The sequence below is a fragment of the Anolis carolinensis genome, chromosome 4 (genome assembly GCF_035594765.1).
Source record: "Anolis carolinensis isolate JA03-04 chromosome 4, rAnoCar3.1.pri, whole genome shotgun sequence".
Lineage (NCBI taxonomy): Eukaryota > Metazoa > Chordata > Lepidosauria > Squamata > Dactyloidae > Anolis > Anolis carolinensis.
Window position 1 is genome coordinate 226692534 of NC_085844.1, and position 72089 is coordinate 226764622.

General features: G+C 41.4%; 3 protein-coding genes and 1 long non-coding RNA gene across 4 annotated transcripts; 2 read left to right on the top strand and 2 right to left on the bottom strand.

The window, feature by feature from the left end:
* Positions 1-463: 463 nt before the first annotated feature.
* On the bottom strand, positions 464-13930 carry LOC103278775 (immunoglobulin gamma-1 heavy chain-like). Its single transcript, XM_062978905.1, has 8 exons — positions 12999-13930; positions 10180-10229; positions 8255-8602; positions 7467-7796; positions 5920-6039; positions 3658-4020; positions 2335-2643; positions 464-1070 (listed from the first exon to the last, which is right to left on the bottom strand). The coding sequence occupies exons 1-8, from the start codon at positions 13061-13063 to the stop codon at positions 742-744; spliced, it is 1914 nt and encodes a 637-aa protein (XP_062834975.1). The 5' UTR covers positions 13064-13930; the 3' UTR covers positions 464-741.
* Positions 8564-11435, top strand: LOC134298490 (uncharacterized). Its single transcript, XR_010005594.1, has 2 exons — positions 8564-9260; positions 10033-11435. It is a non-coding gene; the product is annotated as an uncharacterized LOC134298490 (long non-coding RNA).
* Positions 13931-16291: 2361 nt separating the features above from the next.
* On the bottom strand, positions 16292-19804 carry tp53rk (TP53 regulating kinase). Its single transcript, XM_003220639.4, has 2 exons — positions 19510-19804; positions 16292-16891 (listed from the first exon to the last, which is right to left on the bottom strand). Exons 1-2 carry the CDS (start codon positions 19760-19762, stop codon positions 16413-16415), a joined length of 732 nt encoding a protein of 243 aa, XP_003220687.2. The 5' UTR covers positions 19763-19804; the 3' UTR covers positions 16292-16412.
* Positions 19805-34389: 14585 nt separating this feature from the next.
* On the top strand, positions 34390-55968 carry slc2a10 (solute carrier family 2 member 10). The gene is made up of 5 exons (XM_008110095.3): positions 34390-34962; positions 48608-49993; positions 53531-53653; positions 55233-55368; positions 55535-55968. The coding sequence occupies exons 1-5, from the start codon at positions 34959-34961 to the stop codon at positions 55632-55634; spliced, it is 1749 nt and encodes a 582-aa protein (XP_008108302.2). The 5' UTR covers positions 34390-34958; the 3' UTR covers positions 55635-55968.
* The last annotated feature ends 16121 nt before the right edge of the window (positions 55969-72089 follow it).

A 72089-nucleotide genomic window follows, 5' to 3' on the forward strand; every position in this document is an offset into this window, starting at 1 on the left:
AATAGTATTAGCGACACATTAAGCATGCTTCCTTAGAACAAGTTTGGATCACTTATAATTCTCCAGATATTACTTGATTGCAACTCCCATCAACCACAGCCAGCAGGGGCAGTGGTGAGAAAATATGAAAGCTGTAGTCAACAACATTTCCTTATTCCTGACATGGAAGCACATCCCATTAAGTTCAATGAATATATTTCTCAAGTAAGCACTCATGAAATTGAGGCATAAGTTGATCACCATCAGTTACCAGAAGCAGGATTTATCTTCAGAGTCCCCATCCCATCCCAACGACTGACGAAATGCTCTGATCCCTGCATAAAAGACTGCATCTGTCATAACATCTTCAACAGCTGTACAAATCTGCAACTGAATAGTCTTGTCCTAGGATTCTGAGTAGCCAAAGCTATGTTGCAATAGCTCCACCTTAATATTAGCAATTAGAAATAAGCATCTTCAAAGCATGCTGTAAGCAGAATTTAATCTCCTTGCAACTCTGTGGGGTATTTTTACAGATGAAGATCTCAGGCCAAAAGCCAAAGTATCCGCCTTTCATCCTACGAGGAAAGAGAGTCCAAATGCTGGTCAGAACACATTTAAGTCCCTACCTCACCACAACATTTTATCAAAGCACCCTTTGGGCATACCTTTTTTACATGTTGTGTTTGTAGAAATTCTCAAGAAGGTAACCATGTCAGTTCATCACAGCATAACAAGGATTTGTTCAAGGATGTTATCAATTTAGCAGAATGCAGTAGGCAACTGCAAAGTGTATAATCTTTCTATGCATTCTTTCAGGGCTCCATGTTCCACCCTGCATTTATACACAGTCTTTTTGGCCCCGTGCTCTGGGGTAACCCTCAGCAGGCTCCACATAGAGAACAAGCCATTGGTGCCAATTACAGCAACTGAGTGACAGATCCGTTCATGGAGCAGCTCCCCATCTCTAAACCAGTTCACACTGATCAGGTTAGGGGAAAAGTTATTGATTCTGCAATTCAGCCTTAGCTCTTCTCCTGGCACAGGACTCAGTGGATCTGGAGTGATCCAAAGGACTTCTGGAGGTGTTCCTATTGGATGACAAGGATAAAAGGATCACTGGTTAGATGACATGTCCCCCAAAATGACAGGTGTAGCAGTAGATCATATTATGCCTGTTTCCACCCTAGTAGTCAAATGTGAATTTGGGAAAGATCTCAGGAATTGTATTCCAACCAGCTGGCAAGGTCAAGGAAAGGGAGGGTGAGGGTAATACAAAGCTGATCAGATGTTTGGGGCTGATGTGTGCCTTCAAGTCATTTCCTGATCTATCAGAGTTTTCTTGGCAAGATTTGTTCAGAGATTGTTCACTATTGCTTTTCTCTGCTGATGAAAAAATATGACTGACCTATGTTCGCCTAATAGGTTTCCATGGCCAAATGGGGATTTGAATCCCAGTTTTCCAGAGTCCTAATGCACCACTTCAACCACTATACCACACTTGATTCCAAGATCGATATAATTCTTTTTACACCAAACATACAAACCAATTATTTATTTATTTATTTATTTACAGTATTTATATTCCGCCCTTCTCACCCCGAAGGGGACTCAGGGCGGATCACATTATAACACACATAGGGCAAACATTCAATGCCCATAAACACATCAAACAGAGACTGAGAGACACACGCAGAGGCAAGTTAACCTTCTTCTGAGGGGATGTTCGATTCTGGCCACAGGGGGGAGCAGCTGCTTCATCATCCACACTGACGGCACTTCCTCATTCCAGGTCGTAAATTAGTTAACCTTGCCTCCCCACTTTAGTGGTACCTTATCTCCTACTTGATAGATGCAACTATCTTTCGGGTTGCTAGGTCAGCAACGAGCAGGGGCTATTTTTTATTTTTAATTGATGGGTGCTCACCCCGCCACGGGCTGGCCTCGAACTCATGACCTCATGGTCAGAGTGATTTAAGGCAGCTGCTCAACAGCTGCGCCACAGCCCGGCCCCATAAGCTGAAGTTGACTTGGTGGAAAAAAAACAACAAATTCAAAGCAATGCCCAGTTCTATCGATGTCTAATCAGCAATACACTCCACTGCAGCAGCTCCATTAAATTTGTTGCTCTGTGCGTTAGAGTTGTTTCTGAGTTAAAGGAATTTCCTGGCAACAACCTTCTACAATATGGTGCCTTCAAATGTGATGATTCTGGGAGTTGTAGATGAGGGCACTAAGTCACAGGAATCTGTCTTACAATATATAAAGAAGTGTGTGTAAGTGATAATTCAGATTTGCTAAGTTTGTGGTGTGTTGAATGGTTCAATAAACACCGATTTCATGAGACAATCCTACCTTGCAAATTTATTTCATAGGAGAGTTCCTCTACATTTCCAAAGCTGCTGTGGTGAATCTGACAAGTATAAATAGCTCCTTCATTGTCTTTGGTCAGGGTAAATTCAGTTTGACTCCACACACTGTAAAAATTGCTTTCACAAGGAAACGGTCCAAACTGTGTCACCTCTTCAACTGGATGTCCATTTCGAAACCAAACCAAATCAATGTTTTTTGGATAAAATTTCTCCACAACACAGGTCAGAATGAGCTTCTCTCCCTGGACAGGGAGCTGAGGTGAACTGAAGATGTAATGAGTTGCTGGACGAGCTGCCAAAGAAGTATCAAATTGGATAGGATTTCACCATTCAATCTTTTCAGATGTTACATTGGTTCTATAGCACTCTGACTGGATGCCAGAATTTTCCAAGTTGGTTCACTCTGGATGTTTTGGCCTACAATTCCCATCAGACACAACTAATCTTAATGTTAGGTGGGAACTTAAAGCAAGCTCCGAAGCCATGGAATATTATGTGTTGATGACAGAATGAATGAAACAATTAAGAAAGATTTAATATAGTATTCTGGAACACAGAAGCATTCCATGCTGCAATTTCTTAATTCAGATTCCACTTGCAAATATTATAAAAGGATATTTTATAAAATTATTGAAATATTATAAAAATTAAATCTCAGTCCACCAGAAATGAATAAGACTGATTTCCCTCAGGGTTTGCACACCAAAACATCACAAGAGGCCAGGTTTCACTAACACACACCTGCTCACTTGTCCAACTGTTCTGATTTGACAGGTATAGCCCAATTAACCAATTAATCATTTTCCATTTTATTTTTTCAGGTGTTTTTAAAATGTCCCAGCTACCTGCTTGTTTCCTTTGTCTGCCATCTATCCCAAAGCAATATGGGCAGAATGGATCATCTGGTTCAGGAAGGGGAACTCAAATTACTATCCTTGATTGCACTCCTCTTCCGTTTCTGCCAATGGCACTCTCTGTCTCCTTTCATGGAAGAGAACATGCTGGAGAACGTCTGTCTACTATCTTTATTTTTCAGAAAGGACCAGGCTGCTCTATCTAAAGAATGGATTTCTTTAGTAAATATTCCTCCCTTTAAGGATCCTAAAAACAATTTTCTTCTTCTGTTGGGTTTATGCAAACCCATCCTCCTAATGTGAATTCTGCTGTTGCTGAAAAAAGGGCTCTTTCTTTTCAATATGATCCTCCCATATCCAACACACCAAACATGTGTCTCCCTGAACGTATTAGGGGGAAAGGATGTACTGTAATTGTAGCTAATACATGAATGTTAAATCAATAGCCTTACCAGTAACATAAACAACTGTGGTCTTCCTTATTGGGCTCTTGAGAGTACTGTGCTGGATGCTGCATTCAAATTCTGCCCCATTGTCCTTTATAGTAGGCGTGTATGTTAGGCAGGAGGAGATGCTATAAACCCGGCCATTGGCTTCCAAGGGCTGCTGAGCCATGCTTGTTATGTCTTCTCTTACATCAGAAAGGGCTATATCCTCTCTTGCAGGATCTTCTGTTGATGCCATGTGTGTGTGTTTTCGGTACCACATCACATGGATTGTTTTGGGTCTGAATCCATTGATGTTGCATATCAGTCTAATTTTTTCATTAACTGGGATCAAGTCTGGCTTAATGATTGAGGAGACTTGAGGTTCCACTAAAAGTTAGAAAGGAAGGAAGGAAGTTTAGTACTCTGCAAAGTACTAAATGTTTTCTCCTATAGTTCAGGGAATTTGACTAAAGTTTTCTACCAGAGAAATCTGAGTACTTTAGCAACCTAAAAATTCCAGCATTTGACATTGGGCTAAAGTTCTGGAGACCAGGATTTGATTTCCCAGTTGGCAGTGAAAACCCACTCTGTGACCTTGGGTAAGTCACATTCTCTCAGTCTCAGAACACCACATAATCAGGTCATAAATTACTTGAAGACAAACAACAACAACAACAACAACAACAACAACACTCTCTTACACACAGGAGGATTCTTAACAAATACTGTATGAATTTAATTTCATTGCTACCTGATATTGCAAATCAGTCTGAATTTTTCATTAATCAAGATTAGGTTCCAACCAGTCACTGCTAAAAGAAAACAACACTAACAAGTCAGATGTTGAACACAGGAGATTCTGCATGCCAAGTTCTATATTCTATTATTGAACAATGGTGTCCTCCCAATTAATGACCTGCAAGAGGGTGTTTTTAAGGATCAGATAACAAATTATGGGAAAGATCTTGACCTGAGACCCTGCATAGCTGATGTTAAGTCATAGTAGACAAAACTTGCTTAAATGAAGCAACAGCCTGACCTGACATAGGACAACTCCCTCTGGTTCACAGAACAGCAAAGTGCAGAATGAATCATAGACCAGAAAAGTCATGGGTGCTAGTCAAAAGTGGTTATAACAGAGTATGATGGGACTGGAAACACAGGAGCAGGAACAGACAAGGTTATATCTTTCCAGCTACTGTTAGTAAGACATGTAAAATACTGTATCTGATTAAGTAAGCTAAAGCTCGAATCAAAACAGATGTGCAATTTGATGGTGTCTAAAGATAGTTCGTTCAATCCCTAGCCCCAGTTTTCTGCAACACCCTGCCATCCTGAGTGGAAACCAGAACAGTTAATATGGTTTGAGTCACTGCATTTCAAAACGTTTTTGGTTTCATGGAGAAAGTGCAAAACAGGTCAAATAAAATAATTAGTGGATTGGAGCAAGTGCCATGGGGGCATAGTATAACATTTTTAGGATTTTTAGCTGAAAAAAGGGTATGGTTGATGTTGTTGTTATTATTATTCTCATGCCAAGAAAGACTGCACCATTGAAGCTGCTGCCTGACCTCCTTGGTAACCGTTTTTCAGAGCCTGAAAACAGCTCTGAGATCTGTCAATTTTAACCACAAAGGAAGTAGAGCCATATTATGATCTGATGGAGAATAACATTGCTAATGTCCTTTGTCTCAAGGAGATTTAATTGGTTGTGTTGGTCTGAATTTAATTAAACATTTAATATTTGAGCAAAAAAAAAAGAAAGAAAAGGGTATGGTTGAGATGAGGTAGGTATCTAAAATTGCACATGGTGTGGCGAAGGCAAGAAGGGAGAGGGTTTTCTATTACTCCATAAAACTGTTGGAAAACATTAACCTGGTGGAATTATTTATTATGCAGTTCATCACTTTTTATTTCCCTTCCTTTTTAGGGAAAATATAGAATTAATAAAAGTGGCATAAACCTTGAAAACTTCCTATCAAAATGTCTCCTTAAATGCCTTTAAAAGTAACATGTAACTAGAAACTGTTACATGACACACCAAGAAAGCAACTTTGTTGTTATTTCCTACATTATTTTGTGATGTTGTATTCTTGTCAAAAAATAAGCAGTTACAAGTAACAATGTAATTTGCCAGTTCCAAATTCAGATAACAAATACATATTATACCCCTTTGAAGTTCACTCCCTGACACCAGTCTGCAAATAGTGAATAAATCAATTTCAATAAAATGAGCAAACTTTCTATCAAATTTACCATTTTATATTGTTCTTTTTAGTGATTTACCTTTAGCAAGCCGCTGCTGATAAAATATGGTTACAAATATACTGCATAAACCTGTCATCATGATGCAAGCAATGGCCACCCCGATGATAAATCCTGTGTCCTGATGATAAGGTCTGAGTGCTAGAAACAAATGCATTTGTTATCATCAGTAGGATATTCTTTCTGACATGCACTCAATCACCTTTTTGTCTCCAGGTTGGACTGCTTGCTGGGATCACCTGCCTTGGAAGCTATGCATTTCATTTCAGTTATCCTAGCCTGCTATTTTCTTCAGCATCAGAAAAGCACACCTTTGTTTAAACAAAAGAAATGGAAATGGAAACCACTGTTTGCAGCATAAATCACACGACATTCCATTGGCTGCCAGCCCCAAAAACCATGCACAGAGATGCTCATGATTAAAATGCACATCATTTTATATATTTTGTACATCAGTTTGTGAGCCTTCCTTTTGAGCAGATGTAATTATGCCTCTTTTTATCCTGCTGCCATCCCTAAATTTGCTGCCATGGCAGAAACTGTTGCTGGAACAGTAGAAATAAAGAAAACTGCATTTTCATTTTTTTTTTAAAAAAAACCAAAAAAAAAAAACCAAAACAAGATGTACAGGCAGTGGGATCTTTGTTTTAAACAGAATAAAATTTCTGAACTCTTCTGGAAGTATGATTCTACTTTGAAACAAAGTACAGTAAGAAACTACATATACCTTGCTATTGAAGGAACACATGGGTGTTGTTACTGTCAAACCCCTATATTTTAATTGTATGCTGGTGACAAACTGGGCAACATGATGGCACATGTGCGCTCAAGGAGTAGGAGGTAAGCATTCAACAAATAAGTATTATGATCTGACATGGCCCGGACTAAGGTTTATATACGAGGTATTTGGATGAATGGACTGAATTATTTATGTGTTTTAAACTTTGTATAATGTTTTTATTAAGTATTTAATTGATGTAATTGTGCTGTTTGATTTTATTGAATTCTGTTTTTGGGCATTGAATTTTGCCAACCCTGTAAGCTGCCTTGAATCCCTACGGGTGAGAAAGGCGGGGTAAAAATGTTGTAAATAAATAAATAAATAAAATGGGCCCAATTCCACAGATTACTCACCTTTGATTTACAACATTAAATTTACCTGTTTAAAAAGTTCAGTTATGTACTTTCTGAAGAGGTGGATCTTATGAGACAAGAGGCTATGCTGATGGCAGCAGTGCTGCTGGCAAGGCCTCCCATGTCAGATTGATTAACTGTGCCAAACAGCGACTGGGCAACAGCAGTTGGGGGAGGGATGTGTGTAACTCTAGCAGAGAATCTCTCAAAAGCAGACAAAAGCAGTAGTACTATAGCTAACACTTGTTAATCCTGTTCATAATGATGTGTGGTTAATGTCTTTTCAATGTCTTTTAGCATGAAAACTCTATGATAAAACAACCCAAAATGTTTGGACGGTGAATTTCTTCTGAGGGTAGGGACCAAGCATACATGGATATTCAAACTAAGCTATCAACCCTCAACAAAATTCATCAAAAGACACAGGTGCCTACCTGTGACCAACAATGTTGTATTCCTCCTCAGTGGTTTCTTCAGGGACTCGTGTTGCACCTCGCAGATGTACAGGGAGCCGTTGTTTGTCTCATTCACCATTTGGGTTACACGACTCAGCACAGTGAACAAACCATCAAAGCCATGTGAAGATGGGACTCCAGTGCATATATCTGAAGATAACGGTGCCTCATGTGTGCTGCCATGCTTTCGGACCAGCCAAGAGACATTAATTCTTTGAGGGTAGAAGTTGCGGACATGACAAGAAAATGTCTTCTCTCCTTCTGCTGCAGTCATTACACTTTGGGGAGATAGCTGGACTGTAGGCTGGGCTGAGACAGGAAGACAGATCTTTATTAGAGAGAAACTATTTCAAAAAGGTTACCTTTGAGGATCTAGCTCCCCTTGGGACACAATGGTTGAATAACACCTAGTTACATGAGCAACTGCACATTCCCTTCACATATGCAAAGAGACATCCCATACCTCCTTGTTCAAGAGGTTTCAAGCTGCTGTGAAGAGTCTGGGGCTGCAGCCCAAGTTCTTACTCAAAGTTTATCAACTGTAACTCGCATAACCCCCAATGCTACTTTGAGTCACACTATTGGGAGAAAGATAAAATAAAAATAATAATCAGTATCAATAAAAATGGCCAAGAAATGTTAACACCCTTGGATATAAATAGAGTATCTTGGAAAGGGGCATGGCTAGAAGCCTGAATTTCTCAGCATTATTGACCTTGATAATTTCCACATTTGTTTTGCTGAAATGACTTTAAAAATGACTATACCTCTGACTTTAAGCTGGATGTTTCCATTTCCATACTGTGGCATCACTAAAATGGTACATGTATAAATCCCTTCATCCATTAATGTTACATTGGACAGCATGAGTGATGCCATGCCATAGGGCAGGAACGCAGGATTCACTAAGGAACCTTGCCGGTAACTTGATGTGTAATTTCCATCAAACTGAAACACTGGCTTGTCTTCTCCAGATACCACTTTTTTCATGGTCCACTTCACAGCCACATCTTCCTTTTTGAAACTTCGCTGGACAGTGAAGTTACAATGAAGCACAACATCCTTGTATACCAGACCTATTACTGGGGAAGGGCTAATCTTCACCTCCAAGGCATCTGGAAATAAAATATCATAAGCATAACAATAGCGATTGCAAACCCTTTGTGATCTAGGGCTTTTAGAACAAAAATTAGACAATGTTATGTTCCCTTCTTTTTTGTATGAGAGCAAAATTGTTGAGAGGAGCCATTGGAGCTCATTAATAACTGTTTTGCTGCACAAACAAAAGTGAAGGGACACCAGCTGAATCAATTGGCTTCATTACTGATACATTGTTAGCTGGGAGCATATCCCATTGAGCTCAATAAACTGGATTTGCAGTTCCACTCATAAAAATTTCCATGGAAGAAATAAGTATAGCCTGAAATATTTCCCACCTAAAGTAGACCGCACAGTATTTCATAATGGCCAGAATATGTCCAACATGTGCATGAACAAGCCACTCTGCTGGCTTCAGAATACCTATTCATGCATGCATCATCAGTAGAGTATAAAATTATTTTCTTCACTAAGAGAGTTTTTCTGGGTCTGGGTTCACAAACTAGAAAGAAATGATTAAATAGATATTTAAATACACATGTGCCTTTTCTCCTGATAGAACTACAAAGATCAAAACCACTTTGAACTCAGGACACACCTTATTGCAGTTCAACCAGGAAATTCTGCAGGGGAGTGGAAATCTGGGATTATGTACTTCATGCAGAGGCTGCAAAAGTAAGTACAATTCTTCCTCCACATTTGTGGTTTTGACTTTTGCAGGTTTAATTATTCATGGATTTGACTAAAATGTTATGTCTGGAAATGTCTTGATCCTTCAGTGTGCCTAGTTGGTTAACTTGCTGCATTCATGCTGGAAGAACTAGGGATTTCTAGCCAGAATACCTCTCTAGGAATTACTAGGTCCTCCAATGCAATTCCGTGGGCAGCTTCCAGCAGAGGTTGAACACAGAGCCATATTGGAATATTTAGAAACCCAGAATTATTCTCTCAGGTAAAAAAAATAGAACTTTCTTTTCTTTTCTTTTTTTTTTTTTCTTTTTTTTTTTTTGCAGTGTTTCACTTTCACAAGGGCTGGTGCCTCAGCCTAACCCTAGAAACATTGAGGGCTGACTGTATAGAATGTTGCTTCTTCTCCTCCCATAAGATTCCTGGGTCAAGAAGAATAGCAGTGGTTGCTGCTGCCCCCTAAGAATGGCCACCAGACTCTCTCTAATGCCAGGGCCAGCAGTAACATTAAAAATCTGATTCTAAGCAGATATGACACTTGCAGATATGACACTTTGCACTACATTGTTATAGTGCTATTATTCCATTTAAACTCCATTGGACACATGTTGTAGAATTCTGTGCTTTGTAAACTGCAATTCCCAGAATTCCATATGATGTTTCTATGGCAATTAAAGTGGAAAAAATATTGCAATAACAGTGTAATGTGAGAACCAAGTAACAGAGGACAACCAAGCTTCTATTTCATCTTTTCTTTTAGGCCTGTTTCCTGACTAGAAGAGAAGTCCAGAACAACAACCTATTATGCAGAGATGCAAAGCACAACCACTTTTTCAGGGCAGGAAATTCTCAGCTTTGAGTGGTAGCCATTCCACAAAGCAAAAGGGAAAGTGGAAAGTAGTCTTACCTGCAGCCATGAGACACAACAGGAGCAGCAACACTTCCATCGTACGGTCCCTTTATAAAAAGAAAGGAAGAAATGGGAGGTGCTGGACTTTGGCTATACATTAACAGATCAAAAGTACACAAGTATTGCCAGTAAGGAAAGTGGGACAGTGGATTGGCTTCACCCTCAAAAGGCGCTGCTTTGAAATTGAAAGATTTAAGAATGAGATCGAGTACGCAGTGCAGAAACAGGAAGCAATGCCACCAATATTCTCATTTAGGAATACATCCTATTGAATTTGGTGACACTAGTAAACATGCTTATTAGATCATGGCAGCTGCATGTGTTGCAAATATCAGTTGAGGTAAGGAATGTTGCCCTTCAGATCCTGATCATTTACAGCCTGGAAGTACAAAATGAAATTATTACCCCCTGATTAAAATTCTGTCCCCCGCAAGAAATTTTATTTCAGTTCACACATTTCTAGCACTGAAGCTAGAACATCAGCCCTGGCCTTGTCTTTCTCAACTGCAGAGTATGCCTGTCCTCTTTGGCACAAGTCTGCCCATGCAAAGCAGGTGGACATAGCACTGAATGAAACATGCAGAATCATCACGGGATGCCTTAAACCTACACCTGTTGATAAACTCTACAAGTTAGCTGGCATTGCCCCTCGTGACGTGCGACGGGAAGTTGCTGCTAACGGTGAGAGAAAAAACGTTGAACATTGTCAAAGCCACCCACTGCATGGCTATCACCCTCCTCCCACCAGACTCAAATCAAGGAAGGGCTTCATGAGAACCACCACTCCTCTTGATGTTCCTCCAGCAACAGCAAGGGTGTCCCTCTGGGCAGCTAAACCTGGCAATTCTAACTGGATGGCCCCCCATGAGGGTCTTCCTCCAGGGGCAAACCAGGAATGGGCAACATGGAAGTCCCTAAACAGACTCAGAAGTGGAGTGGGCAGATCAAAAGACAACTTAGCAAGGTGGCACTACCTGGAGAAATCCTCCACCTTGTGTGACTGTGGAGCTGAACAAACAACTCAGCATATGTATGCTTGCCCACAATGCCCTGCCTCATGTACGGAGGAGGAGTTGTTTAAAGCTACAGACAATGCGGTTGCTGTTGCCCGCTTTTGGTCCAAAACTATTTAGTTGCTTGTGATTTCTTTTCTTTTTTATTTTATTTCCATTATTTGAAATGTATTTGCTGTACCAATGCTTTTGACACGAAATAAATAAATAAGCACTGAAGCTGAAGATTTTAAAAATGCACTTTAAGCCTCCAAAGAACACAGAGGCAGAAATAATTACTAATGGAATGAAAATAGAGCAAATGTAAGAGATCTAGGAGTTCAGGAGTAGTGAGTAGTGGTTTGAGCATTTGTTTATGGCCAGGATTTGAATCCCGACTATGCCATGCAACCCACCTATCTACCTTGGGCAAGTCACACTCTCTCAGGCTTGGAAGAAGGCAAAGGTCAAACCCTTCTGAATAAATCTTTCCAAGAAAACCCTACATCAGCAATAACTTGAAGGCACACCACAACAAAACAGTGATATATTTGAATGAGTTTTAGAGTCTCACTCTCTGGAATACAGGAAACTGAAGGAAAATGTCATGGGATAATTAATGTGTGGGGAGGAAGGTTGCACCTGCAATGCCTTCATTTGGCCTCTCCCCATAGCCAAGGGTGCATTTACATAGCAAAATTAATGCAGTTTGTCACCACTTTAACTGCCATGGTTCAATCTATGGAATCTTCGATGTTGTCATTCGGTGAGGCACCAGCACCCTTTCGCAGAGAAGGCCAATAGCCTTGTAACTTCTGTGAATGCCATAGCATTTGCTAACATCTGGCACATTTTATTTCAATTGAAAAAAAGAGTATGTAATCAGGGAAAGCATATGAAAGGAGATACAAAAAATGCTGGAAATAATTTTGCAGTGCTATGGTGTGGATTCCCTATAAAAGTGGGTAGCAAAGCAAAGCATGGTTGGAGTGGAATTTTTGCTTAGGGCAGGCATTGGTAAAAGTTGGGCCTGCTAACAGAATTATGGAAGTTGAAGTCCTAAACACCTGGAGGGCTGAAGTTTGCTCATGCCTTATCTACACTGTAGACTGAAAGCACTTGGACACCTCTTTAGCTGCCATGGCTCCATACTACCCTGTTTTCCCCAAAATAAGACAAGGCCTTATATTAATTGTCGCTCCAAAAGATGTGTTGGGGCTTGTTTTCAGGGGCAGTCTTATTTTTCCAAATTGACTTTTTACATGAACAGGGCTTATTTTGGACATAGAGCTTATATTTCAGGCATCCCCAGAAATGCTGAAAAAATCATGATAGGTCTTATTTTCAGGGTAGCTCGTATTTTGGGTATGGAGTCATGGGAGTTGGAGTTTGCCAGGGCTTTTCGCCTTCTCTGCGTGGTGCCTCCCCAAAGGACAACTCCTAGTTTCCGCTGCAGTGAGCCAGGGCACTTAAAACGGTGCCAATGTGCGTTAATTCTACAGTGTGGCCAAAATTATCCCCTGGCCGGTGGAACCCGGGATCCACATGGGGAAGCGGGCACTTGGCCTGGAGCCGCTTTTCTAGCAAGGAAGTGAATACGCCTCGGACACAAGCAGCCCGGTGCGCTAGGACGCTTGCAATGGAGGGAGAGGAAAGGAGAAGAAGAGCAGATCTTCTCCACCTGAGCCTCGAACTCGCGCCCCACGGCTCTCTCTTGTCTCCGCAGCCTCCCGCTCTGCCGCTTCGCCATTTCAGAAGTCATTCCCCGCCCTCTTCGGGAGAGAACCCATAAAGCAGTTCTCTGCCTTAATGCAAAGAGATTACCATTCACACGGACTCCGGCTGTCCAAAGTGGTCGGGGTTTCTTTCCTCCCTTCCTTGTTCATCATTGGATTCTTAAACTCTCTCTTTGCCTTCCCTCCTTTACAGCGCTTGTACCTGCCCCGTTTCAAGGCAGACTTGAATGCTCTTCCTGGTGAAGGCAGCGCGGTTGTGTGTTTGTTTGTCTACCCTCCGTTAGCCTGGGACTGAGTCTCCAAAGGCACCAGGTGTGTTCCGGAAGATTGACTTTGTAGGCGAGTAGTAACTTGGGCCAAATCTCGGGACGCAACCCCTCGTTATGTGTAAGAACAGGAAGGCAACTCCACCTCATTATAAACATTGCAAAAAAATTGGGAGAGAAAATGCCCTGCATGGGGCCACAACATTTTACTGGTCAGCCTTCACTCTTTCCCTTTCGTGTGGCAGCCCTTTTTTGCCCACAAGGCATCAGATCCGGTCTGATCTTGGATTCTAAGCAGGATCAGCCCTGGATAGTCCTTGGGTAGGAAATCCTCGATGAATACCTTGTGATGTAGGCAGCGTTTTAGAGAAAAGAACTTGACAAAACCCTTCTCAGTATCCCTTGTCTCGGGCTCCTTTTACACTGCCATATAATCCAGTTCAAGACAGATACTCTGGATTTTATATGGCAGTGTAGAAAGGACCTAAGAAAACCTTGGGAAATTCATGAGGTTCTTGTAAAGTCAGCAAGTAACTTGAAGGCACTTGCAGGCTCTCCTGTGAAATCTCACTTTCTGACATCTCGCTTTTTCAAGGCTTGCAAATTAAAGGTTCCATTAATTTGATGAGGGATCTGTGCTTTGCTTAATTCTCGCCTATGAAGTTCAGTTGAGACTGCTTGTGTGTCAAGGCTTGCCTATGGAAAGAGCAGGCCCTTCTTTGAATCACTTTTGATTGAAAATCCTCAGGTCCCTAATTTCCTGTACTATGTATCTCTGTGTGTGTATACTACACACACACACACACAAACACAAGCACACACTTCACTATTGTATGTTTGACAAGCACATACACGCCTGTAGTTGTCTGCTATTTGTAAAATATTTGATAATGGGAACTTACAGTGGGAATTAATTCCTAGTAAATAGAAGGGTGTGATCTTGAAGAAAATTAAAATGTCTAAGATTGGATTAAATTGCAGAGGGATCCTATGCTTTTATAGTTGTGCAGAAGCAGGAGTTTCATGCTGGCAAACTTTGTTGTGTGCCCTAAGGTTTTCTGGGGCTGAGAGTGTGTGGCAGCCACAATGCACTATACAGTTTCCCATTAATTGTAAACTTGAGTCCTTAAAAGTGGGGTGGCTCTAAAAAATGTAAATGTTCTCAAGTCCACTCAGATCAATGGGAATGGTACCTATCCTGCAGCAAGCCTATGTAGCATTGAACTGGTAGATTTTTCACCATCATTGGCAAAATACAGACAGCCCCCTGGGTTACAAATATCCAACTTCAAATGACTCATACTTAAAAATGGGGGTGAGACAACAGGAGGTGAGAGAAATCTACCCCCCAGAAGGGAAATTCACCCCTAAAAGAGTTATAATGGGGATAAAGTGTCTCAATTGAAGCTTTTCCAGCAATCCTTGTTTCCACAAGCCAAATTTTACAAAATCTCATTATCACAGGGACAGAAGGTGAGGTGAAATCTTCTGAACAGGGGCCCAGATAGCAAAATGGACACTACGGGGGTGTTAATCCTTTGCTTTGCTATCCAAAGCTTGTGTGTGAGTGTGTGGCTGGAGTTACACTTAAAAATGTACCTGTTCCAACTTGCAAACAAATTCAGCTTAAGAAGGAACCTACAGAACCTATCTTGTTCGTAACTTGGGCACTGCCTGTATAGTGTGTGTTGAATTTCTTCTTGTCAAGCAGCTCTTAAAAACAAGAAACCCGCAGAAGAAAACCTGGCATGCTACGGCAGTTTTATTGTGGGGAATATGACAGTACAGTAAATATTGTCAACTATTAGTTGTTGGCAACAGAAGCCACCTTTTATAATCACTGCTCAGGGACTTGGCCTAGTTATTTTTCTGCTTGGGGGAAAAGACAAGAGGACACCACTCCTATTCCTTGTACAAAAGCAAACAGGAATTGTTGTTACACCTTAAACTGGCAATAGAAATCATACCTACACAACTCTGCATTCTAAGTCAAGCAAAGTCTGAGAAGGGGGAGCCAGAGGATTCCAGTAAAATAGTTAGCACTACTTTGCCTTTCATTGTCTCAGACCAATGATACCATCAGCCTTGGAGCCGTTGCATCGAGAAAAGGGAAACCCTGCAACTCCCAACTACAGGTGTGAACAAAAAAGTTCATTGGTGTTCCTGGAACCTAGACGCAAATAAATGTTTGTTATAACTGTAGTTTCAACAGGTGTAATGTGTCTTCCAAGATGGCTCTCACATCCAGAGAGCCGTGATTCCCACTGATGATGGATCTGGACCAAACGTGGCACACAGAACTGCCCTTAACCAACAGAAAATATTAGAAGGGTTCGGGAGTGATTGACTTAGCATGGTGGGAGTTGCAGTCACCCCACATCCAGAAAGCCCTGTGACCCCCACCGACAATGGATCGGGACCAAACTTGGCACACAGACCTTCCCATGACCAACTTTAAATACTGGTAGGGTTTGGGGGCAATGCCAGAGGATGATGGGAGTTGCACTCCACCACATCCAGACAGCACTGTGAAAGTTTCCAACAAAGGCTCATTGTAGACCAAACATGGCATACGTACCATATATGACCAATCTGAATACTGGAGGGGATTGAATACTGAGTCCCTTCGGGGAGATAGGGCAGTTTAAAATATTATTATTATTATTATTATTATTATTATTATTATTATTATTATTATTATTATTATGACAATGACAGAGGATGGTGGGAGTTGTAGTTTACCTACATCCTTATACATGTTCTAATGATATCATTCATAAAATCCAAAAGCAAACAAGGAATATTTTGAATGTTTACCCTTGCAAAATTTCTAACCTGGGCATCACCATGTACTTCATAGAACCATAGAATAATAGAGTTGGAAGAGACCACATGGGCCATCTAGTCCAACCCTCTGCCAGGCAGAAAAAACACAATCAAAGTAGTTAAGCTAGTGCTATATAAAACTTGCTAATTCTTTAAGGCACCACAAGACTCTGTGGTTTGACTGAGGAATGAAGATGAACTAGAAGCAAAATTGTACATTTCTCTGGCAGGTATGTTTCTGTCTCCAAATTCGTCAGCTATTATGACAACACTATTAAATAATCAGGCATAAAACTACAAACAGCTTTATTGAAAACAGCTGTTACCTTATAACTTGACATAATTGAACACATTCAAATGGCATGGATAGTGAAACCTCTCTGCCCTGGCTCTGCATTCTCGTTGTGTTTTCACCCAACCATAGAACGTTTTCGTCCTCTCAGCCGAACTTCGTCCAGTTTTTTAATCACTGCAGCTGATTTCTTTGAGGCTGCGGTGTACTTCTTCAGGAGGACTTCAAACAGGGCCTCTGTATTCGGATGGGTGCTCAAAAAGGCTTTCTCCAAGACGTACAAATCAACGCCCTTGTCTTCAGGAAGGGCAGAAATAAAGCTCAGCCCCAAATCTATTAAGACAAGATCTAGCTTATCTGCTGGTGGTCGCAAGAGCATGTTTGAGGTCGTGAGATCTCCGTGGACAAGGTCTTCATCATGCATCCGTGCCAAAATGTCACCTATTTTCTCTGCTAACACAGTAAGGCTACTGGAACTTTTCCCAGATTGCTGTTCGGAGATGATATAGTCCCGGACTGTGGTTGATCCCACAATATCTTCAAGGTAGATGCAGTTGGAAACATAATCAACAAAGTACACAACGGGTGCAGAAATCCCTTAAAAAAAAAGAGAAAGATTAATAAATGATTAATCCCCAGCACAGTGCAAATTGGGTTGCTGTGAGCATTCTCTCCTGAACAATTCACCCACAATTATGACAGGCATCCTCAGAGATTGTGAGGTCTGTTGGAAACTAGGCAAGTGGGCTTTACATATCTGTGGAATGATGTCCAGGGTGGGAGAAAGAACTCTTGTCTGTTGGAGGGAAGTGTGAATGTTGCAATTGGCCATCTTGATTAGTATTGAAAAGCCTTGGAGCCTCAAAGCCTGGGTGCTTCCTTTGTTGGGAGGTGTTAGCTGGCCCTGATCGTTTCCTGTCTGGAATTCCCGTTTGAGTGTTGTTTTATATTTACTGTCCAGATTTTAGAGTTTTTTTTAATACTGGTAGCCAGATTTTGTTCATTTTCATGGTTTCCTCCTTTCTGTTGAAATTGTCCACATGCTTGTGGATTTTAATGGTTTCTCTGTGTAGTCTGACATGGTAGTTGTTAGGGTGGTCCAGCATTTCTGTGTTCTCAAACATAGGACTCTATCGTATACCATGCAGCTATGGATAAGTCTACATAGGGACCACCTATATAGGGATACATAGGGAACACAGCATTGCCCAAACACAAGTCAAGGAACATGAAAGGCACTGCAGACTCACTCAGCCAGAGAAGTCAGCCATAGCAGAGCACTTGATGAACCAACCTGGACACAGCATATTATTTGAGAACACAGAAATGCTGGACCGCTCCAACAACTATCATGTCAGACTACACAGAGAAGCAACTGAAATCCACAAGTATGTGGACAAGGAGGAAACAATGAAAATGAACAAAATCTGGCTACCAGTATTTTTAAAACTCTAAAATCAGGACAGTAAATAAAGAACAACACTAAAAAACCAAAGGAATTCTAGACTTGAAACGATCAGGGCCAGGTAACACTGATTAAGAGCTGATAATCAGGCCTGCCCAGCCCTAAGTTATTGTTTTGGTTTCTTTCAGCACTTTAGTCTGCATCTTGCACAAGCCCTTGCCCTGCCTTCTCAAATTTGAACATACCCACTTTTTCTGGCTACTAGTTGTTGATGTTGGTTTATTATATATTTTTATGATTTTTTACTTTTTTCGTTTTAATTGTTTTAATTATAACGTTTATTTGTTATAAGTTTTTAATTGTGTTTTACCTTGTAGCCTTTGTTTATGCTGGGCTTGGTCCCCATGTAAGCCGCTTCGAGTCCCTTCAGGGAGATGGTGGTGGGATATAAGAATAAGGTTATGATGATGATGATTATTATTAACACCTCCCAACAAAGGATTCCTCCCAGGCAAGAAGCAGCTAGGCCTTTAAGCTTCAAGGCTATTCAATGCTAATCAAGGTGGCCAATTGGAACATTCACACTTGCCTCAAACAGACAAGAGTTCTTTTCTTTCTCCCATCCTGGACATTCCACAGAGATATAAACCCCACTGGCCTAGTTTCTTTTTTATATATAGTTTTATTTATGGTTTTAAATGTATACATAAAAACGGTGGAACAATTGAGTGAAATAAAGAAGAAGAAAAGAAAAGAAAAAACCACGCACAGAACTACCCCCCAAAAGTTTTCCACTTCCAAGATCATCTGCATCGCGAAAAACTTATCTTCTTCTTCTCTCAACCAGTTATAACTGGTAAAACATCCATATATCTCAAGAAGCCTGAGGTTTCCAATAAACATAATTATAGAAGTTTGATTTTATCTTTTTGCAAATATTCTCAGTTTCTCCCAATCTGTCCACTGTCTTGGTGAAATGTTTTATGATACTTTTTGAGTTAATAAGTCCATATTTTTAATGTCTATTAATCTCAACATCCATTTCTCTACTGAGGGAACTTATTGCGTTTTCCATAGTTTCGCTATACATATCCTAGCCGCTGTTACCATATATGTGAAGAGCGTTTCTGTATTGAGGTCAATTTGAAAATTCGTAATACAGTAGAGTCTCACTTATCCAACACTTGCTTATCCAACGTTCTGGATTATCCAACGCATTTTTGTAGTCAATGTTTTCAATATATAATGATATTTTGGTGCTAAATTTGTAAAATAATAACCTAATTTGATGTTTAATAAGCTTTTCCTTAATCTCTCCTTATTATCCAACCTATTCGCTTATCCAACGTTCTGCCGGCCCGTTTACGTTGGATAAGCGAGACTCTACCTAAAAAAAATAACTCTGGTTTTAAATCGAAATTGTTTTTGGAGTATTTTCTCCATTTCTTTGTGGATTTCCTGCCATAACTTTTTTACTCTCTTACATCCTCAACACATATGTATAAAACTCCACTGGCCTAGTTTGCAACAGACCTCACAACCTCTGAGGATGCCTGCCATAGATGTGGGCAAATCGTCAGGAGAGAATGCTTCTGGGACATGGCCACACAGACCGGAAAAATCACAGCAAGCCAGTGATTCCGACTATGAAAGCGTTCGACAACACAGAGAGAGAGATTCATAAATGACTAGTCCCCGGCGTTGTGTACATTTGCTCAAGCCCCGCCCCCGAGCAGAAGCCCCTCTCCCGAACTCAGGCCCCGCCCCCGAGCAGAAGCCCCGCCCCCGAACTCAGGCCCCGCCCCCCGACCTGCTCGTCGGCACCGCAGCAGCGAGCGGGCCTCTTGCGCCGTCCGCTTTCGGCTCAGCCGTTCCTCCAGGAGAGGGTGGCGATAGCGCTTCGGGAAGCGATGCTTCACCACCGCCGGGCGGCCCAAGAAGAGGCCCCGATAGAGCCGGGCTTCCGCCCCCTGCTGAACCAGCTCTAGGCCTGCCATGGGCGGGGGCGCCGCCGCCTCAGGTGTGGGCCTGACCGAGCTCCCGTCCCCCGCCGGACCCGCCATGCTGCCTGAAGGAGCCTAGACAACTTGCTTACTTTCCACGCATGCGTAGTAGTCCGAGCTGCGCTAATGGCGCACGTTACGTCAATTGCGTCTGGAGCAGCTTTTACGTGTGTGTGGATACATCTATAGCAGGCATAGGCAGGCCCGTAGCCAGAAACAAAAATTCTGTGAGGAGTTGAAACTTTTTTCCCCGAGAGGACTTTTCAGGTCAGTGTCTCCTAATCTGGCACGAAATCTCTCTTGTGACTGCTACCAAACGTCAGGAGACTTCCGGTTTTGACTGCAACCCCCATAATCCTTCAGTATGGCTCCCGCTTTAGGCAGAAGTAAATCCCACAGAATGCCCTGGCTCATATTCCTTATAGAGTCTCGCTTATCCAACGTAAACAGGCCGGCTGAACGTTGGATAAGCGAATAGGTTGGATAATAAGGAGAGATTAAGGAAAAGCCTATTAAACATCAAATTAGGTTATTATTTTACAAATTAAGCACCAAAACATCACGTTATAAAACAAATTTGACAGAAAAAGTAGTTCAATACGCAGTAATGTTATGTTGTAATTACTGTATTTACAAATTTAGCACCAAAATATCACGATATATTGAAAACATTGACTACAAAAATGTGTTGGATAATCCAGAACGTTGGAAAAGCAAGTGTTGGATAAGTGAGACTCTACTGTACTGGTAAACCAGTGATTTTTTATACAATCTTGCCCTCCCAAGTCCTATTGGCATCAGGCAACATAGCTTTTGGGAATGGATGATGGGGATTGTGGTTCACCAGTATCAAGGGTTTACAGATTTCTCCAGTTTTGGCTGAGTAAGTGTGTGGGGGTTTTTTGCAGCCCTACACAACAGTTCTGTGCAAGTTCAAAGGCGTATATTTTGAAAGAATTGTTCATGGGATCACAGATTTAATAATGAGACACACCTGCCTCAATGAGCTTTTCAAGCAAAATTAACTCCAAGTAGATTTGCCATTAAAAAGGAGCCCCGGTGGCAATGTGTTAAAGCACTGAGCTGCTGAACTTGCAGACCGAAAGGTCCCAGGTTCAAATCCTGGGAGCGGAGTAAGCGCCCGCTGTTAGCTCCAGCTTCTGCCAACCTAGCAGTTCGAAAACATGCCAATGTTAGTAGATCAATAGGTACCACTCCAGCAGGAAGGTAACGGCGCTCCATGCAGTCATGCTGGCCACATGACCTTGGAAGTGTCTACGGACAACGCCGGCTGTTCGGCTTAGAAATGGAGATGAGCACCAACCCCCAGAGGCAGACATGAGTGGACTTAACGTCAGGGGAAAGCTTTACCTTTTACTAGATTTGCCATTGCTTTGATGCTGAGAGAGTAAGGCTTGCCCAAGATCACACTGTGTTTTCATGGCTAAGCAGGGACTCAAAACCTGGTCGCCAAAATCTAATGATGCATCTACACTGTAGAATGAATGCAGTTTGAGACCACTTTAACTGCCATGGCTCAACCTTGTGGAATCATGGAAACTGTAGTTTGGTGAGGCGGTAGCACTCACTAAAATTCGCATGATTCCATAGCATTGAGCCATGGCAATTAAAAGTGGTGTTAGTTCATCAATTCTGCAGTTTAGATGCATCCTTAGTTTATCACTTAAGCCATTGCACCATGCTGGCTCCCAAGAGTGTGACTGTTTTATGGGTTTTGAAAAGGCGGTGATTTTGTAGCTGTCCCTACAGTGGCAATTTCATCAACATGAGTCTTATCAAGGGCCTTGAAACATCTGTATTATTTCCTACCCTGTATACATGTCTTTTCAATAGTTCCTTTTGTTACTTTCTTCTAAGCCAATGGGACCGGATTTGGTCTGTATCAGGGGTCCCCAAACTTTTTATGCAGAGGGCCAGTCCACAATCCTTCAAACTGTTGAGGGGCCAAATTTGAAAAAAAAATACAAACAAATTCCGATGCACACTACACATGTCTTATTTGTAGTGCAAAAACAACAACAAGAACAAGAACAATGAAATAACAATAAAAGAGCAATACAATATTTAAAAATAAAAACAATTTTAACCAACATACATTTATCAGGATTTCAATGGGAAGTGTGGGCCTGCTTATGGCCAATGAGATAGTCAAGTTAATTAGGATTGTTTTTGTTGTTGTTGTTGTTGTGTGCCTTCAAGTCATTTCAGACTTTGGGCGAGCCTAAGTCTAAAATTTATTTATTTATTTACTATATTTATTTACTACATTTGTATCACACCCTTCTCGCCCCAAAGGGGACTCAGAGTGGCTTACAAATTATATGTACATACAATATGTTATATTATTAGCATAGCACACTAATAGCATTATATATTACTATATTGAACTATACCACTATACTGTAATATTATTAGTAATATTATTAGTAATATATAATTAATACTATTGTATGGTATTATTATTAGTGTTATATTGTATTACATTATAATATTATTATCAATATTATATGTATATACAATATATTATATTATAAAACTGAGGGCGGGGGCCAGGTAAATGACCTTGGAGGGCCGCATCCGGCCCCCGGGCCTTAGTTTGGGGACCCCTGGTCTGTATTAATCAAGTTGAATTAATAAACGTGGCTGATATTTTATCCATTTGAATTATTCTGTATCCTTGCTATTAAACAAGTTACTGTGGACTCAGAGCATGTTGCAAATACATCTTCATTTATTTGCATATTTATTACACTCCACCTTTCTCTCAGTGCAGGGACATCACATTGGTTTTTCTTGTTCCACACTTCTTATAGAAAACCAGCCTGTTTCAGTTGCTGTTCTTAAATTTTGCAATGAGTATGTGGAGACCTCTGCTGACCAGCTTCAGAAATAATCCAAAAATTTGAGGCAAAACCTCTCTAAATAAATCTTACCAGAATAAGTTCATCATCAGAAACAACTTGAAGGCATATCTTTTTTATAATCCTGAAGAGCTGCAAATCTACACAAAATAAGTGTTCGGTTTGGTTGTCATGAACCTCTTAAAACCAGAAAATAGTGGCTTGGCTAATGCTTAAGACAATCAGCCTGTTCTTTCCTTTATATACTAAGGCACCTTCTACACAGCTGAATAAAATCCCACATTTTCTGCTTTGAACTGGAATATATGGCAGTGTGGATTCAGATAACCCAAAGCAGATAATGTGGGATTTTCTGCCTTGATATTCTGGGTTATATGGCTGTGTGGAAGGGCCCTAAGAAACTTAAATCACAATTCGGATTGCTAGTCAGTCCCAGGCAAAAGGAAGTTCTAAGTAGAAGGCAAATAAATATACGTGAAAGTGGCTGACTAAAGTTAAAACAGGTAACTACATTCATTGGATAAAAGATTTAATATAGCTATAAAATTTTTTGAAGTTTGATTGTTTTTCCAATATATAACTAATACAAGCAATATGGCACATCAAATGCCCTTTCTCTATGCACAGTCAGTGCTCAAAGGCTCGCTAAAACAAAAAAGTCTTCACTTTCCTATGTGAAAGGATAGCAAGGAAGGGCCCCAGTGTAGCCTTTTGTGGGACATTCCACAAAGCCATATAACCCAGAATATTAAGGCAAAAAAATCCCACATTATTTGCTTTGAGCTGGAATATATGGCAGTGTGGACTCAGATAACCCAGTTCAAAGCAGATATTGTGGGGTTTTCTGCCTTGATAATCTGAGATATAGGGCTGTGTGGAAGGGTCCTGAATTCACACTGCCATATATTCCAGTTCAAAGCAGAAAATGTGGGATTTTATTCAGTTTTGTGGACAAAGTTTGCAACAAAGTTTTGGAGCAGTCACCTAAATGACTTTGTCTCCCATGTTTCTTTCGGATATAGCAGGTAGGAGGATGGGACACACAAAACAATCTCCCCAGGAGATCTCAAAACATTGACACAGTTGTAAATAGTCCTTTAAATAAACTGGACATGTGTATAGGGCTTTATTGGCCCTAACCAGCACTTTGAAGTAGTGGAATCTTAGTAGTAGGGTTCCTGTATGGTTAGTATGGAAGGGAGGCAGGGATTGGTCTTGGCTGGTCTACTTTTCACATTTTAACATAAACAATAAATCAAAAAGGATATTCCATTGTGTGAAGCTAAGCAGTTCATTGCTGCAAATCAGACTTTTGTGTAGTTTGTGAACTAGACATTGCTGTTTAACATTTATTGGCCCTGTTTGGCAACAACAACAAAAACACAACACTTGGAACAACAATATCACTATATTTTATCTGAAGTTATAAAAAGTTAGCAAATATTGTATTCTTCAAAACTAAAATACAACTGAATTAAGTGGTACAGATCCTCTTATCCAAAGTGTAATGCTTTTAGAAATTGTATGGAGAACTGATTGATTTCTTTGGGTGATGATGAGAGGTCTGCAATGAGAAGACCATTTGTGGGGCAACGACTTACAAGCAACTTGTGTTGATGTCCCCACCCCGTAGAACTTCAGTACCCGAAATTTTTGGCTGTACTCTTAGTATTATGTTTAGTTTTTCATCAAACATGTTTGAAACTACAGCCGTTCAGATGTTACACTGCAGCTCCCAGCAGACCCAGCCAGCATAATGAATAGCAAAAGAATGGCTGAGTTACAGGAATCACAAGACACTATTTTTCAGTGACACAATGGTATATACTAATACTTATAGTGCCTATGCAGCATTTTGCTTTCAAAGGCAGAGCTACCAAGTGGTTGAAAATTCTGACGGTTTTTGTAAGGTGGACTTTTGAGAACCATTTATAGATAAAATAACACATGCAAAAATAGAGGAGTCTCAACCTCCAAAAGCTGCAGTAAAAAAACGTTTTGTGAAATACCACTTGTCATTAAGGAATAAAGAAAACATAGTAACTCTTTTTGTCAAAATGCCTTCTTGTACATATCTATTACAGTAATCTTTAATGTAGTGTCTTCTAGATATGCTGTACTATAAGATCCAGGTTGGCTGGGGATGATAAATATTGAAGTCCATATATCTTGAGGTCATCAGGTCAAGTACATAGTTTTAAAGCAGTGGTTCTCAACCTGTGGGTCCCCAGACGTTTTGCCTTCAATTTCCAGAAATCCTAACAGCTGGTATGGGATTTCTGGGAGTTGTAGGCCAAAACACCTGGTGACCCACAGGCTGAGAACCACTGTTTTAAAACAACATGAGTCCTGTTCTTTTTGTACTTGCTCACTTTCAGATCTGTCATCAGAATAAGACTCAAACAGAAGAATCAATTGAGAGTGAAGGTGTACTTGTAATCATAAAAGAGATATTTATCAGCTAAAAAATCTACATACAATAAAGAAAATAACACCTATAATATGAAGACATATGACTCACTTGCCAATGGCCAGACTACAAACTAAACACTTACCAACTGCCAAACTACAAAGACAACTAAAAAAAAAAAAAGCAGACATGTAATAAGAATAGATCTCGGGGGGAGGGGGGGGAATAATATATGAGTTGTTTCTTTTTTATGTCAGGAGCAACTTGAGAAACTGCAAGTTGCTTCTGGTGTGAGAGAATTGGCTGTCTGCAAGGATGTTCCCCAGGGGGGTGATGTTTTGATGTTTTTAACCATCCTTATGGGAGGATTCTCTCATGTCTCCGCGTGAGGTGGAGCTGATGGAGCTCACCTGCTCTCCCCAGATTCAAACCACCGACCTGTCGGTCAGCAAGAGTTTTTTTTTAAAAAAAGACAACATGCCAAAGGTACAAGTTGTGAAAAGTTTACTTTCTTTGTCCACAGGATTAACTTATATCCTTTTGTTCCAAGAGAGGCCCCAAAGATTTGCAACATGAATGTCTGGCCCAGTGCTTCTCTAGATGTCTGACGTGGCAGGCTGGAAGAAATTTTCCCCAATGGCCAGAGACCAGTACCATATTGTGGCTTTTGAGTACAGTCTTTCTCCCTCCACCCTGAAATTTCACCATGGAAAAAGCTATGTTTTCCAGGGATTGTGACAGATGCTTGTTGTTGTGACACGGTATATCTCAGAAATAATATGGACCAAAAATTGCTTGGATCTTTGCCCTCCGTTAGCATTTTGACCCGCTACCACCTCTCAATCCTACTTTCAACACTTGAATTCTTGTCATACTACAACATTATTTAGATACTTTCCTCAGATTCAAGCAAGGTTTGGCACAGAGAGCTGAAGGGCTGGGGCTACTTATTGAGAAAAACAAGCCTAAAACTAACTTGTATTCATTGAAGCAGTTTCAAATTCTTAGGATCCTTGCCAATAACAGTAATCTCTTTTTCTTAGACAAACAGATTTCTGACTTTTTTTCCTGGCAAAATTCCCATGCCATTTACAAAGAGATACAGTCAGACCAGAGTATCACCTGTTTTATTTCACTTAAGGCTTAAATCAATCTGGTGATATTCAGGCACCTTGCATTAAGCTTTACTTGTTTTATTTCTGCATCTGTATGCAGTCAGGAAAAGATTAATAGTACAGGAATACTCCTTGTCTTTATGTGCACATGTTTTAAAGCTATGTTTGTCTATACCTTTAATGGCTGTGGACTGTGGACTTTAGAAACAGGAGCTTTGACACCTGTGTTAGAGACTATCTACAACAGGTATGGGCAAACCCAGGTCCAAGGGCTGGATGTAACCTCCTGGACTCCTTTCTCAGGCTCTCCTCTCTCACCATCCTATCCTTCCTTCCTTCTCTCTTTCCTTCTTCCTTCCCTCCCTCCCTCCCCTACCTCCCTCTTCCTCCTTTCCTCCCTCCTTCCCCCTCTCTCTTTCTCCTTCCTTCTTTCCCTTTTGCCTCCCCTCTCCTTCCCTTCCCTTCCACCCTTCCTTCCTTACATTTTTCTCTTCCTCCCTCCCTTCCTTCCTGTGCTGCTCTAGAGACCAGGACACAAGGGAGCAATGGGTTCAAATGGCAGGGAAAGAGATTTGACTGAAAAGATTAGGAAGAACTTCCTGGAGAGTGGCATAGGCTGCCTTGGAGTGTGGTGGAGTCTCCTTCTCTGGAGGCTTTTCCTTAGAGGCTGTCTATCAGTAGTGCTTTGATTGTGCCTTCCTGTATGGTAGGGGGTTGGATCCCTTGTGGGATCTCTTCCAGCTTTAGGATTCTAGGATTATATATGAGTAGGCAATACGGGGTCTCATGGATACACTTTCGCTCCTGTCCACCATCTCATCCTGACCAAGGCCAACCCTTTTAGAAATCAAATCATCTTTCCTTCACTTTCTGCCACCAAAGGAGAAGAGGAAGGGCAGGAAAGGGCAGGGAGAGGACTTGGGGAGAACTCCCTCCCAGCCCACCCACCACACTCTGACTCACCATGCAAATCTCAACTTAGAAAATTTGTCCATGCCTGATCTACAAAGTGATTAAAGCTACATGATTCTTGGCAATTGTGAATCTAGAAATTCTGCTGACAAGAACTTGAAATGTGTGGGGTCTGAGCCTATGGCTCCCATTCATCCTCCAGACAGCATTGCCATTGGTCATCCTGGTTGGGATGTTGGGGAGTTGTAATTCCAAAAATTAAGCTTTCCCAAACTTTGTTGACAGCTTTAGGGATGATATTAATGTTTTGTATCTGAACTACAATTTAAACATGTTCATTGAAATACCTGTCGTTTTCTAACCTCAATTTGTTAATATCTGCTCATGATTTAGTTATTTAAAGCAATTTCTTCTATTTCTGGGATTGTATGGTTATTTTTTTCCATCACCTAGGGCAAGGCAGACCATAAGGCTTCTTTGTTAAAGCTTTGATAAAACTCCAAGCAAAATGTTCCAGTCTGACAAAATTACTAGAATGGATTCCACTGTCCACAATGAAACTTCATATGAATATGACAGTAAATATGGATTGACCATGATCACTTTGCATGGTCTGCTTTATTCACATTACAAATTCTTTCAAAATTCAGGAACTCTGTGGCCTTTGTAACCTTTGTGGCCTCAAACTATTACACTATGTAACACAATTTTTGTTCCTGGGTTATAAATGTCATTTCCTAATTGAGTCTATCATAAACACATGGAAAAGGTTTATTAAACTGCAAAAACTTTTTGAGGGACATTCTGCAGCATATTTTGCTGTAATTTTTCAATGAATATCTCAGTCTCAACCAATTCTCCATAGTTTGTGGCAGCCACAAAAACCAAGTTTCTGGAGTATAACAACTACTTGCAAAGTAAGTACTGCACAATTAAACAGGAAATAACACATTCAAACTAGGAACAGATTTTTTCAAATGTTGTTACTTAGTGTTATTTTCAGACCATCAACCATTAAAAGCTGCTTAAAAATACACAGAACCTGTTGCCAAACCTCTAATTACAAATCCCAATTAGTAAGGAAAGATTAATGTCATTCAAGCAGTTGCTATTATTTTCAAATGTCATTTCCTGAATCCCTTTGAAGAAGAAAACAGCCTTTTGATCTTATTGATTTTATTGGTCATATTCATCACTTCAAGCCATTCATAAGCTTACATTTTTGCAAATATGCAAATGGTTTTTAATATTTAATTTAAATAAAAAATTAGATAATGTGAATGAGACCAATATTTTACAAAACATCTGGTGAGCTTCTAAAGTCTTTGAATATAGTCTGTATTGTATGATGTTTGGAGAAAACAAAGGAAGCCATGAAAGCATACCTCAGATCAGAAGATACAGGTTTCAAACATATTTTCAAACAAACTGAAAGGAAACAGAATACCTCTTGCCACTCCAATGTCTGATGTTTCATAATAATTCAGGAAGTCTCTAAAAGAGACATATTTTAGTAACTTTTGAAATGAAGTTTTGGATGGAATGGGAAGGGAATGTTAGAAAAAAAATCTAATCGACACTTGGTTGTTTATTACATGCCAGCAAATAGCTAATCGTTTAAATACATAGTTTGATGTTTTTACATTGTCTAAACCTTTGGTTCTAAACTTACCCTCAAAAAGCACAAAAGAAGAGATTGTTTTACTTTGCTTTTCTTGTTTATAATTCTAAATCTATGCCACTTCTGAATGGGGTTTGTTAACTGACCAAAATTAAGAAAAAAAAACCATAGGTACACCTACACTGTAGAATTAATGTAACCTGGCACCACTTCAACTGTCATGGCTCAATGCTATGGAATCATTTGAGCTATAATTTTACCACACATTTAGCTTTCTCAAAGTGCAATGGTGCCTCAAAAAACTTCAAATCCCATGATTTCACAGCATTGCACTGAAAGTGGTGTCACACTGCATTAAGTCCACAATGTGGCTTTTTAAACACAAGGTTGCAATTGCTTTATACCAGGCATGAGTAAACTTCAGCCCTCCAAGTGTTCTGGACTTCAACTCACATAATTCCTAACAGCCAGTAGGCTGCTAGGAATTTGAAGTCCAAAGCAAATGGAGGACCGAAGTTTGTCCATATCTGCTTTAGACACTATTGAAATTAATAGACAATGCTTGCTTTTCACAACATGAAGATAGACATAATAGTTTGCTAATTTCTGATCAACAATTATTATTGAAGAAACAAAAAACTTTTTATTCTTTTTGTACTATAATTTTTGCTGTTATAAACTGGTAATACTTTTGTCGTCTAGTCTTTTTAGTAGAACACACATTAATCATTTAGAGTAGTAAGACACTTTATCTTGTTCTCTATGCAATAGACAAATGTAGTTCATGTGCTAGAAACTTTGAATGTATAATGTCACATTTAGTAAGTTTTAAATATATAGCCAATACCTAAATATACTGAATTGCAACTCCCAGCAACTCTAGATAGGAAAACCAGGACTGAAAGTCCCCTAAATTCTGGAAGGTGGCATGATTCCTACTCCTACCTTAGCAGCTATCTGCATAGTACTTCAAATAATAAATGTTTTGTAAATGCCCACTGGCAGAGGATTTAGTCTCCCTCACAGAATTGCTTGACTAGTCCACTGTAATTATCCTGATTGCACCCTGTTAAACTTCTTGGGAACAAAAGCTTCCTTGATCTTATGAAAAGAGATATAACTTAATAGTATATGTATGTTATCTCTTCCTCTTTTGTTGTTGCTTGACAATTTGAGAACAGGATTAACATTATAGCACTGAATGCTATGTTTATTTGGATATAAGTATAAGATGCTGTTGTATATCTTGAAATGGTTTCTAACTGCTGGCACCCCTAAGGGCCCTTCTACACAGCCATAAAACCCAGAATATTAAGGCAGATAATCCACAACATCCGCTTTGAAATGGATTATCTTAGTCCACACTGCCATATAATTCAGTTCAATGTGGATTTTATACAGCTGTGTGGAAGGGGCCTACACTAGCCCTATCGCAAGGGTTTCTTGCCAAGTTTTGTTCAGAGAAGTTGTGCCTTTATCCTCCTCTGAGGCTGAGAGAGTGTGACTTATCTTCCATCACCCAGTGGGCTTCCATAGCCAAGTGGGGATTCAAACCCAGAGTTATTGTCTAATAATCAAAGCACAACATCCAGCTGGCTTTCAAAACTGCAAGGCTATTGACTAATCCTTACATTAGCTCTGCCTTCACAAAAATATATACCGTATATACTCGAGTATAAGCTGACCTGAATATAAGCCGAGGCACAAAATTTTACTACAAAAAACTGGGAAAACGTATTGACTCAAGTATAAGCTGAGGGTGGGAAATGCAGCAGCTACTGATAAAATGTAAAATCTTTTTAAAAATCGCCACTTTTTTCTGGACACCAAGTAAGATATTTGAAATTCTCTGTATACCCACAGGGTTACATTCATACTGAGATTTTAACAAGCTGCCTAGGTGCCTGAAGTGATCTGCTAAATAGGGACCAAGAGCAGGCAGGAGAGAATCTAAGACAGTGATTCTCAACATGTGGGTCCCCAGATGTTTTGGCCTTCAACTCCCAGAAATCCTAATATAGTAAAACCCCGCTCGTCCGAGCCTCGCTTGTCCGAGCCTCCGTGCAATCTGAGTGGGTGAACGGGGAGTGCCGCAAAGGCTCGCTGCTTGCTGGCTGGCTAGGTGTACGTGTTGCTAGGTAGATAGCAAGCTACCTAGCAACAAGCAGGGGGCACCTCCCAAGGGGCGAGTGCACCGTGCGTGTTGCTAGGTAGCTTGCTATCTACCTAGCAACACGCACGGCTGACTCCTTCGCCACGCCGGGTGCTGGTGCTGCCGGTCCCCAGTGTGACAAAGGAGCCGAGGCACGGGAGGGCGGGCAAACGGGGAGGGCTTTTGCAGCCCTCCCCCTTCACTCGCTCAATGACTGGCCCAAACGCCCGCCAAACTGAGAGGTTTCCTCTCCCTTTGGCAGCAGCTTGGACCCAGGGAAGCGCAAAGCGTGCCCATGCCTGTTTTACCCTAAAGGGAATTGTGGGAGTTGAAATCCAAAACCCCTAGGTTGCTCAGGTTTGCCCATGCCTGCTCTAACCTGGGGGTAGTTGTGGGAATTGAAGTCCAAGAACCATGGAGATCCCAAATTTGCCCATGCCTGCACTATGGCACTGGTTGTTTTCAGTACACTGAATTTTCTGGTCCAGAACCATATATACTTCTGGGATTCACAAATAATACTTTCCATTCAAAAGAAAGTTTTGAGTGACTTCAGTACACTTATGAATTTATTTTCCTGATCCCCTGGCAAATGTTGTATTTGCACAAAAAAGAGAAGTACCTCTTTTTTAAACTTTTGCTCACAATTCACATTACTCCTCAGAACTAGAAACCGGCTCACCTGGTCCATTTTCACATAGGAATGTGTTGAGAAAGGCTGTGGTTTACTATAACTTCCACATTCAAACCCAGACATCTCCAAGGCAGAGAAAATATTCTTTTTGAAACCAGACAAGCTTCTGCTATTTAGGGTGTGATGCTATCCTGGGCTGACCAACTGTTTGATCCAGGATGAGGTTACTTTCTCCATTCCAATGACACCTTGCATTGGCAAAGAGTCTGTCTGAAAACACTGTGTGCAGATATGTCACATTCACACTGGCATAAGACTTCTGTGTTTGAAGAAGTATCTCTTTCCATATACAAAGGGTATATACAAATACAAAGGGTCAGTTGTATGCCTGTCCAAGAACAGAGAGACTTGTTTCAACCAGGTGTTTCTCACCTGTGGGAGGTTGCTACTGTGTGAGGACTTAGAAATGGTCTTCTCAGGTGTGGCCGCGCAACTGTGGAATACTCACTGCTTCAAGAGTGATAGGTACCAATGTTGGTTTCATTTTGGTGAAAAGTTAAAATGTGGCTTTTTATCACAGCTTCTGGAACCTAATGACTGCAACCAATTTTTAATATGTTTTAGATGTTATTGCCTTTAGTATTCTACATTTTTAATTATTTTGCTGGTTTTACTGTAAGTTGCCCAGATAGTTTATAATAATGGAATGGAAACCCTGTGAGAAAATAAATAAATAGATATGCACAAAAGAGGTTGGAAGCATGGCAGTTTTCAGAACGGGTCCTAGCTGTTGGTAATCATAATCATAATCATCATTAGCTTAGTCCATATCATGGATTTCCTCCATGGGACTGAAGCACAATGTATGACACCTCTTTCTCCTCAGCCTTACCATAAGCCTATGAAGTGGGTCAAGCTGAAAGAGAGGGGAGGGAGACAGAAACTCTAGAATTAATACTTTTTAATATTGCTTTAACTGCCATGGCTCAGTGCTATGGAATCCTAGGAGTTGAAGGCTTGCTAAGGCTGGATCTACACTGCTATATTATGCAGTTTCAGAATACAGATTAACTGCTTTGAAGTTGGTTGCTGTGAGTTTTCTGGACTGTATAGCCATGTTCCAGAAGGAATCTCTGCTGATGCTTTGCCCACATCTATGGCAGGCATCTTCAGAGTTTGTGAGATATATTGGAAACTAGACAAGGGAGGTTTATATATCTGTGGAATGTCCAGGGTGGGAGAAAGAACTCTTGTCTGTTTGAAACAGGGATGAATGTTGCAATTGATCTCCTTGATTACCATTGAATAGCTTTGCAGCTTCGAAGCTTGGCTGCTTCCTGCCTGGGGGAATCCTTAGTTGGGAGGTGATTAGCTGGCACTGATTGTTTTTTGTCTGGAATTTCCCTGATTTTGAGTGTTGCTCTTTATTTGCTGTCTCGATTGTAGAATTTTATAAATACTGGTAGCCAGATTGTGTTCATTTTCATGGTTTCCTCCTTTCTGTTGAAATTGTCCATATGCTTGTGGATTTCAATGGCTTTTCTGTGTAGTCTGACATTATTATTATTATTATTATTATTATTATTATTATTAAACTTTATTTGTACCCCGCTAGCATCTCCCGAAGGACTCGATGCGGCTTACAAAGGCCAAGGCCTCAACACATAATATAACAATACAAAACAAAAGGCAAATTAAAACAATTAAAACAGTATAAACAACAAGCAATAAACAATACGCTAAAACACAATAAAACTGGGCCGGGCCAGAGTAATGGGTACAAGATTAAAAGTGCTGATGTGACAGGTGATATATAAGGCTTCTAGGGCAAGTGCAGAGTGCGATATACGATCTAGTTCTAATAAAGTGCTTATGGGACTTGGAGTTGGAGATTTCCTATTACATGGTGGTTGTTAGAAACTGCATTCAGAAACTAGATTCTATGGCAGTGTAGATGGGACCAAAGTCTTCAGCCCTCTATGCAAAATAGTGCTGGTGCTTCACCAGACCATAATTCCCAGGCTTCTATAGCAGTGAGCTTTGGCAGCAAAAGTGGTGCCAGGTTGCATTAATTCTATAGTGTAGATGCACCGGTAATCCAAGGCTGTAACCACTACACCACAAGGGTGCACCTGCACTGTCAAATCATAGAATCATAGAGTTGGAAGAGACCTTGTGGGCTATCCAGTCCAACCACATGCCAAGAAGCAGGAAAATCACATTCAAAGCACCCCTAACAGATGGCCATCCAGCCTCTACTTAAAAGCCTCCACCGCACTCTGGGGCAGAGAGTTCCACTGCTGAACAGGTCTCACAGTTAGGAAGTTCTTCCAAATGTTCAGGTGGAATCTCCTTTCCTGTATTTTAAAGCCATTGTTCCACATCCTAGTCTCCAGGGCAGCAGAAAATAAGCTTGCTCCCTCCTCCCTATGACTTCTCACATCTTTATACATAGTCCTAATCATGTCTCCCCTCAGCCGTCTCTTCTAAAGGCTAAACTTGCCCAGCTCTTTAAGCTGCTCCTCATAGGACTTGTTCTCCAGGCCCTTGATTATTTGTGCCTCCCTTCTCTGGACACATTCCAGCTTGTCAACACCTCCCTTCAACTGCCATGCCCAGAACTGGACACAGTGTGATGATTCCAAGTGTATCTAATCAAGGCAGAATAGAAGGGTAGAATGACTTTCTTGGATCCAGACACTATACTCCTCGTTATGCAGGCCAAAATCCCATTGGCTTTTTTTTTTGTTTTTTAGCAGGCTGCCAAATCACATTGTTGGCTCATGTTTAACTTGTTGTCCACGAGGATCAAAGTCTTCGGTCTTCTATACAAAATAGTGCTGGTGCTTCACCAGACTATAATTCCCAGGCTTCCATAGCAGTGAGCCTTGGCAACTAAAGTGGTGTCAGGTTGCATTAATTCCATAGTGCAGTTTGACACCACTTTAACTGCCATGGCTCAGTGCTGTGGAGTCCTGGGAGTTGCAAGTTTGGTAAGGCATCAACGCTATTGGGCAAAGAAAACTCAGGATTTTGTGAAACGACAACTCCCACAGATCGCCCCATTGCAGCTAATCAAAAGTGGTGTCAAACTGCAACACCAGGCAATGTAGATGCCCCTGGAGCCTGCGAGAGAGAGGTCTCCCCAGCCCCTCCTCCCCTCCCTCTCCGCCCGGAGGCAGGGCTGGAGCAACGTGGCGCTGCCCATCCGCCTCTGCGGACCGAGAAGGACGGAGGGAGTGAACTTTGGGGGAGTTGCGCAGATTCCGGTGGAAAGTGGAAACTCCCGCTCCTGGCCCGGATCCGGGACAGGAATCCAGGAGGATGCGAATTGCCAGCCCGGTCCCCGGAAAGCCAGGCGCCGGGTGCGGATCTCCACGGAGTCCTGTGGAATGCGCCTCCTCCCTCTCCCTCCTCGGCGATGGGCGGCTGAGCCTTTTGCTTGAAGCCCACGGGAGCCCTGGGACCCTCGCGCCCGCCTCTTCGCCCGAGTTCTAAACTAGAAGCACCGGCTCTCTTCCAGCCTCACCATGGGTAAGACGAGGAAGCCCGCCCTGGGGGAGGAGGGGAGTTGTAGGGCAGCCCCAAGGGTGGGGGTCACGTTATGAACCGCCTTTGCGGGGGAAGGAGGAGGCCAGGCTTCGTCAAGTCCCTCCTGAGGGGTTTTCGGAGCTAGAGTCCCCAAAACTTAACTTTTCCCCAGTTCCTCGAAGTACCGTTAACTTGGGTATGTTTGTTTAAAAGGAAATCTCTCCAGTGAGCTTCCTGTCCAAGTTCCGCTCCTCCTTTGCTCTCCCTTTCTTTTTCCAGCAGTGATACTGCGTCCTCTTTGAATCCCACCAAAAATAGAATTTGGGTGAAACCTTCCCCACAGAACCCCCAAAGCCAACAGAAAATACGGGAGGGATTTGGGGGGAATTGCCAGCATTTTGGGGAGATGTAGTGCAACTACATTCTGCGAGCACTGTGAACCCAAACGATAATGGATCTGGACCAAATTTGGCACAAAAACCTAATATGTCCAAATTTAACTACTGTTGGGGTTGGGGGGATTTATGTTGTAATTTGGGAGTTGTAGTTGCTGGGATATAGTTAACCTCTGACCAAAAGTTTGGTGGTTCATATCTGGGGAGTGGGGTGAGCTTCTGCTGTTAGGCCCAGCCTCTGCCAACCTAGCAGTTCAAAAACATACAAATGTGAGTAGATCAATAGGTACCGCTCCAGCAGGAAGGTACTGGCGCTCCATGCAGTCATGTTGGCCACATGACTTTGGTGGTGTCTATGGACAATGCCGGCTCTTCGACTTAGAAATGGAGATGAGCACCAACCCCAAAGTTGGACAAGTCTAGACTTAATGTCAGGGGAAAACCTTTACCTTTACAGTCAAAGAGCATTCTGAACCCAGCCCACAATGGTTCTGCACCAAACTTGGCACACTACCTACATGGCCAACATTGAATACTGGTGGGGTTGGGGAATGCTGTTTTTGAATTGTAGTTGGTTGTAGTTCACCAACAATAAGAGAGCACTCTGTATCAAACTGGTGATGGAACTAGTAAACTTGCCACACAGACCCAACATGTCAAACTTTGAAAACTAGTGGGGTCTTGAGGGGACTGACCCCAGAGTTTGGGAGTTATAGTTCACCCACATCGACAGAGCAACGTGTACCCAACTGATGGATCTGGACCAACACTCTGGTTTCTCTTCAGATTGTATAAATCTTTCACCTTTTACCGATGGACCTGGGCCAAACTTGGCACAAATATCCAATATGACCAACTTTGAATACTGGTGGGGTTTGGGGGGGGGGTGTGACCCAACATTATGGTAATTGTAGTTCTCCCTGCATCCAGAGAACCCTGTGACCCCCACTGATGATGCATTTAAACCAAACTTGGCACATATAGACCCAACATGGCCACCTGTGAATACTGGTGCGATTTGGGGAGGATTGACCCAAGATTTTGGAAGTTGTAGTTCACCCACATCCTTATGCATTTTCTAATGGGAGCATTAATTAAAAAAATGAAAGACTGACTTTTTAAAAATAAATAGTGTTACAAATTACCTAAGCTGCTTCTGCTACTGCTTCTCCTCCTGATGCTGCTGTGCCACTCTCAGTCCCACATCGTGTGGGTGCTTTCTCCTCGGGGTTCCTAAGACCATCAAAATGTGTGTTTTCTTATGGTCTTTGGCGACCCATCTGACACTCCTCTCTCAATTCCCCCCTGGGGTCCCGATGCCCAGGTTGAGAAATGCTGCTGTATGCAGTCTTGAGTATCCCATATCCAAAATGCTCGGGATCAGAAGCATTTGGTTGTTTATTTCCCGGATTTTGGAATGCATATACATAGCGAGGTATCTTGGGATCCAGCTCTAAACATGAGGTTCATTTATGTCCCATCTTTTTACACATAGCCTGGAAGCAATTTCATATAGTATTTCCAAATAAAAGTTGTGTATAGAACAAAGTCGGCGCACATTATACAGAATGCAAAGCTATTACTGTCTCAGCCACCCATGTGGACAATTTCAAATTTTGGATATTGGAATACCAGATAAGGGACCCTCAACTTATACTTAAAGTGCCAAAGCCCAACTCCAGGAAATCCCAGTTTCTGATACATCTAGGTACACAGAGTGCCGGATTTACATGTAACTATAGTTTAGATCAGGCATGGGCAAACTTGGGCTCTCTAGGTGTTTTGGACTTGAACTCCCACCATTCCTAACAGCCTCGGGCCCTTTCCTTTTCCCCCTTCAGCCGCTTAAGCAGCTGAGGGGGAAAAGGAAGGGGCTTGAGGCTGTTAGGCAAAGGCCCTTCTGGCCACCGCTGATACTTGAGCATCAAGCCTCAGTGCTGAGTCCAGGAGGACCCCCAAGCTGCAGACCTGCGCCCTCAGGGGGAGTGCAACCCTGTCAAGCATAGGTTGCCACCCAATACCCCGATCAGTCTCACGACTGGCCAGAAGGACCTCTGTTTTGTCTGGATTAAGCTTCAACTTGTTAGCCCTCATCCAGCCCATCATAGCTATCAGGCACTGGTTTATGGTTCAGGAGGCTTCCTTGGAATTCGGTGGAAAGGAATAGTAGAGTTGAATGTCATCCGCATAGAGATGACACCAAATTCCAAAACTCTCGATAACCTCACCCAAAGGTTTCATGTAGATGTTAAAAAGCATGGGGGACGGAATGGAGCCTTGCGGGACCCCACAGGTCAATGGCTAGGGGTTCGAGCAGGCATCCCCCAGCTTCACCAATTGGGTACGGTCCTCCAGGAAGGAGCAGAGCCATTGCAAAGCAATGCCCCCAAGACCCATTCCTGAAAGCTGTTCCAGATGGATACCATGGTCAATGGTATCGAAAACCGCTGAGATATCTAGGAGAACCAACAGGGACACACTCCTCCTGTTTAGCTCTCTGCAGAGGTCATCCACCAAGGCAACCAAAGCCATCTCCATACCATGGCCAGGCCTAAAACCAGACTGTGAAGGGTCTAGATAATCGGTCTCATCTAAAAATCCCTGGAACTGAGAGGCCACAGCAACAATGAAATTCCCTAATGTTGTAGACAAAGGTTTCCAAAGTGCAAACAGGAAATGTAGATATGAAATATCTTCTGGTGCATGACAAATTTGCAGGTCATAACAGAGAGAAGAGGTAAGGAAATAGTTGTTAAACAGGGATCAGTAGAACACACAGTAAATTGAGATCCCAGCTACACTGCTATATAATGTAGTTCATTACCATTCAACTGCATTATATGAAAGTGTAGATGGGGCCTGAAATATGAGATGATGGTCTTCTTGCTACAGTTGACTGGGGAGATTTAGGAATTGTAATTGAGATAAGAAACATTTCTTTTTTAAAAAATGCACTATTTGTGTTAAAATGTTATAATACAGTATACAATATAATATAGAGAATCCACATACCGTGTTTCCCTGAAAATAAGACAGTGTTTTATATTAATTTTTGTTCCCAAAGATGCTCTAGGTCTTATTTTCAGGGGATGTCTTATTTTTCCATGAAGAAGAATTCACATTTATTGTTGAACAAAAAAATGAACATTTATTATAACCAACTGTGCCCGGCCACGTGTTGCTGTGGCGTTGTCTGGTGGTGTTGATGAGAAATGGTTGAGGTAGTAGTGGTATTGAATGTCTGTTGTATGGTTGTCTTTATGTTTAGTATGCATTTGGTTGTTTGTGTACTGTGAAAGTGGTGAGGGTCTATGCCCCTGTGTAGTATTGTATAGTATTTATACGTTGTCCATGTGTTGTGAATGCTTGGATTGTGTCCTGCTGCATAGTAGAAAGGGTTGGGCTGGATGGCCCTTAGGGGTCTCTCCAAACTCTTGTGCCTGTCCCCTGGGCTGAGTAGGTTGCTAGGAGACCAAGTGGGCGGAACTTAGCCTTGTAACTGGCAGCAATTGGATAAAAACAATTATTCCTCTCCCTCTAATTAGGACTTTATTTTTCTTTTCTTTTTGTTGTATCAACCTAGAGCCGTGGATGATGGGTTGTATTGTCAAATTTCGAGGTTGGGGGGCCTGTAGTTTTGTTGTTTTGTCCGCTGCCCTGATGCCATCACTCTTTTATATATATAGACTGTACAGTAGTTGTCATCATAAACCAGCATAACCAGACAAACTGTGAATCCTATCAAGAATTTCTTTTTACTACCAATATTTCCATGTACAACACTTTATGGTACGTACTAGGCTTGATCGATCCACGAAAAATTTGATTCTAAACTCGTTTCAAAACTAGAGGGGGGCAGCTTTTCGTTTCTGATGGTATTTCCGAATTTGGCCCCCCAAAAAATTCGAAATTAACGAAAATTCGTTATTTTCTAAATTAATTCGTTAATGGCGGACGCGCATGCGCAATTCCCAAAAACAGCACAGAGGGAGAGGACTTTACAGGACTCTCCCACCCTCATTTTTTGAGTGATCTTCTTCCAACTTGGTACAGTGGTAGAACACATTTAACACTGATAGCTCACCAAAATTTGGAACGTTTCCCTTATCCTCTGATTTTTGGCGAATTTTCATAGCTTTTATAATAAACCATTTTTTAATAATTGCAGAAATCTGTTCCTGGTTTGAAAGTCTTATTTCCTGTTAAATTGGGTTGTCTTTACTGTGAAAGTCATTGTTCTACTTCAGAAACTTTGTTTTTGTGGCTGAAACTTTGTTAAATTGGTGTGTGTGTGATATATACTGTGTATATATATAATATATATATAGTCCCTGCATAATGTGTGTGTGTGTGTGTGTGTGTATAGGTAAAGGTAAAGGTATCCCTTGACGTTAAGTTCAGTCATGTCTGACTCTGGGGGTTGGTGCTCATCTCCATTTCTAAGCCCAAGAGCCAGTGTTGTCCATAGACACCTCCAAGGTCATGTGGCCGGCATGACTACATGGAGTGCCATTACCTTCCCGCCAGAGCGGTACCTATTGATCTACTCACATTGGCATGTTTTCAAGCTGCTAGGTTGGCAGAAGCTGGAGCTAACAGCGGGCACTCACTCTGCTCCCGGGATTTGAACCTGGGACCTTTCGGTCTGCAAGTTCAGCAGCTCAGTGCTTTAACACACTTCGCCATCGGGGCTCATGTATATATAATATACATACACATACACACAATGTGGAGAATATGTGGAAAGGTAGATAGATAAGTTGGGAGCCACAGCGAAGGCACCTTCCTGGGAGCAAGGTCTAATAATAATAATAATAATAATAATAATAATAATAATAATAATAATAAAAAAATCCCTTACAATATCCAAGATGGCTCACTGCTACAGAATCTTGGGAGGTTTAGTTTGATATGGTACCATTATTGGCAGAGAAAGCTAAGCTGTAGGAGTTGAAATCCAATCATTTATCCTCCCTATAGAATCAATTTTATATGCATTTTTAGCTACAGAAAAGCTAAAATCAGGACAGTAAAAGAACAACACCCAGAAAATGGGAATTCCAGACAGGAAACAATCAGGGCCAGCTAATACCTCCCAACAAAGGATTCCCCCAGGTAGGAAGCAGCTAGGCTTTGAAGCTGCAAGGCTATTCAATGCTAATCAAGGTGACCAATTGCAACATTCACACTTGCCTCCCACAGACAAGAGTTCTTTCTCCCACCCTGGACCTTCCACAGATTATTATTATTATTGCTAATTGAGAGACCATGAAGGCCAGTCATATAGAAAAGGAGGGTGACTTTGTTTTTGCCGTCCTTTTTCCCTTGGCGCCTGGCCAATGGCCTTTTCAACTGGTACCGTGGACTTCATCTCCCAGAATCCCTGGTCTTTGAACCATCCACGAGGGTTTCTGGGAGTTGGAGTCCCGAACGCCATCCATTGGCATTGCTGGAAACCGCTTGGGTCTTCAACTCCCAGAATTCATAGCCATTGAAGAAGCTTGCAAGCGTTTCTGGGAGTTGAAGTCCAGAATGTTTTGCTGGCTGAGGTCGGAGCACAGCCACACAGGGTGGTTTTCCTCTGTCGCCATCCTGCTGCCTTGGGCTTCCGAGCGGCTGCCCTTTGCAGGAGGGAAAGGTGGAGGAAGGGTTTGGCTGGGCCTGCTGCCTGAGAAGGGAGGCGAGGCCTAGCCAGGCGCCAAGCACTGGCCTCACATAGGACGCCGTCCCAGGAAAGAGATGCCCTCCCAGGAAGGGGAGAGGAGGTAGCGGAGGAGGGCGGGTGTACATGGATATGGAGATGTGTGTGTGTGTGTGTGTGTGTGTATGTATGTCGGCTGTTGGGGAAGGGCGGAAATTGAGGCCTGGATGTGCAGCGGCCGCCTGGAGCCTCCGCGGCCTTTCCGGCTGCCGGGGAAGGTGGCAAAGTGTATGGGTCCATGGGGGGCACCTGGAGGCCCGCAGAGATTAGCCACCTTTCGGGTGGCTTTTTTTTTTTTTTGCAAAAGCTTTTTTTTCCTAACGAAAAAAACGACGACATAACGAAAAACGGCCTCTCGCGATTCGAAACCGCGATATCCAGACGTGTGGACAACCAATGCTTCAAAATTGCTTCAAAACAAACGAAAATAACGAATTAATAACGGTTAACGGGGAAAACAAATTATTTGAGCAAGCCTAGTACATACATTTACCAATCCTGCATGCTCTGGTGTTCTGTTCATTGGGCATGCTTCCAAACAAAAGCTTTGCTAGGTCTTACTTTCGGGGGAGGCCTTATATTTAGCAATTCAGCAAAACCTCTACTAGGTCTTATTTTCTGGGGATGTCTTATTTTAGGGGAAACAGGGTACTAGAAAATTAGAGTCATAATAGTAAAGATTATCCTATACATCCTACACAAAAGAAAGAACAAATAAAATAGATAGAATAAAGACTAAAGAAAAACAAAGAAGACTGAATAACTAGAAAGATAACAACTAATCCTTTCCACAGCTGCTATAGCCATATCCTAATTAAGCTTCCTCCATCTTAAGAAAAAGCCCAAAGATATACTTCTTTCTATAATCTACCGATTTCACATGCATATAAAGTAAAACTTGCAATATTAAATAGTAATCCTGAAGAAAGTCAATAAAATACTAGTCCCCCAATATCTATCCACTAATAATAATAAATGATCGTAATTACTTCTAGTTGGACAAAAACAATTTCTAGTCTTCAAAACGCAAATAATCCTAAACTCTATTTTAAATATTAAAATTAACAATAATCAATTATCCATTATTCTGATATCATTACTCTGATAATGTTGTGAATGCGCCTTCGGAGACTGTGAATGATAGTGGTGGGATCAGGAGAGGAAGGAAAAACCCTCGCGAGGAGGGCTCGTTGGAGGATTTGTTTAGGAAAAGGGTCAGGGAGACTGATGGGGAGTCTTCTGAGGAGGATTCATGTGGGGATCCTGAGGTGGAAATGGATGCTGGGGAACAGGTGTTAACGGAGGAATTGGGCACGGGCACCGGAGATGCTTGAGGACGAATCGGGGCCCATGGATACTGCTGATGCTGGGGAAGCTTGGGTGTCTTCAGAAGCAGATTCCACTTGGTCTGTTTGGAGGAGTGAGAGGGGGTCCACAGGTGTGGATAGAGTTGGGCATGGACAGGATGATTGGGACTCTGATGAGGAATTCGGAACACCTGACCCAAGGGCATTGGCTGTGTGGAGTTCTGATTCAGATTAAGAAGTTGAGACACCTGCTCTTTGGGCATGGATAGTTTGGAAGCCCAGGGAGACCTGGATATATTGGGGTTGTTTGGCCATTATACCTTGCATGTGGCAAGGTGTTGCTGGGCGCCATTGGTTTTCCTGTGTGTGTTACTGTAGACTGGACTGGGACTTTGCAACGGATATAAATTTAATCTGGGTTATTCTGCAACGGAGGGCTGGAATTGTGTGGGTTTTCCTGGACTGCACTGTTATTACTATTTGTATTAACTGCTGTTCGCCCTCATTGCTTTGGCTCTCTGTGCCATTTCATGTTGTGATCTTCTTGGATAACTTCAACCTCTCGGACCTTGGACCTTGGACTAGAATTTGACTCGGCTTTGCTCTTCGCTCTCAATCCGTGGCTTGGCATCGTTCTCTATTCTATGGCTGTCTGCTGTTGCTGACTACTACCTTCACTCCTGATACCGACGCTGTCTGCTTATCCCAACTTCGGACCGGCTTGATGACGTTCTCCCGCTCTGCTCCTTTAACTCCTGGCTTGGCGTTTGCTTCTGCAGCAGCTTGGCGCTGCTGGTTTATCCCGACTTCGGACCGGCTTGACGACGCTTTCCCGCTCTGCTCCTTTAACTCTTGGTTTGGTGTATGTTCCAGCAGCGGTTGCTGCGAACTCGCCAGCGTCTTGCTGTTTTGCTGGCTTTGCTGCTCTGAACTGGGAGTTCCCTAGCTCAGTTTGGGCGTTTGTTTGTTTTGAACTCCTATTTGTACTTTTGTGTTTTGGGAAAGGTTTGTGGGCTTCAATACTACTTGCTTTAGTTCATGCCTCCGTTTTTCAGCCCATTGTGAACTTTTGGGTCAAGTTCTAGAACTTTAGGTTTAACCCGGATTATATCTCTGGCTAATCCGGATTATTTGCCAGTTCTTGTTTTTTGGGGTTTTACCCGCTTGTTCTACTTAATAACACTGAAAGTTAAGTGTTTTAAGTCTTTTTAGTTTGTTGAGCTATTTTTTGGACTGCTGCTTTAATAAACTCTATTTTGCTCTCTAATTAGCGTCTGACTTTTGACAGATAACTTTTCAATATCTAAAATCCATTAATAACATTATATAATTCCAGTTTTCCCATAATTTAACCTCAGTATAAAACTTCAGATATTTTGTTAAATCAAATTAATTTTCATTAGCTGTCTCTGCCATTTCCCCATTCATTCTCTCATAAGTATGGTTTTAGGTTCCTCATCTGGTCTCAGATTTGCACAATCTTCTTCATTTTCCTTCCCCTCATCTGACAATATATCTTGCTGTTCCACCACATCCAGATCCTGAAATAATTGATTCATCTCTTCCTCTTAATATTCTTCAGGTTATTCAGAACATTCACTAACCTTTAGTATTCCAATCTCCTCTAAGAACTTCGGCATGGAACTTAACCTTTATCTCCGTTCACCAAACACTACTTGATAGAAAGCAGCCTTTGCTATGCAGAAATTCTAGAATCACAGACATTTTTCCACACCCACCATAAATCACTTGGCAAGCAGGAATCAAACTTAGCAGTGCTTTTTTTTCTAACTTTATCCAATCCAATGACTCCTTTTGGAAAAAATACAGCTTTTCACAGTATCTATCTATCTGCACCTTGTCCACCAAAAATAAGAAATTCAAGTTGAATAAAGACAATATAAAATCAATAAATTTTTCAAACATCATTGTTGCTAACCCTTTTGTTCACTACAAACTTTGCTATTTCCAATTCCAGTGAAATGGTCTTTTCTTTGTTTCAAAGAGAAGACAGCTTACTTGGGCAGAAGTATCACAGCTGCCTCCAAGATTCCTTTAATTCCAGAATCCCAATAATCAAAATATAGAAACTAAATAAAGCAAAGTTTCAGGGCTCACTACATGAAAAGCCTCAGGAGACAGTGATGGGGCATGATGAAATCCCAGTATCCTCAACAGTTTTGCTGATTTTTCCTTATGGTCTGTGTTAAGAAGCTCTCATGGACAATGTCTTTTGATCTTCCCTTGATCCAGGAAGGTAACTGCCTCACTTCTTTCTCTATGTATCTCAGCTATAGGGAAAGCTTTAACCTACCATCTTCTCCTGAAAGATAAGTAACCTTTCCAAGTTCTGCAACCTTTGAAACTTTGAAATGTTCTTCCATTGGAAGCTTATCTGACACCTATGATTGCAAATATTTTTGACCTGGAACAAAGACTTTTGAAAAAATCCTCCAGGCTTTTAGAAATGAGGAAGATGTATTATTTTTAAAATCCATTCAAACCACCAGCTTTCCTGATGTTGGCAGGAACTGACCTTCCTTTCAGGGAGTTGTAGTTCACGCACAAGCAGAGAAACTGTGACCTCAACCAATGATAGACCTGGTCCAAACTTGGCACACAGAACCCCATTACTAAGTCAACCTACTGGAGGGGTTTGAGGGGAGTTGTAGTTTACCATACAGCCAGAAAGCACACTGAACCCCACCGATGATGCATCTAGAGCAAACGTACCCAGCGTAACAAACTTTAAGTACTGATGGAGTTTGTCAGGGTTAACCTGGCATGATGTTAGTTGTAGTTCACCCACAACTTCATGCATTTTGTACAATTAAAAATTGACTTTTTCAAATAACCCGGGCAATGCCAGGTATCCAAGCTAGTTAATTAATAAATGTGGTCATGTATTCCAGCAATTACATTTTTAGGCTGCCATTCTGTATGCACTTATTTGGAAATAAATTCCATTGTACTCACTGGAACTTACTTCTGTCTAGGCAATTATAAGACTTCTCTGCAAATGTCCAAAACAGAACATGTGTGGCCAGCTGCACTTCAGAGTATTTAATTATGGAACAGCTTGGTAGCGTAATACTTTTGTGGGTTTTGAGGGCTTTTCTGCCCTAGGAGGCAGTGCTTTGCCAGTTGTTCCCCAGCTTCTCTTTCTTTTATTTTCCTCTTAATACAGCCTCTGACTGGGTAATAAACTGAGTTTTAATCAAAGCTCACAAACCATTAGTAGCCATAATAGTAATGGGAATTGCAGGAGACATTAATTGAATCAGCTGCAGTATTCACAGAAACACCATATGCACCTAATAGAGTCTGCAGGTAAATAATAAGGATCCTTTCCAGTTTTCTGCAAACTCTTTTACCGATCCTGAATAAATATTGTTCCTAATTGACTACCTGTGCATGGTAGCTTCCAACAGTACTGCTAGTTGTACTGATAGTATGGCTTCTCATCATGAGCCACAAGGGAAATAAAAGATATACATTATTCAGAAAGCAATATAATAAATGCTAATTTATGTTAAAACAAAAATTAGTGTATGGTAACTATGCCAAATGCATTAATGACAGTAAAAAATCAATCAATGGGAAAATGCTAATATTCCAGAAAGTAAAACACTTCCATATTACATTTCTGTTTCTAGAATTTTAACTCTTTGGAATAATAATAAGACCAGTATTTGAAGCTGAAGGTTCAAGACTGCAGTCTCATGCTTTTGAGACATAGTATTGATAGTAGTATCACTTATGAGCACAATACTAGAGCTATCACAAAGCTGTCAGGTGATAATGCTCTCCGCATCTGCTGCATATTGGTGATTTAATGCAGATTGAAGGTAATTTTATAAATAATATATTTTAATTTTATGCATGAACAAAGTCTGTATATATTTAACCATGAGAAAGCAAAGCTCCCTTGTCTTAGTTCCAAGAGACAGTCAGCATTCAGTGGACAGACAGAAATATTTATCAGATCTGGTTCCTCACTATAAGTGTTTTTCACCTGAAAGATTATTAATTCTTTCTGTAGACTTTTGAGTTCTTCCAAGTGCACATTTTGAAGTGAAGGCACTTGCTATGACAGTTCTCATGGAACCACATTCCTAAGAAGAGTAAAAAAAAAAAAGCAGTCAAAATGATACACTTTATCAAATCATCAAACATGTTTTTAAATTTAGTGTTGTTAATTGCTTTTATAATTCCATTTTAAATGTTTGTTTTACTGTACTCTGTTTTTAAAGGCATCTAATAGTTGCCAATGTGTAAAGCCACCTTGAGTCCCCTTCGGGGTTGAGAAAGGTGGGGTAGAAGTATCGTAAATAAATAAAATAAGATAAATATATTCCATTTGATTTCTACAAAGTCTTTCGTGAAGCAGAGTTTCATGGCAAGCATATCTTAATTAAGCCAAGAAAGGTCATTCTAATAAAGAAATAGTCTCTCTTACATTTACAAAAGATTAGATGTAGTAATGGGAAGATATATGGAGGTGATACAAGATAGTCAACATAGCTCAGTGCCTGGAGGTGGGTGTTCTACTTTGTTGGGGTAACAGTCATTTGTTTACCTGCAACACTGCTAGCAGGTAGGAAGAGAGCACCAAGAATCCCCTATTCTGTTGTCGGTTGCGAATGGAAGGCTGTAACAGTAACAAAGACCAACAAAAATGTATATGGAGCTCTTCTTGGCTGGCAGGCTGTTGACACTGAAAAGTCAGGCAGCACTTAGCTAGAATGCTCTACAGGGGAATTGGACTGGCAGATCTGCTCTTTATCACTGTCACTGTCACAGCCAGAAGACTAAATATGTCTAAAACTATTTCCAGAACCTTATCATGAAAAGAGATGGCTCACGAGAAAAGACAAGAAGGTTTGGTAAGATAGAAGGTAGTAGGAAAAGAGGAAGCCAGAGACCCAAGGCACTTTCCACACAGCTGTATAAAATCCCACATTATCCACTATGAACTGGAATATATGGCAATGTGGACTCAGATAACCCAGTTCAAAGCAGATATTGTGAGATTTTCTGCCTTAATGGTCTGGGATACAGGGCTGCATGGAAGGGCCCTGAGTCTACAGGATGTGGGGCAGGCTTGATGGGACTTGCAGGTTTTTCACTCATATGGTTGCCATTCGCCAAAGGTTACCTTGACAGCATTTAACAATGAAGTGAGTTGAAGGCAGAAATGCAGTAAGAAACCAAGGGACTGTAGGAGTTCCAGGGAAATAGATGGACGAGACAGGGTACAGGAAACATTTGCCTAGGTGGGCTTTTAAAAAATGGCTTCCTGTGGCCACTGACTCTTCATAGCAAGCTGCTGGTACAGACTGTGGCAGCTTGCCCAAAATTAAAGATTCTCTCTTTGCACTACAAAATAGAAAAAAAGAAAATGCCAAGTGTATCCCCATCTGGGAATTAGGTCCATTGAACTCAATAGCTGGAATCCAGTCAGAGGCATTATATTGGTGCAAAAATCATTGTTCAACTGGTGTATGAAGTTGCATAGTCATGGACTGTAATGCAGCCAGTTGTTCCATGTTCATCTCACTCACCCTTGACTTGGATTGAAATCTCCTCAGCAGCATATTCTGATCATAGAAATTAAGCAGAGTCAGCTGTGGTTAGTACTTGGATGGGAGACTGCCAACCAGGTGCTATAGGCTATATTTCAGAGGATGGAACTGACAAAACCACTTCTGAATATTCCTTAGTGACGAAATCCCTAAGAAATTAATAGGGTCATAAGTTGACATGCAATTTGGAGATAAATGTGTGCGTGCACAGAGGTTCTTATGGAGCAAGTATGACTAAATAAGCCTGTTGATTTGTTAGGAGGAGAGCATCTTGTTTTCAGAAGAGATGTTATCCATATAATGATGATGAACTGAGACAATTCTATTGGGCAGAGGCTGACTGAAAATGTTTGTGACAGGACTGATTTCCCTGAAATAACACTTTCAAACTTTACTTTTTTCAGGTTTTTTAATTTGCTAAACCAAATACAATTTTTATAAGAACTTTGATTCATTTTTCCTGTGTTAGAGGTGGAATCCTTCAGCCTTCCATGGTGTTGTCGAACGGCACTTCCTATCATTCCCCACAATTGGCTGTGCCAGCAAGGGCAAGTAGGACTTGCAGTCCAACAACATCTGTAATGCCACAGGATTCTCAGCTGTCATATGAGTTATGTGAAAATGAATGAGAATATCATAGTTTTTCTTCTTCTTTTGCAGGGCATGCACTTCTAATCCTTCTGTTGTGCTCAACTGTCTCACTCCTTGGTGGACTAATATTTGGATATGAGCTTGGAATTATCTCTGGTGCCTTGTTACAGCTGCAAGTAGACTTTCATCTTGGCTGCTTTGAACAGGAAGTCCTTGTGAGTTCTTTACTCATTGGAGCTCTCTTGGCCTCTTTAGTCGGTGGGATCTTCATTGACCGACAAGGAAGACGGAAAGCAATATTGGCCAGCAATGCAATTTTGTTATGTGGTACTCTCATTCTGACACTAGCTGGATCACTCCTTTGGCTGGTATGCGGGCGAATGATTATAGGCTTTGCAATCTCTATATCATCTATGGCATGCTGCATCTATGTCTCTGAAATGGTGGCTGCCCATCAACGAGGTGTGTTGGTTTCCCTGTACGAAGTTGGCATCACCATAGGTATCTTACTTTCGTATGCACTGAATTACCTCTTTTCAGAAATCAAGGAAGGTTGGCGTTACATGTTTGGACTGGCTGTTGGTCCAGCAGTCATTCAGTTTCTCAGCATTCTGTTTCTCCCAAAGAATTCTATGAACATTAATGTGCACTACAGTGGGAGTCGCAAAAATCTCATCCAAATTCAGAAGAATGAAGATGGTGGAGGTGTCATGCCACTATGCCCTAAGGAAAAGCAATATTATTTTGTAGACCTCTTTAAGTCCAAGGACAACATGAGGACCCGGACTCTGGTAGGGCTAGGATTGGTGCTCTTTCAGCAGTTTACAGGGCAGCCAAATATCCTTTCCTATGCTTCCACCATTTTCCGCTCCATGGGATATCAGAGTGACTCCTCCGCGGTTCTGGCTTCTGTAGGTCTTGGAGTTATGAAGGTGCTTTCAACTCTTTTTGCCATGGCTTTTGCAGATAAAGCTGGTAGGAGAGTGTTATTAATGGCTGGCTGTATAGTGATGGCCTTGTCCGTGACTGTTATTGGATTGACCAGTTGTTCTATTCCAATAGAAGTGGTAAAAGATTGTGAGGCACTTGTTGGATCAAGCAACTCTTCTTTCAGCCCAGGTCACCTTCCCATAAAATCCACTTCTTCTGAGCCACTTCCATCCTATTTCCCACTGGCATCAGGTGCTAGTGAAATTCCAGTGGAATCAACGTTTGCTCTCACAGGGTCAGCAGCTGTCCAAACACATCCCAGTAGTGAAAATGGAAAGAGGATAACAACTGTTCCATCACACACTGAGCAGACCTACCTTTTCAATCACTCATTTGAAGAAAAGAGACCAGGTCCCAGTTCATCCATCAGTGAAGCTCCTTTGAAATATCATATTCTTCTAAACTGGATTACATTGCTAAGCTTGATGGCTTTTGTGAGTGCTTTTTCAATTGGATTTGGACCAAGTAAGTTTCTTTATTACGGTTTTACATTCTCTGGCCATACAGCTTACTTATATGAATGGACCTGGCTGTAAGGCAATGTGCTTCTAGTTTCATAGAGTGAGGATGTTAAAACTTGATTGTGTTGATCTTTAGCTCAAAAATGGAAAAGGTCTTTTCTAGCTGTTGTTGGGTTGCAATTCCCATGAGCCCTCACCACTGGGTATACTTGCTAGGACTGATGGGAGTTGCTGTTCAACAACATCAGGAGAGCCACTCATTCTCCATTGTTGCTTTTGAAGAAGACTAATACCATGAAAAAGCTTCTCTGTGGTATCCACTGTTCTTATCACCAAAAGAAAGTCCTCATGGAAAAAGGAGAACCTCACACCAAAAAAACCCCAACAGGAGTTTTTTCTAAGCTTGGTGGAGAGAAACATCTAATCTTCAGATCCAGTCCTGTGCCCACATACTTGGGAGTAAATTTCACTTACCTGTGGAATTTACTTACAGGTATATGCTAATAGAATAATTATTAATTTTTTGGTTTCCTTGAACTCACTATGTTTAGCTCTTTTTGTGGGTGTCCATTGCTCCTTCCAAGGTCTCTTAAATCAGGGAGGAAAGGTGACCAGGATTTTGGAGTTCTGCATCCTGTAACATGCTCTGAATCTTTACCAGACTTGCTGTCCCCTTTTTCCTCCAAATAATTTGACTTTTGGGGGGACGGTGAATTCAGAGTATACCCTGTCTTCTCTAGCTGGCCTGGGCGTAGGAGCTCCCATACATATTTTACACTTAGGAGAAGAGGTTTTTCAAAACAGGAAGTTAGAAACAGGCGTGGTGGCTTCAGGACCATAAGCAACTCATGTTCAATTTCCCCAATTGCTGTCTTAGACTACAGTTCCCTCTAGCAAACAGCACTTCTTCTATAGCATTTGCCTTTCTGAGAGCTCGGGTCATCTTCGTCCCTGATGCATTGCCCAAGACCTATGAACCAAAAATGTTTAGGATTGAGCCTGAAATCTTAAGGTCCATGCCATGCAGTCATGCCTTCTCAATACTCCACAGAAGAAATCATGCAGTCTAACAACATCAGAGAGTGGTGAAAGCAGCGAAGAACACACAAGCAATGAGAGGCTGCAGCAGTTTGCTTTTGCCTGGCTCTACAAAAGAGCAAGATTTTGCCGCCATTTCTCACTTCCTCGTGCTAAGTTAACTCAAGTGTAAACTACTTTCACACTAAGAATGGATTTGCAGAGATTGAAGTAAGGTGAGGATTTAAACAAAACATGGGAGGAACACAGTGAGCCTGGACATTTTTAAACCAATTAAAAAAGTAGGACAGCATGGGATTAACCAAGACTGCCTCTGCCAAATGAGGACAGTTGGGAGGTATGGGCTTCACTTTAGCCAGCCCCACCCTTCACAGCATAAAACTTTATTTGCCATCCTGTGAGCGATAAGTTAATTCCTATCTTCCAAGTTGTATGCGTAGTTTGGAAACTTATTTACTTTATGTGTGCATGACAGCAAAAGTAAATAAAATTCGAATATAGTGGCTAGTTCCTGGAATGGCAGGAAATGAAATGAATTCCTTCAGAAACAGCTAGGAGCCCCAGGCAACAGAATTAGTCTGTGTCTCTTATGTGCTTCGACTATCCTAATTTGATAGGAGCTTTCCATTGATTGACTGATTAATTTCAATGTATATTCTGCCGTTTTCCTTGTACAGGATACAACAGGGGTCCTTGGCCTTCCTAATAGGCTCAACCAAAAGCAGCCTGCTGCAGCCTCTTCTACCTTTTGCGTTCTTTCTCATTTTTAATAATAAGGTTTCCTTTCTTAACCATCTTTGATGTTCGTTGGACATATGTGTCCCAGTTTTTATCCATAAAATATTGAATGTTATGCAAACCTGAGTCCCTATTAAAAACAGCAGCCACAGTAACCGTTCAGAGAGGCTTCTGCAGTAAGCCATTATTTAAAATGCCCCCACACCTTTCACACCACCTCAATCACCTAAAATGGTGACTGTACCACATTCTTCAGGGTCCTTATATAGCTTCTGAATATCACTTGGATGGGAAAAAAGTAAGGGAGGGCTACCTTTTTTCTCCAGTTTGGATATTGGGCGGGGGGGGGGGGGTGGTAAGGAGGTGGGAGCATCTTGTCTCTTAAAGAACCAGGTTGCTTTCCTTGTGCTCCCCCTACTTTTTCAGGGTGGATGGTCATTCTTTTTCTTCAATTATAATTGTTTCCCTGATCAGTATTTATATAGATGCATTTTAAGATTAGCCCCACAGGGCCGGGCTGTGGCACAGGCAGGTGCACTAAATCACTCTGACCATGAGGTCATGAGTTCAAGGCCAGCCCGTGGCAGGGTGAGCACCCGTCAATTTTTTTAAAAAAATAGCCCCTGCTCATTGCTGACCTAGCAATCCGAAAGATAGTTGCATCTATCAAGTAGGAAATAAGGTACCACTTATAAAGTGGGGAGGCAAATTTAACTAATTTACGATGTTGGAATGAGGAAGTGCCGTCACAGTGGATGATGAAGCAGCTGCTCCCCCCATGGCCAGAATCAAACATCCCCTCAGGCGAAGGTTAAATTGCCTCTGTGTCTGTCTCTGTCTCGGTTCTATGTGCATATGGGCATTGAATGTTTGCCCTATATGTATATATTGTGATCTGCCCTGAGTCCCCTTCGGGGTGAGAAGGGCAGAATATAAATACTGTAAATAAATAAATTGTAACCCCTCATGAACATAAATCCTCTCCTTCTCTTCAGCTCATCCTAAGTACAATTAGCCACTCATGTCCACAAATTCTGCATCCATGGATTCCACTATCAACAGGTTGAAAACACACACGCACACATTCCAAAAGGCAATCCTTGATTTTACCACATTATATAGGTGACACCATTTTACTACAACAATGTATATAATGGGACTTGAAATTTTAGTATCCAAGGTGAATAAACCAAATCCCAGTAGATACCAAGTATCCACAATATATTCCCTCCATATATATTTTATTCCCTCTACATATATTTAAAAGAAGAAAAACATTATTTTTACATGCCCCTAAATGTAACCCTCAAATACCCATGTGTCATAGCAAAATTCATAATTTCGGTCCAAAAAGCTGCCCTCAACTTAATATTGCATATGCCCATGTATAAGTTGTCTGCTTGTATAAGTTGAGAACAGGTCTTGGGGCCAAAAGTATGGGTTTTGGTTTGTTCTCACTACAGCAGGGTTTACCTACATGTCAGCATAGTGTTCAGTGTGCAGCAAAATCAAGAGTTGCTTTTTTGAAATTCCCCTCACCTAAAATTTATATTTTCAGATAGAGGTTGGCTGAATTAATGAATTCAAAGAACTTGCTGTAATTGTCTAAACCATCTCCAATGTACAAGTATCTCATTTTTCTGCAAACATATTTTCTCCAATTAGTTCTTTGTAATTCTTTGGTACAACAGAGTAAAATTATTGCTTGCTGTTCTCTTTCATCCCACCTCACTGTACACTTCTCCCTTCCTTTATTTTGCCACAGTGACATGGCTCGTCCTTAGTGAAATCTACCCAACCAACATACGAGGAAGAGCCTTTGCCTTCTGCAACACTTTCAACTGGGCTGCCAATCTATTGATCAGTTTCTCCTTCTTGGACCTCATTGGTTCGTATAAGCATTGCTCTCAGCAGATTTGTTTCCTGTATCAACCTCTGTTCCATAGTAGACCTTTGAATAGGGTCTGGGTTGCCTGGTTGAGAAAGCAGAGAGCCTATCTGTGAGCACAGGCATGTTGTTGTCATGTGCTTTCATGTCATTTCTAGCTTATGGAAGTCCTACGGTTGTGTTTTCTTCACAAGACTAATTCAGACAAGATTTGCTATTGCCTTCCCAAGGTGCTCCAGTGAGTTTCTGCAGTTGAACAAAATTTTGAATTGTAACCTCCCAGAGTTGTAGTTCAAACCTGAAATTTTTGTAACCAGCCCTCCATGTTCTCTTGGGTTTGGGGCAGAGGACCCCCATGAAAGTGAAAAGCTGTAAATTTTTAAATGTTATACTTTTACCTGAGAGAAAAACTTCTCTAAGAATTTCAGGGTCCTCCAGGATGATTCTGTGGTCAACTTCTGGAAGCCGGCCATAGACTTGCACTGAAGGACCTAGAGATTCCTAGAAAGAACATTTGAATCAAATCCATTAAAAATCAAATCCGCCAATGTCAAACCAACAATTGTGGAGGGCCAGTGGTATACCTCTCTGGCTACTGTAGGCATATCACATATGCTTAAAATTACCATGTATTTCACTTGAGGAGCAACTGTGGTGGATGGCTTCCTTGTCAGTATGGGTGGTGAATCTGACCAGTGGTTTAGTCCAAACTTTAAAAGAACTAATTTAGGTGCTGAAACTGATTTCAAAAATAAATTTGAACTAATACATGGAATAGGCCCATTGACATGGAGGGGATGACTAAGGTTATCTCACTCACAACATATATAGCATCTATAGCATTTGTCACTAGGTAGAATAGTGTTAGAAACCCCCGCTGAGCTGCTGAACTTGCCGACTGAAAGGTTGGTGGTTCAAATCCAGGGAACGGGGTGAGCTCCCACTGTTAGCCCCAGCTTCTGCCAATCAAGTAGATCTATAGGTACTGCTCCGATGGGAAGGTAACGGTACTGCATGCAGTCATGCCAGTCACGTGACCTTGGAGGTGTATATAGACAACGCCAGCTCTTCGGCTTACAAATAGAGATGAGCACCAACCCCCAGAGTCGGACACAACTAGACTTAATGTCAGGAGAAAACCTTTACCTTTACCTTTACCTTAGGACAGTTTTGCTACTGCTGCTGCTGTTAGTGGAGATAGACTGAGTATAGGTTGCATTACTTTTTATTACTTTTTATAATACAACCTCTGACTATCAATTAAAGCTGGACAATTTGTAACCAAAATTAACTAATTTGAGCAGGCTTCAGAACAACACTTAACAAATCTACTGCTGTGATATTCTGTAAGCATAAAAACAATTCTGAGTATGCAAGATATTCTCCAGGTTGTTTTTCAAACACCTGACTTTAAACAGCAGACAAGATGCTGCTGAGTTAGAGCCCTGTTGAGCTTTTAAAGTGGAGGTTAAAAGGGCTCCAACTGTCACTATTTAGTTTTGATAAATGCAATAGCCTTCAGCATCTCCAGTCAAAAATGTTTGCCATACAGTAATTTTATTTTTACTACTACTTTCAGATGCCATAGGATTGTCGTGGACATTCCTTCTCTATGGAGTAGTGGGAGTGGTGGCCATTCTATTTATTTACCTTTTTGTACCAGAAACCAAGGGGCAATCTCTAGAAGAAATAGACAAGCAGTTCTCAAAGAAGCGGTAAGTCCCAATCTGCTTGCTTGTTGCTGGGAAGCTTAATTTATGGTTGCTGGCAGTGTCAACACTGAGTCAAATCTTTTGTGCCCAACTTGCGGGAAACATTTGGGGTGGGGAAAGGGGCACAATACTGGTTTAACACATCCCAATGTATCTCTCCTATTGGCAGATTGCACCAAGGGAACACATGTTGGCAAAACATGTGGAAGAGAAGTGAAATCCTTGCCCGAGCTCAGTATCAAAGGGTGGACCATTCCAGTGACTCCTGAAAAAGAAACTGTGTATGTTGTCATGTTGTCACTTGTGAAGAGACTCCTATTAGTGAAACATTTGGACACTGGTTTCTGCAGTACTGAAGTGTGATGGATGGCATGCCCAAAGGGGTTATTCTGGACTCATGCAGGTTCGTATAAATGACAGAATGCTTTTCCTGCTTTAAATGTGTCTGTTATATTATGCATAGAATCAAGCATCCTGGTCTCTAGGAAAGGTTCCTCTTAATAACATGCTTTGATGTCCCTGTTCAGTTCAAGAGGAGCTATAGCCAATGATTCATACAGAAGGTCTTTTTAAAAGATAAATAAACCATAAATTATGATAACAGTGAGGACTCTCATTCGGCATATATCTTGTGATGAAATACTTGAATGACTTGAAAATGGAGGGGAGGTTGTGCGGTAGACTTTCAGATGGTTTCAGCAGGTCTTGGAAAATGATTTAAAAGGAATTCATTGGTCTTCCTATTCCATTTTTGAAAAATATTCATTGCCACTACAATCTTTTTCAAAGAGGAAGTCTGGGTATTAGCTGTATTCCATCTTAATCCTAATTGCATCAAAATTGTGTTTTCTGTGTGGACATTTTGGCAAAACAGTAAATATTGAAGCAAGTCAAATTTCATTTATTTCCTTCAACAAGTGTGTGTGGGGAGGAATGAATTAGCATATATTAAATTATTTCTCGATTCTGCTGTGCCTAATGAAATCAGAGATTCGTTTTTTCTGTAGGCCTTCCATTTAACTCTACCCTCCCATCCCAGGAGGAAGAAAATGGCGCCTGGACCTTTTCTTTTTTTGGTTTTCCTTCTTAGGAAGAGGAGTCCAAGTGCATAGAAAATTATGAATCAGGAGGAAGGGGCCAAGTGTACCAACAATTAGAGCTCATCTTGACCAAGCAACTAATTATTTGACAATTAACTCATTTTATGCAGCATTTCAGTGTCTTCTCATGATACGTCCAACATACAATAGCCTCAGGGCCCTTCTACACTACCCTGTAATCCAGATGATCAAATCAGATAATCTACATTATCTGCTTTAAACTGATTATCTGAGGGCCCATCCACACAATCCCAGGATCTCCCGGTTCAAAATGGAAGGTGGCTAGATGACATCAGCTGAAAACCCCGGAGGAATCGCTACAAAGCACAAAAATTACGAGATTTAAAATTGCACAAATATCCTGATTCTGGCTGGATGATGTGCATATTCACATCTCCGCATTTCCCTGCACTCGGAAATGTTTGGATTTTTTAATGTTGGTTTGTTCCCGGGTTATAAATGTTGGTTCCTCATTGGTTCGATCATAAAAACATGGTGAAAGTTTATTAAATGGCAAAAACTTTGTCCTTGCAAGTTGGACATTGTCATCCACCTATTTAACATTGGGAAAGTTGATTAAATAGCAAAAATTTTGCTATTGCAGGAGGGACATTGTTAAATAGGTGGATGACAATGTCCCTCCTGCAACAAAGTTTTTGCCATTTACTAAACTTTCACCATGTTTTCATAATAGAACCAATGAGGAACCGACATTACTAACCTGGGAACATCACCCCATCCTTTCAAGCACAAACACACTGCCAAAACTGTCCTGGCAGATGGCTATGTAGCCTCTGAATAATGATAATAATGACAAAATTCTGTTCCTGTTTAGAAAGTGTGATTTCCTGTGTAATGGTGTAGTCCGTACTGTGAAAATAGGTGTACTCCAGAAACTGATTTTGTGCCACAAACTTTGTTAAATGGGTGCATGACGATGTCCCTCTTGTCACAACAAAGTTTGTGCCCTATAATCAACTTTCCCCATGTTTTTACAATAGAGCCAATCAGAAGCCAGCATTTATAACCCGGGAACAAAAGTCATACCAGCTTTGCGCATATAATCCAATCCAAAGCAGATACTCTGGATTTTGTATAACAGTGTAGAAGAGGCCTCAGTTTAGCCATGTTGGCAATTAGGGAGAGTTCAGTTTGATTTGCTTTTGAACCCATTTATTTGTATTTTTGGCTACCTAGGGTATCTTCAGAGCCACTTCGGTACTTATGGAGTAATTCAAGGGTGGGGAACCTTAATCCCTGAAATGCACTCAGTAGTTTGAATAGCTCCTTCAAAGTGTGGACTAAACTAGAGTGTGTTTATTGCCCCACTGACATGGAAGCCAGCACTGTGCCTGATATGACTGATGTTAATGTGAACAAAGAGACACTTGGGTCTCCACTCCAATGCAAACCAGCTGTGAACTGGCTTTTATAGCCTGGGATATCCTTGCGTTATACTTTTGTATATGATGGGTGAAATTACTGTATTTGTCCAGATGGTAACAGGAGCTCCCATTTGTCATGAGACTTTACTAAATAAGTAAGTATGGGCTGGGAATGAATGCGGGAAGGATTGTAAGAAAAATTGGCAAATAAAAACTCAAAAAGCATCAGAATACTCCCTGGAGCAAGAAACACACATTTTAGGAGAAACTGAGCTTGGAACTTTGTTTTCCAGACTGATTCTGTACAACTCGTCAGATAATGGTTACACAAGCCTCCCGCTGTCCGACTTCCTATGCAGTCGTTTAGGACCCCAGTGATAAAGTGAAGCTTTGGTTACCAAGTGGAAGGTTTTGTTTTCATTGTAATCAATAGCTTGATCAAGGTTTTACTTGATGACAAATCAAATACAGGTGACCAAAGGGGTTATTTGAGAAAGAGATGTTGCTTTGTCAATTCAAGGCCACCTTGGTGCCTTGCTAGTACTGAAATGGAAGTAGCATTAATGGGAAAGATGGCTTTACAAGACAGCCAGTGGAGCATATTTGGTTCATATTTAGATAGAAAAGGAGTCTTTAAGCTTTTCAGATACAGGGCCTGTTTTTCAAATATAGCCTCACAAAGAAGCTCTTTCTCAACATCTTATGTTCAGCCTGTTTCTTTCCTTTTTCTCTATCTAACAGGAAACACAAAAACCCCAACTCAGGCCACTAAGCACCAAAATTATAATTTTAAAATCCAGTTTTTCCCCTTTTACAATATAGCTATCTCAGCAATAGCATTTGCCATATATGCTTGCCCAAATCTGAAGTATATTGAAAAAAGATGCTATTCTAATGTGTGACTCACATACACAAAAGAGCCCACAAAAAGATGTCATTTTAACTACCATGGCTCCAACCTATGGAATACCAGGACTGGTAGGTTTGGGGGGATATCAGAGCTGTCTAGCTGAGAATGCTAAACAACCTTTCCTAAACTGTGGAAATACCATGATTCAAGATGAAACTGATACAGTTGAAGTAGAATCATAGTGCACTATTTGTGTAATGTGAAAGGGTCTCTGATGGCTACAAGGAGAAGCCATTCACACTTGGGGAGGGACAGCATGTGAATCCCTCAATTGCACATTATCCTTTACCCCATCGTAATGTAAAACCATTGCAACTGTCTCACACTCCTGCCAAAACAACAGCAACCTTGAGGAACTGGGCATCTCACAAACCTTTTTCTCCTAGATATTAAGTGGAAGGTGGTTGTATGCACACTTCCCATATTTAATGCAACCTTTTATTGCAGTTCTACCAAGACAGCATCCAATCAGCAGCTCTTCAGGATAAACCATAAAAAGCACTGTTTTTCAAAACTGCCACTAGATGGCTCTTTGGGATTAAAAAATCAAATCTTTTGCAAGTCCTCACATGCTGAAAAATGACTAGTTTATCAGCGATTCTGCAAATAGCTCTTATTTCCGTGTAATTAAAATGCAGGGTACGGGTAAGTGTACAAACATTCAGGCTCCTCTGTGCTCTAAAATGGCAGCGTGCTGAGAGTGGATGTTGCAGTTCTTTCAAGTCTTCATGCTGACCATGATATGCCCTTGTCAGGAGCAGTAGCTCAATGGTTTCCCCAATTTGAACTTGGTAGGGTTCATCTTCTTCCATGTCCTAAAATTCCATGGGGACTCTCTTTGTTTTGCAGATACTACTTTCAGTGAGAACAATTCAAAAGCTTCTGTAACAAGGGCTCCATCTTTCTTTGTGCCTCAGAGATGTAAATAATATCTATGGCTGCTCTATGGTGGCTGTCTGCATTAGGGTCTCCTATCTCTTTCTCTCATGGTGTCATTTCTCTGCTTGTTGCTTCATCAAGGTCAAATCTGCATGAGCGTATTGCCTTGAGCAGCAGGATGGGGTTGTTTCTTATCTGAGCACAAACATACCTTTTTGCATTATGTTTCAATCCCCAAAAGACATAGGACACTGGGGTGAAGTGGGACATATGATGAACAGTTTTCTTCCCAGCTGTTTTTGTCATTTAAAAAACAACTATACCTGACTAAAACTCAGGGATATAATTTTAAACTCTTTGGGGGACAATGTTGTAAAATACTTACCAGGCAAGTCTGGTTTTGTGCAAATTCTACAACAAAACATGACTCTCGGGGACTAAGATGTCCTGTCTGCTTGTATAATGGCTAATATTCCATAATGCCCCAGGAAATCTAAATGATAATTTGCAGCTGCCCATCTGCCATTCTTGCTGCCCTGTGATAATTTGCTGCCAGATGGTAATGGTAATTTGTTGCTGCCATGTAAGCCTGGCAGGAGAAGAGGTGCACTGGAATAAGAGATCCCTTGAATCTTGAGCTAGGTTTGCATTTTTCCATGTCAGCTCCAAGATACTTTAATGACTAAGAAGCAAGTAGCACCCCCCCCCCCCCCGCCGCCCATTCTTATTCAAAGTGCACAGTATTCAGGACTTCCTGATATCTTTTGGCACCTAAGGCAAAAAACCCCATGAGTGCCATATCTCTAGTGGGAGTAAAAATATAACAATAGTAAATTAAATAACAACTTATTGACTTTTCAAGACATCCTCATATCAGATGTCAGTCATGATGTTGTTAGACCCATCTGTATGTAACAACTACAGACCAATTTCCAACCTCCCGTTTTTGGGCAAGGTTCTGGAGCGGGTGGTGGCCACGCAGCTCCAGGAGTTCCTCGATGACACTGATTTTCTGGACCGCTCGCAGTCTGGCTTCAGGCCTGGGCACAGCACTGAGACGGCTTTGGTCGCCTTGGTGGATGACCTCCGCAGGGAACTGGACAGGGGGAGTGTGACCCTGCTGGTTCTCCTGGACATCTCTGCGGCTTTCGATACCATCGACCATGGTATCCTTCTGGGGAGGCTCTCCGGGATGGGACTCGGTGGCACTGTTTTGCAGTGGCTCCAGTCCTTCCTGGAGGGCCGTTCCCAGATGGTGAAGCTGGGGGACACCTGCTCGTACCCCTGGCCTTTGACCTGTGGGGTCCCGCAAGGGTCTATTTTATCCCCCATGCTTTTTAACATCTACATGAAACCGCTGGGAGAGGTCATCCGGAGTTTTGGAGGGTGTTGCCATCTCTACGCAGATGACACACAAATCCACTACTCGTTCCCACCTGACTCCAAGGAAGCCCCTCGGGTGCTGAACCAGTGTCTGGCCGCTGTGGCGGACTGGATGAGGAGAAACAAGCTGAGGATCAATCCTGACAAGACAGAGGCCCTCCTGGTCAGTCGCTCGTCGGATCGGGGTATTGGGTGGCAACCTGTGCTGGACGGGGTTGCACTCCCCCTGAAATCACAGGTCCACAGTTTGGGGGTCCTCCTGGATTCAGCGTTGACGCTTGAAGCGCAGGTGTCGGCGGTGGCCGGGAGGGCTTTTGCACAACTCAAACTTGTGCACCAACTGCGACCATACCTCGTGAAGTCTGACTTGACCACGGTGGTGCATGCCTCAGTTACCTCTAGACTGGACTACTGTAATGCGCTCTACGTGGGGCTTCCCTTGAAGACGGCCCGGAAGTTACAGCTGGTCCAACATTCGGCCGCCAGACTAATAACAGGGGCGAGTTACAGGGAGAGATCTACTCCCCTGTTTAAGGAGCTCCACTGGCTGCCGTTCATCTTCCGGTCCCAATTCAAGGTGCAGACCATCATTTATAAAGCCCTAAACGGTTTGGGACCCGCCTACCTTCGTGACCGTATCTCCTACCATAAACCTGCCCGACCTCTGCGATCATCAGGGGAGGCCCTCCTGTCGCCACTACCTATATCTCAGGCTCGCCTTGTAGGAACAAGGGAGAGGGCCTTTTCTGCGGTGGCCCCTCGCTTGTGGAACTCATTGCCCATTGAAATCAGGCAAGCCCCCACCCTTTTAGCCTTCAGGAAAGATTTAAAAACATGGCTCTTCCGGTGTGCTTTCGGAGAGTAAATGTTCTATGCTACTCCCCCCCGATATTTATCCTCTAGACTGGTTCACTATCTGATGTCCCGTCCCTCGAGGTTTTATTCTGATCCCTTTCTCACCCAGAGTTTTAATTTTTAATCTAGTTTTTAAATGTAGTATTCATGCGGCCCGCTCGTGTTATATTGCTGTTTTGATCTTATGTTGTACTGTTTATTTTATGTAATGTATTATTTAATTGTATTATGTTATGGTTTATTGTATTGTCTTGGGCATGGCCCCATGTAAGCCGCCCCGAGTCCCCATTGGGGAGATGGTGGCGGGGTATAAATAAAGTTTTATTATTATTATTATTAATTGCCATCATGTTATCTTAAATTTAGGGTGCCCCTCTTTGAATAAGAGACATCCAGAACACCCCAGAACTTCCTTGAGTAAGCCGATTCGCACGAAATACTGTTATCCTCTTTTCCTAGTATCCCCACTTTACCAGGGATTACAATATATCCAAAGCATTTTATCCTCCGTTTAGACATTTTAGCTTCTGTGGAAAGTTCAGGCTTGATTTCCCCTTCCTCTCATTTTGACCATCCATGGTTTCTATAGAACTTTCCTCCAGGACCACATTTCAAATGAATTGATTCTCTTCCCATTGCCTTTCTTCATTGTTCAGCTTTCATAGCCACACATCAGAAATATTATGGCATGGAGGATCCGGCCTCAATTATTCTACTCTAGATAGAACTAACAGTAAGATTTAGGCTCTGGTGTTCCTCACAGTATAGCACCATATAATAGTCACACATTGTGATCACCCAGACTCAGTTCTTAAAAGGATACTAGTTATTAGTTTTGATGAAACTTATCGCCACCCAGCTTACATTTCAGCATCCTGTTATTGTTAAGCATCCTGCTGGCAAAAGATTTCTGAGCAAAAAGCGCCCAAAGCAATGACGAGAATAGAATGAGCTACTTGAGGAATCTTCAGGGCTAGATATGCTCTGAGTAAAAAGTTTAACCTTCAGGTATGGCCAGCTTTGACTGAGTTAGTACTGCATGTCACAAACTGTTTTTGTGACAGGTTTCATAAGGGCTGCTGTAAGAGGAAAAAACAAGTCCAGGGCTCCCTTGGGCTCACTGCATGGTTCTTTGGGGCCCAGCCAATAATTTCATAACAGGCAGTAGTAACCAAAAGTGGTAATTTAATAATAGACAGAGTGCAGTCATAATTCTCATTCAGTTTTCCTCTAGTTTCCGCTCCAAAAGTGGTTTTCAAAATGGGGTCCATGGAGGCCTTGTGGGGGCAGGAAAACCATAAACTATTATGGAGGCAAAGATAAATTCTCACTAGACATCTGTTTGCCTAAGAAGGGAAACAGAGCAAGATTCTCTGTGCTGATATGTCTCAAACATGAACTGCAGTGTTAATATAGGGCAACCCAATTGGGTTATAAAAGAAGTGATGTAAATCTCCTAGTAGAGAATAGTCTTCTCCAGGGTAGCTCATTACAAACTGGGAACTGCTGTAGTATGGATTATAACCCATCATTTTTATTATAGCTATTATGGTTTAAAGGAGAATGGGGACCATTAGCCCTGCAGATGTGTCCAACTCCCAGCATTCTTGGCTAAGCTGGCTAAGTCTATTGGAAACTGCAATATGACAACATCTGGAGGGCTGCACAATTCCTAACCATTCAAACCAAGACATGTGTGATCAAGAGAGCAAAACGTATACATTGTGAGGAGCACACAAGCTAGGACAGGCTTGTTGCAGTTTGCACTGGCTTGATTCTATAAGTTCCTGCTGTTGAGTGAATAAAGTGCAAATGTCTTTTGCAGTTTGAACTCAGTTTGCAGCAACTAAAGTAAGTTGAGGGGAAATGGGAGGAAGAGAGAAACTGGGACATTTTAAAAGCAGCTGAAAAGCATCAGAGGATTAATTGGGACTATCCCTGCAAAGTTCCACGCATGTTTGTTTACAAGCATATGTGCCTGTAAGAATGAAGAGAGCTACAAGGAAATATAATATAACTGCAAATAATTAAAACAGAAGTCATATTTTGATTATTCAAAAATATTCAGAAACACAGCTCAGAAAGGTTCATTTTCCAAGTTACTTTTCCATATATCTGTGAATATGCAATTCAATCCCTGTCTTACATCTTTGCCCTGTCTTTAATGTGTCATTATGTCTGTTCATATGTTAACTGAAAAATACTGAATCCAGCATTACAGCATGCATTCCATATATTACCTATCCCACTAGACTAGGGTTTAATGCTGTTGACATATTGATTATTTTGATTCTGATTGCAGTTGAGGTGCAATTTCTTTCGAGCTGGTGCTTCATTGTCTTTGTAAGATCTTCCCAGGGCCTAAATAATCTAATGACACCAGATTCTATCTGATCTTGGAAATGAAGCAGTGTCAGCTCTTGTTAGCACTTGAATGCCAATGAATATCAGGTGCTATAGACTATAATTCAGAGGAAGGAACTGGCAAAGCCATCTCTGAATATTCCTTGCCTAAGGAAATTCTATGAAATTCATGGGGGTCATTATAAGTTGACAGCTGACTTGAAGGCATATCCATACACACAAAATGTTCCCATTGTCAGTCTAGCTACTAAATTTTGCAATAATGGAGATTTCTGAGAAATCTCCAAGGGTGTCTAGGCAACACAGGCATTGCGTTCATTTAATTAGAAGGCTACAGTGCCTGAATTCTTGTAGCTAAGTGGTTTATAGAACTGACCCACAGCAGGATGCATTTGGTAGACAAATCTAAGTTGAACCTCATTCTGGGGCACCAGTTATAAGGGCCAAGACCCTATGTATCTTTTGTGTAGTGTAAATAGCCAGTTGTTGTAATAGTTGCAGTGCTGGACTGGGATTCTGGGAGACAAGGGTTCAACTCCACATTCAGCCATTAAAACCCAATTGTTGACCTTAGGCAAGTGATTCCCTCCTACCTTTAACTTAAAAGGAAGGCAAGGACAAACCTCCTGTGAATAAAATGTGTCACATAAACAACAACAACCCCTAAACTGGGATCACCATAAGTTTGAGTTGACTCTAAGACACATAATAACAACAACAAGAATATACATAAGCATTGTTTTGTTAGCTCCCACAATTGCACAACTATTTATGAAATGGGCGCTTCAGGCTTGAGTCCACCCATTGTACAATGTTTACTTAGCTCCCTGCCCACAAAATCAAACACTAAATATTGGGCTGCTGTTGTGCTTACAGAAGAATTTGCTGCATTAAAAACCACACTGTGGTCCTGTAAATCCTCCCTTGTCTCCCTTGATATCGACTCTCTGCCTTACAAAGAAGGGTAGCTCAAGAATGAATGGACTGCGTTATGGCAATATTCTTTCTACTTCTTCTTTCTACATTGCTTCCACTTATTAATTCATGCACCACAAAGCAACAATGGCTTCACAAAGCACTTGGTCCTGTCTGAAACTGAGTGCAGGTAAGTGGCACAGCTGTGAAGCGAGGAGCAAAGGGAAAGGGAAGCGATGCTACAAATAAGACAGTGACAGTGAAGAAGCAAAGTAGTATGAGGCAGGAAGGAAGATGGCAGTAACGGTGAATGTTGAAAGGTCTATTCTTCTGAGATGGTCTGGTCTGCCTCAGCACCTCCTTCCATCTTGGCTTTTCCCCCTAGAACCTCATCTTGCCTCCTTTCCCTCTGGCCCACATTTCACAGCAGTGGTGAAACCATGGCTGCAATTTCCTTTCCTGTTTGCAAGTACCTGCCTTCTCTCTGTAGCAGTGGTTCTCAACCTGGGGTCCCCAGATGTTGTTAGCCTCCAACTCCCAGAAATCCTAACAGCTGGTAAACTGGATGGGATTTCTGGGAGACCCCAGGTTGAGAACCACTGATCTATATAAAAACACACCAGCTATGTTATATAGTTAGTACCTCTTTCCAAAAGAGAATGTCTGTAAGATAATACAGCAAAGAGAAGAGAAAAGAAAGTAGAAAGGAGTGCAAAACATAAGTAAGGTGCAGCACAGGCATAAGGTGAAGGAAGAGAGAGGTAAGTCAGCAATGGGGAGGTCATCCAAGAATTTGCTGTTTCTGGTCTACATTGCCATTCTGCTCTGTCTAACAGAATACTCCTCTAATTCCTTATTGTCACTCTTTCCCAAAAGGTGGTTTGCTAGCAAAAAATACCACCTTATTTCCATAAATATTGGGCAAAAAAATAGGTCATTTGGATTTGAGGAGGTGGAATATCTGTAAGGAACTATGCATGGAGTATTAGTCACTGTGAGGACAAAAGGGGAGTAATTGACATCATGTCTTTTTAAAGGGCATCTCCAAGGAATCTTATTGGCTCCTGTAGCAAACAAAATGCTGAACTAAAGGTTCCAATCGTGCTAATTCAGCAGGGCTCTTGTGTTCCGAATACTATACAGGCAACACCCAAGTTACGAACAAGAGAGGTTCTGTAGGTTTGTTCTTAAGCTGAATTTGTATGTAAGTTGGAACAGATGCATATTTTAACTGTAACTTCATTATAAGTTTTGAATATCATAGGGAAGGGTTTGTTTTGCTGTCTGCCCCTGGTGAGAATACTTCACCTCTTGTGATAGTTGGATTTTGAAAAATTGGCTTGTTGTGGAAACAAGGATTAGTGAGAAATCTTCAGTTGAGACACCTTTTCCCCATGAGAACTCTTTCAGGAGTGAAGTTCCCTTTCAAAGGGTTGATTTCTCTCACTTCCTGTTGTCTCACTGCCCATTCATAACTATGGGTCATTTGTAAATCAGATGTTTGTAATTCAGAGATTGCCTGTACTTAAAGTGCCAAATTCTACAGCTTAACCCTGTTCACAATTGTTGCCCATTAACTGAAACAATGTTTGCTCCCCTAGTAAAGTAGAGAGCTCCTTACACTTGGGGTAGGAAGTTAGGAGGTGGGCTACATAAGTATTTTGAGATACAGATAAATCTTCTTTAGTGGACTTTTTTATTTCCTTTTCTTTCACAATATTTTCTTTAGTTTCCCAGCCAAATATTTCCTAAGGAAGGATTTTGGACTTCCTTTGAGCTGCAGTTCAACATCTGTCCATATCAGGGGGCTGCAGTAATAGGGGTTTGATGTCAAGTCCAAATCCTCACCAGGGAACAATATATGAAGCGCTAGCCATCCATCCACCCCCAACTTCAAACAGACCTCTCTCCCCCGCTCCTTCTCCCACAGCCTCCAACTAGGCTATTTTGCACATTACGGAGACAGGATATAACACACATCAGCCCATAAAGGCTTTAGGTTTTGGGTAGCTCTATTACATGCATTACAATGAGGTGTGTAATCCAGGCACGAGATGGGCTTGCCTGCATGAGCTAAAACTGCTGAAACAATCTTGGGGCCCGTCCAGACGGAGAGAGGCAGGAGATCAACAGATCTGAGCCTTAATTGCTATATAGGACAGTGTGTAGGTGGAATTGCTCAAGCAGGCCTACCAAATCATCTTGTAGTCCTGGCAGAGAATCTGCCATAAAAAAAAAAAGCATTCACCAGATAAAAAGCAACCCTTGCAACCTTCAGTTGATCTTCAGCTGTTCTGCCCCAAAATGAGAAGATGTTTCAAAAGTTCAGTAAAATAGCACAATAGCCTCTGAGATATTGTTGTTATGTTCATTCAAGTAATTTCCAACTTTCACTGACCTACAACTCCCAGAAATCCCAACCAGTTTACCAGCTGTTGGGATTTCTGGGAGTTGAAGGCCAAAAAATCTGGGGGCCCACAGGTTGTGAACCACTGCCCTAAGGTGACCCTATCACAGTGTTTTCTAAGGATGTTGTGCTCCTTCAATCAAGATTCCTTCTTCCCTTAGCTGCAATACTTATAATGACTGAAAAGGGGGGAAAGGATTTCTGAGCAGCAATATGCTGTTAGAGGAGCCCATCTGACCAACCCAGTTCTGTAATGAGCAGAGTTTCCCAAGTTCAACACTTGCTAAATCCTGCCTCTCAAGCAGTTGTGCCTGGAAAAAAAAGCCAAAAAGCAGAATGTCTTGGTTTCCCAACCGGCATGTTTACATCATGTGAACATAGGAAACTACCTTAAACAAATCTTTGTCCAGTTTAGTGTTCTTTACATCAGCTGGTGAGATAGAGCACAGTGACAAAAATGTATGTGGGAAGGGAGAGATGTGTTTGACCTCCATTTCGGTACTAGTAGATTTCAAAAAGCTTTTCCTCATCATCTTTAAGAAACCTGTCAGACTCGTAACCGGGGGACTAAAATGCCTAGCTGCAAACTCTATGAATTGCTACATATTATAAGCATATCTCACTTATGAAACAAGCAAAATGGCCATCTCTGGATTATATCCAGAGTTGGCCATCTGCCAGGGGAACAGACCCCCCCCACACACACACACACCTTTTTTGCCCATGTCTCTCACAACTGTGCTCTGAAGGATGAAATTTGGAACGGATTTGGTGGTGCATGGGAAAGGAGAGCAAAAAGAAGTTATATTCACCCAAGGTTGGATGTAGCTCATTTATGTGGAGGCACTGAGATTGTATTGACTTCCTGCAAATGACTCATATGTAAATCTATCCTTTTTACACATGGGATATATTTATTGATTGATCTAAGGAAGGCATTCTAGTATGAGTAGAAAAAGCTTCTGAACTTAAACCTGCTTTTATTACTCTAGCTCATATCTGATATGGGCAGTTCACAGACATTAAACGTTTATTTCTGCTTTTTGTGAAGAAATTGCTGGGTTTTTTTATCCTATTTGTCGTGGGATGATCTGACACCTCAGTTATACCCCATCTGGATTAATGTTTCATGCTCTATATGGGGGTGCCTCCAAAATCACTGTGAAACTCCAGATCGTCCAAAATGGCAGATTGCTGACTGGGGATGGTTAAAGGGAGGATGTGGCTTCCTTAATGCAATAACCTCATTGGCTACTAATCTATTTCCAAGTTAAATTATAAGTGTATGAGGGCATGCAACCTATACATAAAGGTTCCATTAGAGGTTATTCATCCAGTTTTAGCCGTAAATGGGGGTTTTCTGGGGAATGTAGAGGCAGGAAGAATAATGAAAATAGATGTGGGGTGTCGTAAGTGGTCCCAGGACTGCCCTTTGCCAAACCTTAATTTGGCAGGACATCCCAACTATCCTTTGAAATTGATGTTGAAGAAGAGAAAAGATGTGTCAAATGTAATAGTTAATTCATAAAGAAACAAAAGGAACACACAAAAACCAAGAAAAGAGAACCATACCATAGACCAGGGGTCCTCAAACTTTTTAAGTGGAGGGCCGGTTCATGGTCCCTCAGACTTTTGAGGGGCCGAATTATCATTTGAAAAAAAAATACAAATAAATTCCTATGCACACTGCACATGTCTTATTTGTAGTGCAAAAAAACAGCAACAATAAAAGAACAATACAATATTTAAAAATAAAAACAATTTTAACCAACATAAATCTATCAGTATTTCAATGGGAAGTGTGGGCCTGCTTCTGGCCAATGAGATAGTAAAGTTAATTAGGACTGTTGTATGCCTTCAAGTCATTTCAGACTTTGGGCAAGCCTAAGTCTAACACTGAGAGTGGGGGCCAGGTAAATGACCTTGGAGGGCCGCATCCAGCCCCCGGGCCTTAGTTTGGGGACCCCTGCCATAGACCATGCAAATCAAAGACGTATGTAGGTAAGTGCCTGCCTACACATTTACACATGTGAAACTTCTATGCAAAACTTCCTCTTCACCATTAGGAGGCGTTCCAGCACTCTTCATACTGCAAGACTAAAAATAAAATCCTATTGCTGTGTCTGAGTTTTTTCAGGCTTGTACAACAAAGATCATTGCGGTTGTCTCTAGTTGTTTACCCATTACATTTACAATATAATTGTTTACACTTATGCTTGTGAAGTTATAGGCCTGAAGGCTTTCCTTTGCCATCTTTTGGCAAGCAAGAGATTTGGGACTGTTGTTAAGTTTGGTTGATACATTCAACAGAAGTAATGAAAACAGATCATGATTCATACCATTTGATTTTTCAGGCCGAGGTCTTCATGTTCCTCAATCAAAAAACAAAACTCCATCTGGCACATCAGGAGAAAGGCTAATTGTGACATGCTTGTTTCTAAAGAAGCCTCCCCCTTTCTTTTCATAAGTATAAATGTGCAACTCACACAACCCCAATGTATATGTAGTAGAGTCCTGGGAATCGTTTATCACTTGCTAATTATATAAACCATCCCATATGCCGTATATACCTCTCACCACAGTTAGAAAAGTGCAGTAGATGTGCCTGTTTATTTGTTCACCTGTTATTTCGAGTAATGGTTCAGACTATCAGGTTCACACTATACATTTATATTTGGGTTCAAAATAGCATCCAGCTACACACGATACCCGAAGAAGGAAAAGGAACAGTCTTTGACAAAACCCAAATCAGACAGAGTGACTCACTGACTGGTTTGTTTGTGACTCCCACAGTTTTTCAAACAGGAGGCCCAAAGTATAGTTTAAAATAAGGCAGCAAGTCTGTGACTTGTTTGGAGTGTGCAACCTTGTTGATTCTCTTCAATATACCATGCAAATTTTAACATAGCATCTTTATAATGACACTGTGAGAAAGAAGTAATGCCAGAAGACACTGCTGCTGAGACACATGTTTATTTGAACATAGCAGCTTTATTGGTTTTTAAAAATAAATGCAGCTAAACAGTAAAGTGCACAATTAAAAAGAATTAAATGAGCAATGAAGTTAAAATACTACTTTAAACCAATTTTAAAAGCTTTAAAACGATTTTAGTGAAAATCAATGTATTAGTGAGGAGGAATTACAACAGGGATCCTGCTTCTGACCATCACACTGGAGATCATTCAGTCTGCTGCTTCCTGATCAACAGAAGAACAGATCTCTGTTGCCCACAGTGGCTGCTGCCATCAGGAATAGGGGCTGGTGTCAGGACAGGAAATTCTACTTAGTTAAATATATTTAATTATATTTGGGTTTGTCTACACTGATAAAAAAAGTTTTTTTGCACCATCAGTCTGCATTGATTCCATGGTTTCCCTGTTAATAACATAGACATCATGGTAAAATCACCATACCTGACCACACATTTCCCTCTGGCAAAGTCACTTTGGTGTGAGAAGGTGATCAACGGTCTCCAATATTTTTAGCCATACAGCTATGGCTGCTTCACCCCCCCTTCCTAACTTCCATGTAAATATATGTATTTTCAGTTAAGCAGGTGTATACTTAATCACAATTTGGTAGCTCCTGGCTCAACCTCATTACCTCATTCCTCCACCTGTCCTTCCATGTCTTGCCAAAAGAACCAGTCCCTTACCCAATTTACCATCTGCCCACTTTAGAAAGTTTCTCCTTCCACTGTCAGATTGTAAACAATCCATGTTCTTGCCAGTCTCCTCCCTAATCTCAAGAACCACATGTGGCCCAGGTCACCAAACATAAACATTTTCTGTCTACTGCTAACTCCTCCACTCAACTCCACAGCAATGCAATGCATCCTTTTTGGGCCATGTGCCCCCAAAAAATCTGGATTTGGGGAAAGATATAGGTTTAGAGGCCAATATTTTAAAAGTGGATTAAAGCTCAATTGTCAACAGCATTATGCGTTGGAATCCCAGTATCTACAAGTTATACTATACAAAACAGGATGTTAGAATGGGTGGACCACTAGCGGCCTTTAAAAAGACTTGTCTGAAATTCTAATAGATAAGAAAGATGTGTCCTTTCAGATGTTGTTGACCATAGGAGTGTGGGGAAATTGCACACCTCTGATTTAGAAAATGGTCATTTCCAACACCCCCATGCTGACTGAGGGATGTTGGGAATTACAGTGTTGTCAAATGCCAACAGAAGCCACTGGGTTGAAGGAGGTTGTTGCAAAGTGCTACACCATCATTCCCCTTTGAGAATGAAAGATATGTTCCTTTACTCTTTTACTATTCCATGATGTTTTGTGTGTGCATTATTAGAAAGACACAAATATTTTGCTAATCGAACAGCCATACATTATGTGGCAAAAATCTATCCCAGGTCCAGCTAAGATGTTAACACATTCTTACTCTTTTCTCCTTTCAAACTTTGGTATCCTTTGTTCCCAACAGTACACCAGGAATAGTTTCCAACAACTCATAAAACTTGTATGTTTTATTTTCCTAATCAAATGCTATTACTTCTAATCTGTTACTTG

Coding starts and splice junctions, on each gene's coding strand:
- LOC103278775 (XM_062978905.1), bottom strand. CDS start 13,063: ATGATGAACAAGGAAGGGAGGAAAGAAACCCCGACCACTTTGGACAGC. Junction 7,797..8,254: donor CATCCAGCTTAAAGTCAGAG/GTATAGTCATTT, acceptor TTCCTGTCTCAG/CCCAGCCTACAGTCCAGCTA. Junction 1,071..2,334: donor CTATGAAATAAATTTGCAAG/GTAGGATTGTCT, acceptor GTCATCCAATAG/GAACACCTCCAGAAGTCCTT.
- slc2a10 (XM_008110095.3), top strand. Junction 53,654..55,232: donor CTCCTTCTTGGACCTCATTG/GTTCGTATAAGC, acceptor TACTACTTTCAG/ATGCCATAGGATTGTCGTGG. Junction 55,369..55,534: donor AAGCAGTTCTCAAAGAAGCG/GTAAGTCCCAAT, acceptor TCCTATTGGCAG/ATTGCACCAAGGGAACACAT.
- tp53rk (XM_003220639.4), bottom strand. CDS start 19,762: ATGGCGGGTCCGGCGGGGGACGGGAGCTCGGTCAGGCCCACACCTGAG. Junction 16,892..19,509: donor GCTGCGGTGCCGACGAGCAG/GTCGGGGGGCGG, acceptor TTTTTTTTTAAG/GGATTTCTGCACCCGTTGTG.